This window comes from Sinohyriopsis cumingii, chromosome 12 (genome assembly GCF_028554795.1).
Source record: "Sinohyriopsis cumingii isolate HCF-2022 chromosome 12, ASM2855479v2, whole genome shotgun sequence".
NCBI classification, from domain to species: Eukaryota; Metazoa; Mollusca; class Bivalvia; order Unionida; family Unionidae; genus Sinohyriopsis; species Sinohyriopsis cumingii.
Window position 1 is genome coordinate 93,780,953 of NC_142972.1, and position 72,089 is coordinate 93,853,041.

Consider the following 72,089-nt stretch of genomic DNA (forward strand, 5'->3'; position numbering starts at 1 on the left):
CCTATCAACCGAACAAGATTGTACGTTTACCCACTCACCACATCGTCAGTCGACCTTTGGAAAAAGTTTATCAAATCGTGTACCAGAAGCGAGTTCGACTTCCCAATCATTTCACCTTACCGTACGGTCACGTCGGTATTGGTCTGTATATAAAAAGGAACCCTAGGCAAGATCGATAGTTCATTGGGACTACCAAGACCGAGCAAACAAGATGAATACTTTGAAAGAGACATCGTTCCAGTTTGGGGATTGTAAAAAAGTTGTATCTTCCTCTAGTGTGACTAATACTGGATGGATAAGACCCAGGCATTGCGACGGAAAATGTCCGGAAGGAGACTGCGATTGTCCATGTGGTTACCATTGTAATTGCGTAACGGAGTTTGCAGACGAGTGCGATTGTGAGCCTTGCGATGGATACGATGCTGTACGTTGTGACCTGAGCGATGCCGTAAAGCATCATGGGAACTTTAGTCCCCCTACCCCTGTCATGGAAAGTGATGCTGTGCGTGTCAAACCTGTCGGATGCGAAAGTGATGCCGCTCGTCCTCTTGGACATTTTACTGGGTTTCGTTTTAAAGGGGAATGTTCACCTTCACGTCTACCCCCCTACGGATGTCATCCAGCCTTGAGCAAACTCCTACCCATGTCACTCAACCCTCATCGAAACGAACCTGTGAAAAACGAATATTCGTTTCCTGTGCGTTTGTCGGAATACTGCGACTTTGAAAATCGTCTTCAATCGTTCAAAGGAAAATGGCCAAAGTATCTGGGAGGACCGACCCCCGAAGAATTAGCCAGAGCCGGATTTTTCTACTTGGGCGAAGGAGATAAAGTCAGGTGCTTCAGTTGCGATGTGACACTTCACCACTGGGAACCGCAAGATTCGGCCTACGTAGAACATGCTCGATGGTCACCGAATTGTCATTACTTACCCTTAGTGGGACCGAGACATTGAAGTAACTTCTTACCATAATCATCTGTTCATGGATACTTTACAAGAGAACATTCGTGCTTTGCCTGTGGAGTTGAGAGAACGCATTTACCGAGAGCTGGTCAAAATACAAGTGAAACGTAAAGAACAATTGCATCCGTTACGTCACCGGTGTTTGAACCACTGGTACCTGAAGGCTATACAAGGATTGATTCAATTGAAAGTGTTCCATCGGACAGACATTGATGAACGATCCTCTAGTTTTAAAAAGGATTGGTTTGGTATGGACGATTCTACCTACATCATTGTAAACGTACTGCATCGAATTCCAGAGGAAGAGTTAACGAATTGCCAACATCTTGAACACAATGTCAACTTAGTGAAAGAGGAAACTTCTGAACGAATTGTCATGTGTAGATTAGTGACTCAACGATTTAAATTCGACACTGAAGTGAAACCATGTTTGTGCAAAGAGTACATTTCTTGTGTCAGACCAAAGAGGATTTAGTATGACCTATTCATGGATACTTTGCTAGAGAACATTCGTGCTTTGCCTGTGGAGTTGAGAGAACGCATTTACCGAGAGCTGGTGAAAATACAAGTGGAACGTAAAGAACAATTGCATCCGTTACGTCACCAGATCTTTAACCACTGGTACCTGAATGGTATAAGAGAACTGATTCGTCAGAAATTGTTTCAGTGGTCAGACCTTGTTCAACACTTTGAGTTAGTGAATGATCGAAATGTTCATTATTTTGGTTACTTCGAGATTCACCTACAGCAATACATTGAGGAAGACAAGTTAAAGGATTATCAACATATTTTACGTGGAATCTACTTAGAGGAAGAGGAAACTTCTAAACGAACTCTGAAGTTTCGGTTACAGTATGCAAGATTTAGATTCCCTACTGGAGAACGAAGATCTCTGGCTAGAAAGTACGTGTATTGTTTCCGAAACAAAGAGACTATAAAAACAGGCTGCCATGCCACGACTTATGTCACATGTCATCCAACAGATTCCGTGGAAGGAACTCAATGACCATATTCAAACCGTGGATCATTACCATCGATTATTACAAGAACTGTATCCATTCAATTTGGGACGACAAGTGGTGTGTGTCTTAGTGACTTGTTTTTTGGGATTTCGTTTACCAGCCGATTCTTTGTGGACTCTTTACGATCAGTACTTACCACCTCCATGGCCTTAAATGGTCACGAAAAACTCCTTTTGCTCAAAGCCTTGCGTTTTCATCTGGATACTTCTCGACCTCTACGGGAAAAAAAGATTCGTCAACTTTTAGCTACCCAAGACGTGTATGACGATGTGTGTGTAGCTTGTGACTTACATCCCCATTGGACAGATGTCCGTGCCTGGAAAGAATGGGATTTTGAGGCTTGGACCCAAGAAGTGGCCCAGTATGCACGAGAGTTGTTCAAGGAAAAAAGTTACTTTTCAACCCGTGTTAGTGACGGTGCCAGAAGAACCCGTCACCCAGGACAGGACTGTCGTGGACAGACCTGAAAGACCCTTTCGGGAGGACACTTGTGTGACCTTACCCCCTGTTGAACTGGTTAGAACATTACCCAAAACATGTTGTACAGACACTTGTGTTTATTCCACGTTCATCGTTATCATGTGCCTTTTATCCTTGTACTTAAGCCTTTGGCTTTTATGTATTTTTTTCTTTCGTATTCATGTTTGAAAAAAAACATTCAATAAACGTGTTCTGAAAAAGTATATAAACTCTTGTCTTGTTTGTTTTCGTGTCACAAGTGACATTTCTCACACCATGGCTACCTCTGCTGTCTCTGCTCCCTCTATCTCTACTGTCAAAGTCATCGACGAACACTTAGATCGTGCCAGTTGGGAGGCTTTGTATCTTCGCCATCCCTTTAACATGCTCATTGCTGGACCTAGCGGTTCAGGCAAAACCGAATTCGTCAAACGTTTGATCGAACATAAACATCATTTGATCGATCGGCCCCCTCAACGGATCGTGTGGTGTTACAAAGAGTGGCAATCGGCGTACAGCCTCTTGCGAGAAAGTCAAGGCGATTCCATCGTGTTTGTGGAAGGCATTCCTAAAGAAGACGACGGCATCGTCTCTGACTCCCGTCAAACCCATTTGGTCATTTTCGACGACATGTTAGGAGAAGACGAAGAAGAAATTAAATTGTGGTTCACGCGCAAAGGGCATCACCGTAATGCCAGTGTCATTTACATCACCCAAAATTTGTTTCAACAAAGTAAAGCCCATCTCACCATCAGTCTCAATGCGCATTACGTGGTCTTGTTTAAAAGCCCTCGAGATAAATCGCAAGTGCAAGTCTTAGCCAAACAGTTAGGAACGCCTTGGCTGACTCAGGCGTACGACGATGCCACTCAAACGCCACACGCCTATTTACTCGTCGATTTGAAACCTACGACCCCCGAGGATTTGCGATTTCGTACCCACTTGTTTCACCACTGGTGCCAAGACGGAGGGCCTGTCCTGTACACGTCTCCGTCCTCGACTTCATTTCACTCCCCATAAAAAATCTATAAAAACCTCAGACCCTTTTTCGTCGGTCTCACACAGTGTGAACATGACGTCCCTTCAGTCACATCTTCCCGTCAAATTGATTCGTGCCTTGTATGGCATCAGTCGAGAAAAAAATCCACAAACACGAGCCCGTGTCTTAGAAGCTAGTCTCAAAGAAGTCTTACGATGGTTCACGGTGACGGCACGTCAATTACTCCAAGGAATCATTCAGATTCCTCATCAAACCCAACGCTTTTTCGATCGAAACAAAGTCGCTTTGGTCCAACTGGCCGATCCCCGCATCGACACTCAAACCAAAAAACAAATCATTTTGAAACCTGGAGGGAGCGGTACTCTAGGAGGGGTCATCATTCGCTCACTCTTAAGATGGGATCCTAATGCCCCCAAAGTTATCCCCAAGACAAGAGTCCAACGAAGCCCCAAGAAGAAAAAGAAAAAGACCAGGTCCCCAAGAAGAATAACTTCTCCAGTGGCAGGACCCTCCTCTTACCAGACACCACCACCCCGGAAAAAGAAAAGAAGCCCCCAGAAAAAGAAACAGAGAAAAAGTCCCCAGAAAAAGAAAAGTCCACAGAAGAAAACTAGTCGCAAGAGAGGCACTTCGGCCAGGACGCAACCTTACACTCGCAAACCACGACCTGCCACGGCAGTGACTGCGTCTCCGGCATCCTCACGTTCATCCACTTCTCCGTTGATGACACCCAGAACTGAAGAGTACTTGGAGACGTTGATCACACCAAGAACATCTCCGTTGATGACCCCCAAAAGAACTTCCCCAGTGGCAGGACCCTCCAATTTAGTGGCAGTGGCTGCTGCTCACAAAGTACCTTCTCCCAAAATCAAAGTCCAAGAAAGATCGGGCATGTTACAAAGTTTACTGGATTTGTCCAAGCAAGAACTGGCTCGATTTAGTCCGTTGCGTACCCCTGCACGACGTGTCATGCCTGTCCTCAAACTGATAAAACGTAAAGACAATCAGTGGCGACGCGTTCCAGTATAAAAAGAGCCTGTGACCAAGTCGGGGTATCAGTGAACTTGTAAAAAAGATGTCACCTCCAAGAAGCCACAAAAGAAAGAGACAAAGGCAGACGCGTCATCCGACAAAGCGCTTAGCCAAGCATCGACATTACCCTAAGAAAAGACACAGTCGTTCCAAGAAAAAGAGGCGTCAACAAAGGGGAGGATTCCTTGGTGATTTTGGGAAAAACATTGTCACCTTTATGACAAAGCGATAGTCCCAAAAAAAGATAAAAGGGTGTGCGTTAAGTCATCGACGTTAGTGTCTGTTCGGTGAATGTCCCGGAACCACAAGCAAAAAATGTCACCCTCCAGAAAACCCCAAGGAAAGAAAAGGAAAGGACTGCCACCACGTTTAGCTAAACATGGGGACCTGTTATCTGTCCTGTCCAAAGCTTCTTCACCCCTACGAAAAAAACTCATTCAAACGGCCTCCAAAGAGGTCATCGATACCGTGTGCGAATGTTGTTTGAACGTTTTGAAAGGCACGATCCCTTTGTCCAAACACCAGAAACAATGCTTAGGCAAACATCGTCACGTTCTTCGCCAAATGGTTCAAAAGAAAATTCCCATTCGTCAAAAAAAGAAAATGTTAGTGCAACGTGGAGGCATTTTGCCTCTCTTGTTAGGCCCCATACTGAAAGGAGTCTTGGGAACCATGTTGGGAGGACTGGTGGGAGCAAGATAAAAAGGCCTTCGGAAGTCCCAAGATCTCAGAATCGACCCCTGACAACCCCATGGAAGGACGAAAACTAGCTTTAGTGCCTTACAAACGATGGATGGAATACCATCGGTGGCAAGAACAACGCACCCCGCATTTACCTCCCAATCCCCATTTGAGCGAGATGTCCCAGTTACAACACGAATTGCAATCCTTGATGGATCGCCAAGATTTGTCCGAAACAGAAAAATCGCAAAAGTACGGTCAACTCTTGCAACGACTGCAACTCTTTCACCAGAAAGCTTTAGACGAAACAGCTCTACCCACTTTGAAAGATTTTAAGACCTTGATGAAAAGTCCAGCACCATCACCAGTACCAGTACCAGTACCGGTACCAGTGGTCAAGACAGAAAAAGGAAAAGAAGAAGAAGAAGAAGGGTTTCAAACTCCACCAGAAAAAGTACGCAAGTTAACAACACCACCTACCTCCAGAATTGGATGGATTAAAAAGATGATGGCCACCCCTTCTTCCTCACAAGAGAAAAAGAAAGTGAAGACAGAAGTGAAACAAGAACCGATATCCCCTGCTCAGACATCCTCCTCTTCGACACCTATTGCCGGTCGCACACGCAAAGCCTTGCAATCCAAGAAAATACCCCAAGAGAAAAAGAGTAGCCTCTTCCAAGAGTGGGTGCCTTATTAAGACACCAATCAACACAAAAAAATGGAAAAAGTCTTAGCTAGCATTTACTACGATCCCTCGCATCCTGCAGGTTACGCAGGAGTTCAAAAATTGTATCGTGCTGCCAAAACGCGACTGAAAAGTCTCCGTTTACCTCAAGTGCAACGATGGTTACAAGAACAAGCTACCTACACTTTACACAAACCCATTCGACGCAAGTTTACCAGAAGTCGCACCCGAGTGGAAGGCATCGATCATCAATGGCAAGCCGATTTAGCCGATGTCTCTCATTTGGCCAGCTACAATCGTGGCTACAAATATTTGTTCTGTGTCATCGACGTCTTTTCCAAATTTGCTTGGGTCGTGCCCTTGACTTCCAAATCGAGCAGCGAGTTAGTGCGAGCCCTGCAACGGGTGTTGAAACAAAGCGGTCGTCACCCTCTTCGATGGCAAACGGACAAAGGCACCGAATTTCTGAACCAAGCTTTCCAAAAAGAATTAAAGAAACGTGACATTCATTTTTTTACCACCGAGAATCCCGAAACCAAAGCCAGCATCGTGGAACGTTTTCAACGCACTTTGAAAGAACGCATGTGGAAATATTTTACGCATCACCACACTCTGAAGTACATCGACATCTTACCGCATCTGGTGCAAGCGTACAACCAATCTTACCATCGAAGCATCGGACGTGCCCCGCAAGACGTGACTCCCGACAACGAAGTGCTGGTGTTCGAGCGTCTGTTCGGTACGTCCCCGACGAGGGCTGTCCCCAAGAAAAGTGGAGAGTTGACCGTAGGAGATTGGGTGCGCATTGGCAAAACCAAACGCACTTTCGACAAAGGTTACTTACCTAACTGGACGACCGAATTGTTTCGCGTCACTGGACGAGTGCATGGCCGTCATCCTGCCGTCTATAAATTGGAAGACATGAACGGAGAAGTGCTCAAAGGAACGTTTTATTTGCCCGAGTTACAACGTGTCACCAAAAAAGAAGACGACGTGTACGACATCGAAAGCATTCTCGAACGCAGAACCCGTAAAGTGGGCAAACGACGTGTCAAAGAAGTCAAAGTACGTTGGAAAGGATATCCACCCAGTTTCGATTCTTGGATCGACGCTTCGCAAGTCATCGACTATAAAAAGAAGTGACCATCATGCCCTTTCACACATCAGACGCAGCTACGTCGACCACTCCTCCTTCCCCTAGTTCTTCTGTGCAAGATTTACAAAAACAACCCTTGTGGGTGTGGTGTGGAGAACGTGTGCCTAAAACGCAAATCGTCTTTTTCTGCCAAATCTTCGTGGTGTATTGTGTCATCGGGGCAGCCATCGCCAATTTGAGTTTGCAACAAGGAGACAAACAATTGTGGACCATTTTATTGAGCAGTTGCATCGGTTACCTGCTTCCCAATCCCTCCCTGAAATTCTCCTCGAACGGGAACGTTGTGTCCAGTGCCAGTGCCAGTCACCACTCCAACAACAACCAGAACCCCATTTTGGGTGGAGACACGCCTCTGACGTCCAGTAATATTCCCTCGGACAGCCACAGAACTCTGGAATTATGAGTCACGAAAACCAATTTTACTTGACCTTACCCAGTGACAGTTCCATGGAGGTGTTTCCCAATAACACGTTGTGCTGTTACACGGCCAAATTACCTCAAGCCATCCCCTTAGATCACGAAGCCCATTGGGAAGTGGCTTTAGTAGAAATGATTCACCCGACCCAAGTCCTCAATGTCCTTCCCAATCAAAATAAATTTGATGTGGAAGTTCATGACGAGCAAATGCAACAGTGGATGGATACCCATAGCAAATATGACAAGAAAACCCGTACACCAAATTCAAAGTGGACCACCTATCACTTGTTCATTCCCCCAGGCTATTATTTTAGTGGTCAACATTTGGTCAACACCATAGCCACCAGGTTTAATAGTGTGTTTCTGAAAGCTTTGGAAAGTGTCAAAAAAAGTGTCACCCTGGAGTACCACAAAACAGCTCGTCGCTTCCTGATGAAATTTCCTGAGGGGCCCAAAATCATGTCTTTCTTAATTTGTCATGAATTGTTTGACATGTTGGGCGGTGACATGGAGCTAAGGAAGAAAGTAGAACAAGAAAAAGGTGAATTACCAGTCATTTCTGACAACGATTCTTTTGCCAAGTATTTTCGTACCCCGGTAGAACTGAACCAAGGACTGAATTTGATGTTCGTGTACTCCGATGTGGTGGAGTATAACGTGGTGGGACACACCTCCGTACCGTTACTGCGTGTCATTCCTTTCAAAGTGGATTCTGCCGCAAACGCTGACGAGGAAGGTGGAAACACTTACCACGTCCACCGCGAATTTGTCCATCCTCACTATTTACCCGTCAGCAAGTCGTATTTGGACACAGTCAACATTACTATAAAAGGAGATTTGGGACAAAATATTCCATTCACCAAAGGAAAAGTCACGGTGAAACTCCATTTTCGAAAACGGTTCTCTCACGACTCGTAAGTAAGTCATGTATCCAGTGTACCGAGGGGTTGCTCGACAGCGAGGACACGGTTTAGGAGACATGTTAAAATCGGCCTTTCGTTCGGTGGCCCCAGTGTTGAAACCGATGGTGACACGCGGATTGCACGCTTTGAAAGATGCGGCACTGACGCAAGGCAAAGAATTTCTCCAAAATGTCATCATCGACAAACAAAACCCTAAAGAAGCCTTCATGAGGGCAGGCAAAAATGTCTTGCTGCAAACGGGTAAAGACATTTTGGGCCGACGAGACACACCTATAAATGCCCTGCACGCTACCGAGTCAGGCATTCAGCAAGGACAAGGCAGAAAGAGACGACGCAGAAAACACCCTTTCACCAGACTTCAAGCGAAAAAGGCCAAGAAAAGAAGAACCGTTCGAGACTTAGACGTTTTCGATTATTGAAACATAGAAAAAATGATGCACCGAGAGTCTTGCGCCTGTTCCAAGACGGAACTGGATCTGTTTGCCATGCCCCCCACCATGATGACGATGCAAGAATCCCAGTGGGTGGAATTTCACCCCGTCTCCTCATTGACAGCCTCAGCTCCCATCGAGTTTGAAATCAAAGGACAGCCCGAAGATTACATCGATCTGAATAGCAGTTACTTGTACTTGAAAGTCAAAGTTGTCGATGAGGACAATTCGACCCTAGATGGCGATGAGGTAATAGCTCCCGTCAACAATTTCATGCATTCCTTGTTTAGCGGAGTGGACTTGTACTTGAACAACAAACTGGTCAGCAGCAGCATGGATACTTACCCTTATCGAGCGTACCTGGAAAATCTCTTGACGTACGGAATAGATGCCAAGAACACTCATCTCAATGCCTGTGTGATATGGGAAGCTGACGAAGCAGGCCAGTTTGAAAGATTCGAAATTGATGCAAGCAAAACACCAAACAATGCGGGATTTATAGAACGAAGAGACAAAATCAAAAACGGACAAAGTTTAGAACTGATGGATCGTTTACATCTGGACATGTGGTTGCAAGAGAAATATTTGCTAAACGGGGTGAATGTTCGCCTGAGACTGAATCGTAGCAGTGCCGCTTTCCATTTGATAGGTACTACTGTTTGCAAAACTGTCATCGAGGAAGCCAGACTCTACGTACGCCGTGTGGAAGTGTTACCTAAAGTGGGTAACGACATCAGTCAGACGTTGAGCAGAACGACAGCCAAGTATCCCATACGACGCGTGGAAGTGAAAACCTTCACCATTCCCAAGGGACAACGATCCATGATCGAAGATCATCTGTTCCAAGGACAGCTACCCAAGCGTTTGATCGTTGGTATCGTCGAAAATGAAGCCTTCAACGGAGCTTCGGCTAAAAATCCTTTCCACTTTCAACACTTTGGCGTGTCCAAGATCGAAGTCAGTCGCGATGGCAAGACCTTGTGTACCCGACCCTTTGAGCCTGACTTTGAGAAGAAGAATTACTTGAGATCGTACTTGTCCCTGTACGAAGCCACGGGTCAGTTAGGAACCAACACCAGTCACGGTATTACGTACGAGGATTATGACGGAGGCTATGCTTTGTGGGCTTTCGATTTCACTCCTGACCAAGGCAGCGACGAGGGACATTTCCACCCTATAAAATCTGGCCAGATTCGTGTGGAAATTCAGTTTGCAAACCGAGACCCTGATGTAACGGTGAACGTCATCCTGTATGCAGAATTCGATAATACCATAGAAATCAACAGTTTGAGAGAAGTCATCCTAGATTACTAGAAAGCCATGGAAGACTGTTGTCCCTCTTTACCTAGTGAAGAAACTTTGGAGATGGAATGTAAGGAGACCGTGGAAGGAGAAGAAGATATCATGATGAAGTCGAGATGGCCAGAACAAGAAGCCCATTTAGTCTCCTGTTTTGCCAAACACTTGGTCGACAAAATAACAGAATTGATCAAGAAAAATTGCTATGGATGTCAAAACGATCATCCCAGTCAAAATCAACACGATAAATGCCTGATGTTGAGTCAAGAAGAAAAATTGGACGAGTATCTGGACGAAGCTTGGAGTCTCATCTCGAACAAAGACGTGTTGCACCAGTGGTATAAAGACTTGCGTGAACATTCTTGTCCACCATTAACCACTCAAGAGATCCATCGTATCGAAGCTCTCCTGAATCAGAGTGAGGAAACAGAACGAATAACCGTTTATTCGTCAGACATTTTCAAGCAAAAAGTCAGGATCGAATTGACGACTTATTATTACCTGTGGTGAAGAAAAAAACACAAATCAATGGATACCTGGGAACTTTATTACCTTTTGAACCACAGTTCGTATACAGCTTCTTGGAATCCTGTCGTCTGTGCTAAAGATGAACTCCCTCATCGCAAACCTAAAGACCATCAAGCTTACGTGATCAACACGGACGACAGTCATCTCCCAGGAACCCACTGGGTAGCCGTCTACTTTCCTCAAGAAGGATGTGTGGAATATTTCGATTCGTACGGATTGCCCCCTTTGGAAGACGATATCATCGACTTTATGAGAAGAAATGCTCAAACCACCCGATTCAATAATGTGAAATTACAAGGCACAGATTCCTTGGTGTGTGGACAGTAGTGTGTGTATTTTCTGCATCATCGCAGCCGTGGCTATTCCTTAGAACATTTAGTGACTCATTTTGATCCTCGTTCTTCTGCTAGAAACGATGTGAAAGTAGATCGATGGTTTTGTGACCATTATGCTTATCTTTTGTCTCAAGCTAGGAAACGTAGTGTCCATCAATGGCCTAATGATTTCCAACAGTGGAAATCACAATTTCATTCACAACGTTGTCAGCCTTGTTTAAAGTAGATTGTATTTGAAGAAAAAAATGTTTGTGATTTCAAAAAAATTGTTTGATGTTATAGTGTTGGATTAGTGTTAAAAATGTTAGAGTTGTTGTTTAGTGTTAAGTGATTTTTGAATAAAAAATGTTGTGTTTTGAAAAAATGCTTTTGTCTTTTGTTTAGCTATAAGAATGTTGAATTGATGCTCTTTCATTTCTTACTATCCCTCTCATGACAATCACTGAACGTTGCGAATCGAAAACCGTGTGGGGGATGTTTTCCTTCACGTCCGCGCTTTCACTATAAGAACCGGGGTTGTTTCCAGTCAAACCATCCATTGTCGACTCATCCTCCTACGAAGATGTGCTCCAAACTAGCTAAGCTCAACGAAGCCTGCGTGAATTTGCATAGGGTCAGACACAGTCTGATACCGAAGCCAGAAGAAATAGAGAATGTGAGAATGTTAAAAATCACTGAAGACCTGATAGAAGAGCTCTTCAGAGAAGAAGTGAACAGGGAGAAAGAAGAATGGACAGAGAAGTACAGACTTCAAAAACAGCAGCAACAGCAACAACAACAGCAGCAGCAGCAACCTGAACCTGACAGAGGCTTTGTCGATTGCCGTATCGACACCAAAGAGTTCTTCTTCTCTTTCCGAAGAAGCAGACCTATTGCCAGAAAGTCTATAATCAGAGGACATCGCATTCTTAGAAACTAAAAAAAGAATGCCATAGCAAAACAAAAAACAGCCCTTTTCAGGGCTACCCAATACTCTAGAAAAGAAATAACGATCGATTTGCCAATGTGTGTAGGTAGAGTAGTGTGAAAATAAACACTAACTCTTTATGAATAGTGGAAGTGTATGTGTTGGTGTGTTAGTAAGTGCTCACGTAACTTGGTATGGATAGTAGATTAAAATGATATCTTTTCTTAGTGTTTGAGGTGTATATTTGGGGTTAGATTGGATTGCTTTGCGTATGTGGATGGTCTATTGAAGTGAGTTATAAAAAATTTTAGAATAGTGAGTGAGTGTTTCTTTTAGGTCCGCGCGTTGTTGTTGATTTTGGTCACGATCTAGGTAAGATCAATTTTATGTTTTTTAGGGGGTTGTTTTCCATCACGTCCGCGCTTTCACTATAAATTGAAACTCGTTCGGCAGTCCAGCTACCCTTGTTGATTGATCAACAGTAAAAAATGAGCAACAGACTGACTAAATTGATGGAACTTCAGATGCATCTGGAGTATGCCAGATGCCTCCTGAACGAGCTGGCTGCAGAGGCCCTTGTGGAAGAAGCCAGGATAAAACAAGAGGAAGAAGAAAGAAAACTGAAAGAAGAGGAAGAAAAAAAGAGAGGAATAAGGTCTCACGTGTTGATGATAGAGAAATGTGAGGTGAAGCCCTGGGTGATGGAACCTCCACAGGTAATGACTGCACCACAGTTACAACCACAACAAGAGGTAAGGAGACCAATTGTTCATCCTCGAATGAGGAATAGAAGAGAAAGAAGACAAAGGGAAGAAGAAGTGTTCACTATTCCGCAAACGGAGGAGTGGGATAGTGAAGCCACTCACCCCCCGTCAGCTCTTCCAACAACTTCAGTCAATTGGACCAATGACTGGAGTAGGCGTTGTGTCTGTGGTGCCAGACCCGGAAGGTGCCACCATTAGCCAGGTGCCTCTGAAGTTCCAAAAACAGTCCTTTTAAGGGCTACCCCAATACTCTAGAAAAGAAATAACAATCGATTTGCCAATGTGTGTAGGTAGAGTAGTGTGATTATAAACACTAACTCTTTTTGAAAAAATGTGAGGGTATGTGTTAGTGTTTGTGTTTGTAAGAGATCAGGTATGTTTGTGTGAATAGTAGATTATGGGTTTCTTAGCGTGTGTGAAGAGTATAGTTGGGGTTATATTATATGAAATGAAAAAGTAGGGGATGTTTTCCTTCACGTCCGCGCGTTGTTAGGTCATGATCTAGGTAAGATCAATTTTAAGTTTTTAGGGGATGTTTTCCATCACGTACGCGCTTTCAGTATAAAACTAACAGTGTTGGCCATTGGAACCCATTCTACGGAATAAGCAAACAAGAAGATGCCAACAGCTTCAGCTTTATACAATGATCTTATGGGAAGTTGGTATTGGATGGTGGATGGATTGAGTGTAGTAGAAAGGGTTGAACAGGAATGGAGGTATGCAGTGACAAAAGACTTCGTCTCAAGACAAGTAACCAGCCTCCACTTATCCGTAAATATTGTAAAAGAAATGATAGAGGATGAGGAGAAGAGAATCAGAGGTTTAATTAACCCACCGTATGTCAAAGTGGGTAAGTTAAAAGAAGCGATAGATCATGTGACGAGTGCAAGGTTCTTTCTAGAAGACATTGTAGAATGGACAGATTGGTGTTTGGCGAAATGGGGGTTAGAAAAACTTAAGAAAGCTGAAGAACTAATGAGGAATGTGCTGACCAAAGAGGTCAAGAAGATCAAAGAAAAGTGGTCCAATGAAAGAAAAGAAGAAGAAAATAGAAAAAAAAGGGATGAATTCGATAAACTGAACACAAACTGGATGAAAATCCAAGAGAAGTTCCGGGCCATGGGCCACCCGGACTGGCTGCCGGAAACAGAAAAGAAAAAGAAGAAAGGAATGATGGACAAAATAAGAGGATGGTGGAAGAAGTTAAGAAGTTAAAAGAAGAAGAAGAAAAACCCAAAGGCCCTTTTCAGGGCCAGCCATATTTCTCGAAAAGAGATAGTCTTTCCATTGCCTACCCCTTTTTCAAAAAAAAAAATCCCATGTTAATTTCCTTTGTCGCTATATGTTCCCACGATTTTTCTCCATGTTCAAATCCCCTTGTCGCTCAACAGTCCCACGATTTTTCTCCATGTTAAATTTCCCTTGTCGCTATATGTTCCCACGATTTTTCTCCATGTTAAATTTCCCTTGTCGCTATATGTTCCCACGATTTTTCTCCATGTTAAATTTCCATTGTCGCTATATGTTCCCAAGGGGTCCTGTAATGCTAATTCCCATTGTCGCTATCCTATCCCACATAACTACTTACAATTCTGCTAATGAATGAATATGATGAGAAATTATACTGTTACGCTGCATTAAAACTGAAACATAAAAAGCAGTTCATATCATATCTCAGGTGGCCAAAGACATGATATAGACAGTGTTAATAGTGATGATATGATATAAACAGTGGTAATAATGGTGCTCACTTTTTCACCTGTTTGTTTTACAATACATTGAAATATTTTATAACATTTTAAATACTTTATTTTTTCTTTCTTCATATTTAAGTTTCTTCCATATCTAAGATGAAATTGTCTTATTCATCGTTATTTTGTGTTAGTCTCATTCTCTTGTATGATAGTATGCACTCCTTCTTTTTATGGTATAGTTCAAAGCAAGGAGTAACACAAAGTAGCACATCACATTGTCAGCGTTGTATGTTAGTATGTATTCCTTCTTTGTATGGTATAGTTCAAAGCAAGGGGTAACACAAAGTAGCACATCACATTGTCTGCATTTGATGGTAGTAGTTCTCCCAGCTTGCCTTTTCTGCATCCTTTGGAGGCATTTATTTGCTTTTCTGCTGGACCACAAACTGCACACATTTTCTGATTATAATCCTAATTTTGATTTTTCATTGTGCATACAAAATGTTGACCCTCCAGCCTCATTATGACTTCTCAAGATGGTCTGATTCTTCCTCTTTTGATTTGTGCAACAAAACCAGCAGCTTCAACTAGTGTTGTTCCGATTATCGATTATAATCGATAATCAGTTGGTTGGGTGAACCAATTCGCTATTCGATTGTGAAACGCCATAATCGATTGCATGTTAAGGGAGATATCTGTGAAATGCTCGGCACAGACTAGTTCCCTCCCCTTGTTTGTTGCGAAGAAAACCGGGGATTCCGAACAAAAATTTTAAAACGCCGCTAAATATCCTACACGAGCCATGGATGAAAATGATCCCAAAACAATATATCCAAATCCTGGAGGAAAAGCTCGTTCTCGTGTCTGGACATATTTCGGATTTTACAAAGCACAGGAGGGTCCACCGACAAAGTAGATTTTAGATACGACGAAGGTCATATGCACACTCTGCCGAAAGGAATATGCAAACAAAGGTAGGTCCAGCTATTTTCATTGAAATCAACGAGGGGATACATTTGGTTCTTTATATATTTGGCAAACACATACTTCAATGCATACTGTAAAAAGGAACAGTATTCTAATTTTATTTTGGTGCTACATGAAAACAAAATTATCATGTGATACGCCTTACATTGTAGGACTGTGGAAACAGGTTGACATAAGCCTTCCGATCCACTACAGTAGAGCTGAATTATTTATTCCCTTCATAACTTCCAAATATAAAACCATACTTCATAGTTAGAAACTTTTTGGATAATTTGGAAACAAATATAGTCGTCAATGACGAATGCAATTATTAGGAGACTGAGCAGCCTAATATAAAATAAATGAGCTGCAATTGTGAAGTTACCAAACACACACACACACACACACACACACACACACACACATATATATATATGCTGGTCTACATAACGGACCATGCATCTGGTGAATGTCGTTTCGGAAAAACATTTCATGGCATTCCAATATTTAAAATTTTAAATCAACAGTTTTATTTTCGTTAAATCGTTTGTGTACTGTGTGCTTTCCTCTTATGGAGCATGTGTTGTTGTCGTTAAAACAGATTTCTTTTCATAATAAAGCTCCATGTAATGATTATGCTTGAAATGATCAGAAGATTATCCTGCTATTAGGCATATATGATGGAAAAGTTAATATCTGAGGTTTGCTACAGATGTTCCCAGAGACATGTCACTATTTAAAAACATAAAAAGAGCACATTTTAAAATGTTCCAGATTAAATTTAAAATATATGTGCAAGTTTAATATTAATTTAAATCCTCCTTTTCTTGTCTCATTTTATTATAATTTGATTCAATTGATTGCATATACTTGTGCATAAATTATTTGTTATTTGCTTTTATTTCAATATAAAAACATTTATTTCAAATACATTCCAGGCAATACGACAAATTTGGCCTTTCATCTTGATCATGACCATAAGGAAATGGGATCAACAAGAGGTGTTTATGTTCCCTCCCCACCCAAACAGACTAAGAGTGATGAACAATTTAAGAAGCCATCGGAGAGGATGTCAGCTACAAAGCAGAAAAAAATTGATGACGCACTCTTGAAACTCATTGTTGGCAAAGTTCTTCCGCTGATCTTCGTTGACCATAAATATTTTAGAAACTTTGTGACGCTTCTTAATCCAAGGTAAGTTTTGAATGATAACACTATAAATTATTAATATTTATTTAAATTGACAGTGAGAAAACAAAAAGGTGTTAATCCGTTTGATTCTAGACGTCAACACTATAAGGTGTTGAATTTTGAATTTTTATACCTAAATTAAGCAATGTTTCTTTAGATATAATGCTGTCCTGTCTAATTAAACATTAAATAAATTCATTGTTTTCACATATTTAGACACAAGGAATATTCCAAATACATGTATGCCCTGTCTTGTTTGACTACCTTGACTAAATGTTTCAAACTTTACATTTTCAGGTATGAAATTCCAGGTCGTAAATCAGTGTCCTCCAAACTAGCTGAGAAGAAAGACCAGGTTGAGAAAAAAGTGAAAGAGGAACTACATGATGTTCTTGATGTAGCTGTTACTCGTGATGCATGGACTTCATTAAATACAGAAAGTTATAGATAGTACAGTGACTGCACATTTTATTTCCAAAGATTGGGAATTGAAAAGTGTTGTGTTAGAAACACGAAAAGTTGAAGGCAGTCACACTGGGGAAAACATAAAATAAAGCATGTTGGCCACTAAGAGGTGATGGAGTCTTCCAAGACCAACCGGAGTCACAGATAATGCAGCCAATGAGATAAAGGCTTTTGATTTACTTTAGTGGACTTGATTTGGCTGTTATGGTCACAGAATCAACCTTATTGTGAAAAAAGCTTTAGCTATACCAGAACTGTCACGAATCATTGCAAAGGGGCGCAAACTTGTGACCTTTTTCCATCAAAGCATGAGCATAAATGATTTGCTAATGAATAAAAGCAGCAGTTACTACTTGACGTAGGTGCTAGAGGACACAAGCTCAAGATGGATGTTCCAACTAGATGGAATAGCACTCATGACATGCTTGAATGACTGCTTGAGCAGACACCTGCTATTATGGCTATTATCAGTGACCCAAACATCAGCAAGTCAGCAGCTGCAAGATTGAAAAATTATGTCTACACATTTGACGAACAAGCATTGGTTGAAAAACTTGTGGAAGTTCTCTCACCATTCCTGAATGTAACAAATAGTGGTTGTGGAGACAAATCACCAACCCTTCATAAAGTTATCTCAATACTTCTTAAACTTACGAAGTGTCTAGAAACGAATGTTAATGATCTACCTCCAATTGCCAAACTTAAAGATACAATGAGACAAGAACTTGACAATAGAACACAGAACAAAGATCTAGCTCTGTTGGTCTGTTTATTCAATCATACCTATGAAGGATCTTGAGTTTCTACCTGACAGTGAGCGAGCATTTGGACATGCTCTGCTTTTGAAGGTTGCTCTTGATATGGCTGATGACAAAGTGAATGTCAAAGTGGAGCCAGGGACTAGTGATGAACAGCCTTCAGACACATTGCCACCTCTACCAATAGTACCATCACTACTAATTGTCAGAGATGACAACGATAAACTGTGGTTACACCTAGTCCACCAAACAAGAAAGCAAAGGTCAATGTTGACATGGATGATTGGTTGCAATTGCCTTGGTGAAAGTTAACAGCCAATAACAGATGTCATCCACCAGGAGGTTTCCAGATATCTAAGCTGCTGCTCCATCTGATACCAATCTCACAATGTTACAGTGGTGGAAACAAAACTGCCAGTTCTATCCCCATCTTAGCTTACTAGCTGAGAAGTACCTAAGTATTCCGGTGTTGGTGGTGTTGTAGGGTTTAACGCCATTTGTCAGCACACGATAGGCTATATATGGCGGCCAATATAAGTGGTGGAGGAAGAACCCGGAAAAAACACGGAAAGAACCACCGACCCACGAGAAGCTACTGGCAAGCTTTCTCACATACCCACATTGGCCGAATCCGAGACTCGAACCCACGCAGACAGAGGTGAGATGGCAGTGATCCATAACGGAGAGCGCTTTAGACCACTCGGCCACTCGGGGCCCCAAGTATTCCGGCATCATCTGTATCCAGTGAGAGTGTATTTAGTCTGGCTGGACATCTTGTCAGCAAGAAATGGGCTCGTTTAAGTTGTGACAATGTGGACCTGATAATATTCTTAAACAAAAATATTAACTATTGGTAGTGTCAGTGTAACAAAAACAAGAATAAGCAGTATTCTGAAAAATGATTTGTGTGTTCAGTATCACTCAAACATTTGATTTATATTGTATTGTACCTTCTGTTTAACTTGTGATATGGATAACATTTTGATGTAGTCTTAAGAAATCTAGTCTTAAATTGTTTAAATCATTATGTGACTTTGCTCTTAAACTGTCAAGTTAATAAATGTAAACATTGTTTGGTGTTTTGTTTCAGCTTAAATGTAAAATGTGAATGATTGATTCATTGTTAGTGCAATTATCAGTATTCTGAAAAATGACATGATCTGTACTAGTCAAACCTTTGATTTTGTTTAATGTGGATAACATTTTAGTCAAGTTTTAAGAATTTTAGCTTTAGATGTTCTTTCTTTACATAATTACATGATTTTGCTGATAAATTGTTCAGTTAATAAATTTGAAAGTTTTGTAATTGGTGTTCTTTTTTTGTTTAAATCTAAACTGCTTTGATTGTATTATTAGTAAATAATGATAAGCAAGAGAAGCACGTCCTTCTGTACTTTAAACCATAGACAAATCACATATGAATAAAAGTGTTCTGGGGGATTGCAACAGTCCTTCAGTTGCATAAAACTGATAAGCCAAAGAAATTTGCTTTTGTAGAACAAAAATAACACAATGCAATAAAAAAGTAATATTTGTATGAGGTAGTATATATATAAAAGAGATTACTCCTGTACATTTATTAACATTTTACACTTTTGAACAAAGATATAACTCTGTAAGAAACAAAAATTAAAATTTACTTGTAGTAACCGACCGATTATAATCGATTATCAGTAAGTTGTGTGCAACCGATGATCGATTATGAACTTCTAACCGATTCCCATCGCTAGTTTCAACAATCTGAGATATTAAATTTTATCTAAAGACACAATGATGCAATTTTACATGTGGAGGCGATATTTTATGTAGTATGTAAGAATTTAAAACTGTTAAATTGAGCATATGAAAGAAAACTTTCTTCCATCACTTGAGTGTTCTCAAATTGAAGCATTGATGCAGTACAATTTGATCTTATCTATCTACACACACACCCTATGTATTTATCATAAAGCTTGACTATATCTGGCCGTTCAATAGCTAGGCCAGTCTTCGGGTCACTTTTGCCAGTCTGAACATTCTGTACTGTCCCTGTTATACCAAGGAGAATGACTTCTTTTTATCATTGTATTTCATGGCTGCTAACGGACCAGTGTGCATTGTGTAAGTCTCTTATCGAACTGTAAGTTTCTTTAATAACTTATAGAATCCCTTGTCTAGTGCTTTGAACAGTACCAATGGCACTTGTTCATAATTCCCATAGGTCTAGGGACAGTCTGGAAGATGAATATTAACTGTCCATAAAAACGTGAAACCCTGTCCCAAAAAGTTATTGTATATTATACTGTATTCTAATAATATCAAATAATTTGTAGATTAAAAAAGTAAAATTGAAAATGTTATGATTGGGTTCCTTACAATATCACACTTTGATACCATACATTTGTAGTCTTAATTTTATGGATCTTTAAGGTATATATACTTGTCTGAGTATGTTAATGCCTTCAAGTAATAACATTGTGTAGAATATTTGTTTCTACTAAATACACCCTGTATACAAAAATAAAGAGCACCATTGTGACCATTTGCTGAATTCATAATGTACTATTACAATATATGCATAATATTATTAAAATGTATGTATATTATTAATGAAATATATGCATATTATTATTTAAATGTATGCGCATTATTATCTAAATGTATGCATATTGTTATCTGAATGTATGCATATTATTATTGAAATATATGCATATTATTATTGAAAATGAATGCTTTGCTAGAATAAAGATATAAAATAGCATTCTATTATTTAAAATAACTTTAAAACGTTTAGTATTGGAGAAATTGACATGGTCCATAAATGTTGGAACATAACATAAGTTTCTGACTGGTTGTTGTACATTTCTTAGTGTAGGACTTACACAGGGCATTCAATTATCTCACAGAAATACTATGATAAAAGTAGAAGAAAATTTGTTGATAAATATGTTATAATTTTTCATTAATCACCAATAACTCTTTATACATTTCTTTTGTAAACATAATGTAAAGAAGCACATATAAAACCATTAAATGCATTGGGTCAGTTTACATACATTACATACATATAAGTCAGGCAGCTGCTTAATAAGCAGATACAATCTGTCATGTTCAGAGCAATACAACTTTACTTAGTTTACCATGAACATTCACTACACATTCCATCATAATGTATTATTGAACACAAAATAACCAGTCAGTAATGTGTATTGATCATTTGTAAATGTGACCATCAGGCGAATGCGTACTCGGGACTGAAAAGCTATGCATCATATATAGGGTTCATAATGGTGAAGCTAGAGCAAACGTTTGCAAGGAACTAAAACTTGTTGAGTCGTCACTTCGAGGCTGGCGTAATGATGAGCAGAAACTTCGGGATTCTGATACTCTTCTTGAGAAGCGCAATTTGTTTTATCGTCGGCAATGACACGTTCAAAGCAAATCGCAAGAAAATCAACTGGACAGATGATTTAAATCAGATACGTGCAAATCATATCACAGATGTTTCAAAATAAGAGTGAAGCATTATACAGATGAAAAAATTCACAAATTGAGAAGAAACAAATTAAATAAATAAAATGAAAATATCTTCGCAAGCACCAGACGCACGGTAAAAGATGGCGACACACCGAGCAAACAGAGGGATAAGAGAATTATAAAAATACTTCAACAGATGACGGATAGAAACAAATGATGCATCTTTCCCAGAATGTAAGTATAAAAAGGGAACCCAAGAGGTATACATGTAAAGATTATCGTGAGATAGAGTGAAGGGAGTAGCCTCAGTGATGATAGGGGCAAAACCAATACTATCTTATGGATAATTTCAGATTGCCGGAGATAAATCTTTAATCTAAGAACCTACGCTAATTCTGCTTAAAATAAAAAAGCAAACTGGAGAGCTACACCTGTTTGACATTCCATTAGGAATACCTTTGGAGGCTACATTCAAAAGATTTGAGGAGAAATTGAAGATAAAAGTTATGTCATCACGACTGGAAACAATCCTCTCAACATCCATATACAAGGGCACACAAATTCTGGAACTGGAAAAAAGTAAATTAATGGAAGTAAAAGAGCTTTCTTGCTATATGGCTTTTTGACCAAATCGTGGTACAGATGGTTCATCTATCAAAGAAAGTGCAGCAGATGTCATCAGACTGGACATACAACACACAAATGCCCCCAAAATCAAGAGAAAACAGCAAAGATAAATGAACAGGGGATATAAAGACAACAAGTATCCGTAAACGAACAAATAGAGGAAAGTCAACCAACAATTCAGCAGCAGCAACAACAACAACAACAAAGCCAGCACCGAGAGGAACAAACCCAAACGGAACAGACGGTACAAAACCAACAACAGCAAGAAAATCAAGCTTCAAACACAAGGCAAAGAATACAACAGCGTCAACAAAGACAACACGAAGAGCAAATAAAAGAACAATCCCCAACAACGGACGCTACAACAAGTAGAACGGCAAAAGGAACAATCCAAAGAAAATCCAAAGACAACACAAGGACAAGAACAACAAACAACAGTAAAACTGCAAAATTGCCAATATCCAAAACAACAATGTCAACAGCATCAGCAACAAAGACAAGAAGAAGCTTTACAAGCTAAATCATCAACAGTTATCGCAGAACAAATTCAATTAGCACTAAAAAATCAGATACCCAAGACCTCAAACTTGACACCATTTATAGAAACCCCACATCAAAGAAGAGAACGAGACATAATTAGAAGGAAAGAAAAAAGAAGGCAGAGAGAAGAAGAAGAACAAAGGATGGCAGAAAAAGCCCTTTTAGCTATGGATGAATGTTTAGATTAAACTTAAAATTAAACATAAAAAGATATATATATATATATATATATATATATATATATATATATATATATATATATATATATATATATATACATAAAGTATACCAAATACCAAAAAAAACCCACATAAATATAGCAAACACTTACAATTAGAACAGGAGGGCCTGCCTACCTGGTCGGCAAAGATCAAAATTGTAACGAGCACCCTCCGTAACCCATCCCCCCAAAAAAGAACGGGATTACTCATATGATGTTGATTCCGATGATGAGATCAAACGACAACGATCACGGACTGCACGATATACCAAATTAGATGATGTGTAGACATGGTTCACACAGCAACGTGGACAAGGTGTTCCCATCTCTGTAACAATTCTGAAGGCGCAAACAGAGAAAATGGCAAAACATGTGGATAATGAATCTCATTTTAAGGCAAGCCAATGATGACATTTAGAGATTGCAGCGCAGACATAAAATTAAACGAAATTCGTTGTCGGGAGTGATACGCTCAGCGAATGCAGAAGCCGGATGTATTATCCAAATCATCTCAGAGAGATAGTCATATGTGAACAATACACAGAAGACTAAATCTTTTAAAATTGTAATACGGTGGCTGGAGACTCAAATTTTGACTATGTAAGGATCATACAATTGAGAAATCTACGGGATTTTGCTCGGCGGCATAGATTACAAGGAGTTAAAACAAAAATCAATAATTTTCTTAAAAATGTGAAGTTATATTTGTCAAGCGTGTCACAAACGGCAAGTATTATCGTGTTCAAATTTACATAGTTTTAAATATGTAGACCCATTAAATTCATGTTGGTAATGATTAACCCTTGTTTTGTTTTTTTCATTTTACTTCTAAGACAATCAGACATATATATATATCTTTCTATCTATTGTTCCCTCGTTCTTTCGTTCGTTTGATCGACAATGTTTCTAGAAAAGAGTGTCGATCTTGTGTATGAAAAAACCCGTCTAAGTTGGATCAAACAATAAAAATAGAATGTATCCAATTCAACACATACATTAGCGACATAGTACACAATATTTGAAGTGGTACACGTGTTAATGTTTTTGATGATCTCCTCAATATACTGTAATTTATCCTGAAATTAATGTTGCTCTATGAGGAAAAATTATACAAAGTTCTCCGTCTTGAACTGATATTTATTTACCGTTAATCTGAGCTCGATTATAAATTGAGTATTCAACATTATAACATGCCAACCCACCCACCTCACTTTTGCCGTTACGTTGATCCCTTTATTGGTTTGGTCTTTTTTATAGGTCCCTCAATAACTCGCGCCGCACTTATAGTGTGGTCGATGTTTTTAGACCCCGATATGCTCCAGTTAACAAGGAAGAGGTGTACTTAATAGATGACTTTAGTGGAAGATTTTCAAGCGAGATACACATATTTAACATTAAATATGTTCAGAGTAAATGGATGTCTCACCCTAGTGTCCCAAAACCTGTAAACTTGTAACTTAGGAAAGGTATCTACGTAGATTCTCGTGGGTCATGTATACTTCCCGGGGTTTCCCAGTGTTCTTGCTCCACCAGCTATACTGGCCACCATGATCTTGTGCTGAAAAATGGCGTTATAACTTACAGTAACAACAACATTCCAAAAGTGGAACACCTATTGTTTGTTCAACATAAATGTTCAGTAAAGTGCTTAGTCCAAGCTATTCCTAGATACATAAGCACTAATAATAAGTGTGAACTTGACCACAAAGGACACAAGGGTTTGCTGCACAAAATATGTGTCAAGAAGGAACATAACATACAATGATATACTGAGGACCCATTTGTTAATCAATCAGAGCGATTCTTAATTTTAATACACACATTACCTCGGAAAATCAAAAGGATATATTGTAATGCTACCACAATGGTGTTATATGATAATATGATTTAATTCAAAAGAAGCGCCAGCGGAGCAAGCACTGGCGGACCTTTTAAGTATGCATGTATTATGTATATCTGTGGAATCTACTGTCGCCACTGCTTGACAGTAATTGAATTATCTAGTTACACTGAATCTCTTGACCATTTTGATGCTATGTGTGGAATAAAATGACATACTTTCCATTGTAGAGTCGATCATATTTGCAGCAACTTTTGTGTTACTAATACGACACATACCCTTGAAAATGGACTTCAGCTGGTGTGATGTCTCCAACTGTTTTCCATCACACCGACTGTGCAGTGGAGTTTCCATCCATCAGCATATATGCAGTGTCGACGAGACCATTGTAGTCAGAGTCACGGCCGGGTGTGGAGAAAATTGCAAACTCTAGGCCATTAGAATTACAATGCAATATATATATATATATATATATATATATATATATATATATATATATATATATATATATATATATATATATATATATATATATATATATATATATATATATATATATATATATATAATAAAATACTGCCTTGCTTGGCGCTCAGCATTACGAAGTTAGTGTTAGGACTCGTTGTCCTGGTGTCAGTAAAATGTGACAGGGTGGGACATCATGCTACATGTCTGCGGCATGATGCCCCAGTGCTAGACGTCACTATAAACTGCCACACTGCAGACCTCGTAGCGATATGACTGAAAATTGTTAAAGCTACGTTACAAAGCCAAAATACACACACAGCATGCAAAGTAGTGCAAAATAACTTGGATGCATGAATATATATATATATGTATATATATATATATATATATATATATATATATATATATATATATATATATATATATATATATATATATATATATATATATATATATATATATATATATATATATATATATACCATTATTATATTGCTAACTTAATGTCTTAAATGTTGACCACCCCGACCAACATAATTATTTCTGTTTTAATGCCATCACCATCCTCAGTATTTATAAAGTGTCCTTTTTGTCCACAATAGCATTCTTTGTCACAGCCTCATTGCACCATTACGTTTTAAACTATGCATACACATATCCACGAAAAAGGAAATTACACTCAGGATTGTACTACTGTTTGCGACTATTCTGCAGATAGGTTATTTGTTGATTTTCCCTATAAAGTGTGGTATAGTCTGTAGCATCAACGTTTTATTGGCTGGCATGGAAACTATATATCGGTATATAGACATAAAGCTGAGAATATTGTACATATAATGTTGAAAAATACATAGGAGATTGACCCGAATAATAATGTAAACCAAAGTATAGTGCTCTATATTTATGGCATTAATCTACACATTGACTGTGATATAGACCATTTGATAGATAAAATGAGATCTCTGAATGAATGACTCACAAAGAGGCTATACAGATTAACACTCGTTTTAAGGGACATAGCTAAAACATATTGATAAGGTGATTAACTTGGGAGTGACCTTGGCAATGGGATGAAATAAATTACTGCAGGTCAATGAAGAGAGTGAGAAGAAAAAAAAATGTATTTAATAACTTGCAGGAAAAATTAGGTCGTAAAGGAGGAATAAATAGACCATTGCGTCTAAACCCAGCGAAGCTTAATGATTTGAAGGAATGATTTTGCTATAATAAATTGCATATCAAATAATAAATCAATTAAACAATGTTTTGTGGCGTTAATATATAAATGTCATCCGAACTCAATAATATATAGTATAAACATAAACTTGAAGGCAAGCTCTCAGAACAGAAGCAGTCACGCACTGGTAGCAAAATTACTATAAAGTCGCGTATGGATTCCTTATAGTTCTGTATCCAACAAGGCACAACATCAACGTAAAACCTGGTGCAAAGTAAGATATAACAGAGCGGCGACGGTTATCTATTTTACGAAAAGATTTGCTTCTTAAACTATAAGTCAATCCGTTCTCAATTCCGAGAGAGAGAGAGAGAGAGAGAGAGAGAGAGAGAGAGAGAGAGAGAGAGAAGAAAGGAAGTTCAAGTCATTTGATGTAAGTGTCACTCGATGATGAAGACGTGACTACATTCTTGGGGAATTAAAGGTACTCGGGATCGAGCTGCAAAGACAAAGCCTGTTTGAGCTTCTGGCCAGCAAAACTGGTGTCGGCCCGTGGCTGGGGCTTTTATACCAGTTTCTTAAGACAACGCCAAATATGGCGCGCTCTTAGCTCCTTGCGAAGGCCAGAATCTCAAGTGAGGTTTCGTAGTCTCTTACAGATTATCGTCTAGATCTATGTACGTCATTAGACAGACAATTCTACAACGTCAGCGCGATTAGTAATAGCTTATGATTTTTCTAGGTTTCAGCAATGCGGTACTTTACATGTAGTTTTTCTTTGTGTGCCGACTTTAGGATACAAGGGAAATGTATGTATAGACGGTTCGTACTTGATCATAAGGGCGCAATCTGTATTAAGTAGTATATAATTGTAATACCGAAATAAGTGAATTCAATCTCAATACATTTTAATAAAAAATTGCTTCCAATATGATTTATCAATTTACTTCTAATACGATTTATTCAAAACTTACTCTCATTACAATTTAGAGGAATTTTCAATCTTGTTACTTGTACTAAAAATTTCTGTCCTAATAATACCCTCCGGTTCATTTGAGCCGAGTCCTCGAGGCTCGAGAGAAGGAAAGAAATTATATCCATAAATAGATGGTAAAAGGTGACAGATCAGGACATTCAATAATAAAACATTGTGCGATATATTGTAAATTCAAAAATGCATAAGAAAAACACTGCAAATACGGAGTAAAATACAAAATATACAATGAGAAAAATAATGCAAGTATTCAGTAAAATATCAAAGGCACAATGAAGAAAAAAAAAAAATAACCCACTACAAAATATTCAGTAAAATATTAAAATTAGAATGAGAAAAATCGCTGCAAGGTACTCAGTAAAATACAAAAATTACAAAGAGAAAAAGCACTGAAAAATACTCAGTAGAATTATACGCAATCTACTTCTTCGATTAGGCTTATTAAATAATTATAACACTAATATCAGCATGCAGTTCTTGTTATCTCTAATCTTTCTTTTTTGTATGTTATTTTACTCTTTTTTTTGTTATTTTTTTTTATAAAGAATTTACTCTGTGCAACATCAGCATAACATATTTTTGGGTGACTACGGTTATTATTTTGCTTCAGCCAAGTGTGGTGAAAAGAATTCCCGTTCTTATGGATAGTACTAGTGAGCCGATATTGAGTAAATCTTCCTATTGCATAGATAATATCAACAAAGAAATAACAGCAACAATGAAGTCAAAATGGTTGCAAGAGAATGGCGTCAGAATTTGGTATTAATCAAGAATAAGGAAAGTAACAATTTTAATTGTTGTGTTATGTCCTACCTTATAACCATAACGTCTAGTCACTTGCAATCAAACCTTGAACTGCGTATGTATGAAATAGAAATCGCATCTAACATAAGAGCAAAAGTGAAAATATCATTGTAATCGTAACACTGGTTTGGTGTGGTCTAGTACAACTTTGAAATGGGCGTGTATTACCGAAGTTACCTGTGACGTAGCAAAGAGAATGTATCGCCGTTATCGTTTCAAACAAGGTAGACGCAGAAGTTGGCAGTATGTATGCCAATAGCTGCTCATATCTTATGAGAGCTGTTCAACGCGGAAAACTCGGTTTCGAGTAATCACTTCGACACTTTGACTAATTTATCATTTTAGCATACATATATACATATATAATGAACAACACGACAACATCAATCGATGTTGCCAAACCAGGGAAGGAAGCACCTCTTCTGACTGGTTTGAAGGCATTAGAGCCGTTTCTATGGTGTTATCGCCGTGGCACAATACCATAAGGTATATATTCATACGATTCGTATAAAAACATAAGAGAAAATTCTCAATAGCATTATCGAACCCCATTGGGCTGACACAATAAACATCTGTATCAATATGTTTGAGACGGCTAGGCGGAAATTACAATTCTCCCTAAAATATGTAAATACGGGAAGACATTGTTATATGTGTAGGCTACGAAACGTGTATACGGTGGTTTCAGATTTCAGTACGAACAGGTTTGATGTAAAAGCTTAGTCTGGGATGCAAGTTAAAGTCGGTAGGTTCATTCACTCTCTGTAGTGGAAACCTTAGTTAGCGCGATGAGTGTTACTGAAGTAGATATATAAAAAGTGTTATTATTACTAAATAAGACATTAAATACAGCATAAATTAGATCCTTTTGTTTGGAAATATTTTGAAATTAACACACTAACCTTGTATTTTTTTGTAATTCAAGATACAAAATATGGTATAGCAAAAACATACCTGTGTGAGAATTACCACAGTCCAGAAATATTCTCCTTATGTAACGAATTGTATGTTAAATTAATAGTAAACAATACCCTTATTGTCTTTAATATAGAAGAGTTCAAATTGTAAAAGTTCAAGTCACTATCACTGGAAAGGAAACTGTCGTTGCTACTGTCGTTGACTTGGGGCCTGGCGGAGATGTCGCTGTTGGACCCATGGAAATATCTGTTTTTGGCATGGATATATGTATTTCAGACTGGGTTGTAGGTAGCTCAAATTCGAGGCTGGATTATGTATATTATTCAATCGACAAGTCTGGAATTTCAGGTGTTACTGCAAGAAGAATTCTCACCGGCAATGTATACATTGTATACGTGTAATATGTTCGTTGCCTTTGTAATGTTTCTGGCGCTGATGTTTCAGAACAAACCCTTCTTGTGTGCGAAAAGTACGAAAATCACAGAAGAGTTGTCAAGTTGTTCCGGAGTTCATGTAGCGTAGCTGGGCGGCGTGACGTCTGATGGTCGCAAAGGTTTTGGCTTGAGTCTCTCTCGTGAATCATCATTATGCGGAGTGACACTTTATCCATGTTATCTTCCCTTCGTTCCATTCTCCTCCAACTTTTACGTAAGAATTTTCTTCACCAGCTTCTACGTAAAGATTTGCTTCGTAAACTCTAAGTCAATCCGTTCTCAATTCCGAGAGAGAGAGAGAGAGAGAGAGAGAGAGAGAGAGAGAAAGAAAAGAAAGGAAGTTCAAGTCATTTGATGTAAGTGTCACTCGATGATGAAGACGTGACTACATTCTTGGGGAATCGAAGGTACTCGGGATCGAGCTGCAAAGACAAAGCCTGTTTGTGCTTCTGGCCAGCAAAACTGGTGTCGGCCCGTGGCTGGGGCTTTTATACCAGTTTCTTAAGACAACGCCAAATATGGCACGCTCCTAGCACCTTGCGAAGGCCAGAATCTCACGTGAGGCTTCGTAGTCTCTTACAGATTATCGTCTAGATCTATATACGTCATTAGACAGACAATTCTACAACGTCAGCGCGATTAGTAATAGCTTATGATTTTTCTAGGTTTCAGCAATGCGGTACTTTACATGTAGTTTTTCTTTGTGTGCCGACTTTAGGATACAAGGGAAATGTATGTATAGACGGTTCGTACTTGATCATAAGGGCGCAATCTGTATTAAGTAGTATATAATTGTAATACCGAAATAAGTGAATTCAATCTCAATACATTTTAATAAAAAGTTGCTTCCAATATGATTTATCAATTTACTTCTAATACAATTTAATCAAAACTTACTCTTATTACAATTTAGAGGAATTTTCAATCTTGTTACTTGTACTAAAAATTTCTGTCCTAATATCTATGTTAAACGAGGACATGATATATCACAAACGTGTTTCTCCATTTAGACGAAGATTTGCAATTGCTTCAATCATCGTTATTATTTCCTTTATATATATATATATATATATATATATATATATATATATATATATATATATATATATATATATATATATATATATATATATACATTGAGGAATGAATAGAGAGGATTGAAGATGTTGCAGTTTCTGATCCTGGTAAAATACAAACAAAATAATAAAGAAGCCATAAGCGGATCTCTTAATTAAAAAATGATTCCAATTATATAAGAATGACTACCTTGCATCAGCGTAAAATGATCACAGGGCAGCATGGGATACAAATAACATGTCGCATGAGAAAAGGAAACATTCTTAAATTAAAGAAAGCCATAGCTACACTAAATCAACCTGATTCATCGGTTGTCACTACAATATCAGAAGCAACAGGTGGTAGACGTTTGGATTCCACTACAAAAGCGACGTTGCAACACAATTGCACGTAAGCAGGATATCTGAATAACAACATATGCGAACAAAAGATTACATCATTGTGTTATTAGGTGAGTATGAACAAAACTGCCGTCTTATTGTTGATAAACAAAACTGTTTTCGTCGTTTTGCGTTTGCTGTTGCTGCTGAGTATTTGTATGGACTAGCACAAGAACTACAATTACCTTAATTTCAATTTCAAATGTGTAATGGTGAATTACAAAAAACGTATGACTGTTATCGAACCCACATACAAACCAGTTGAAGACACTCGACAAGTGTTCAAACAACATGACTCCTAACATTTCATATTTGTAGCCACTATGGCTCTTAAGCAGATATTGTCTTTAACCCGCTTGTTTTATAGAATGTAAGACTGCTATGACGTTGATCTACAGATGTCCTCGCAAATCTTAAACAGTAAAGAAACCTGCGCCATCAACGATGGAATCCGCAAATTCATTTTACAAATTATCTAGATGTTGAAGAAATATACAAATGTAGGATCACGATGGATTGTCGAAAGATATGCACTTGTAAAGGTACAAATATTGCCATATCAATGGTTGATGGATCAAGTTATACCCAACACTTAGATACATCGCTTGTTTAGCTAACCATGTTCGAGCAATCTCATTCCTGACCTTTACCGTGCTTACAGCTTTTTGAAAGTCATTTTTACCTCTCCCATACCGATGCTGACTGTAACACAGCTTTGACAATCAACTTCGTTTTGTTTGTATTAATATTATTTTACTTTAATGAATGAACCTTTGTCAACGGGAGGTCATAGCTCCTAGGGCAGTCATGGCATTGGTGCCTTCTTTTATCGATCTTGCGATTCGTTCTCCCGCAATTACATTATAGCCATGGATGAGATCAACGTCGACTCATTAGACACTGTTATTACAAAGTGAACTTATCGGCAAAATCGTGGCATCTACACTCACGTGTCAGAACAGCAAAGTGTAAATTATGATTTGTTTAGGGAATGTATCTTGAATAGTTATAAGTTGTTACCAGAGCCTTAATACACCAAGATAAAATATATTATATTTACAGATGAATCTTGACTTGACTAGAAGTATTATATTGCTTTATTTAAATTTGTGTAATTCTTAACATATGTTTTTTATAGTAAATCGAATTATATATTTATTTAAATAATAATGTTAAAGAAAGATTAAATTCATTCGTATTTCCTTTTTTATGAAGGGATGTGCTGTGTACATTTGTTTTGTATTGTTTGTGGTTTCCTTCTCTAACACTATGTTGCAGACCCTAATCCAACATCACAAATCACATTCATGTTTTGCCTGACCAATGATTTGTTCTTCTTTACAACGTAATGCAATAACTAATGTTTCGCTAAGAATATAGATTACATATTAAAATTATTTTTAATGAGGCGAGTAAAGTCTATCCTAATCTGAGTCTAATATATTTCAAAATACCTAAATTTGTTGACAATTATCCATAAAATTGACTTCGTTCATCGTTTCAATCTACCATGTACTTCACTTGTTATTAAGAGTTAACCAAAGTAGCGATGATTTATAGACAAACGTTTAAAGAAGATGACACATTTGAAGAAGAGGATGAATAGGAAAAAGAACGAAAATAAATTAAATATTCATAAACTTTAATACCGGTGTTGATAACAAATATATAGTGATAACAATTCAATTTCTATCGGTGAGACATTTTAATGACTCAATATTAAACAGTCCAAGAAATAAAGAACACATTTAAAAAAAGAGAGATTTAATAATATTTGCACTCCGCCAGGAAGGAAAATATATTATTCTATAGGTATTTCAATGTATGTATGTATGTATGTGTGTGTATGTGCGTGCGTGCGTGCATGCAATGCATGCATGAATGCATGTATGTATGTATGTATGTATGTATGTATGTATGTATGTATGTATGTATGTATGTATGTATGTATGTATGTTTGTATGTATGTATGTATGTATGTATGTATGTATGTATGTATGTATGTATGTATGTATGTATGTATGCATATATGTATGTATGTATGTATGTATATTATCGTGTGCAATCGTTGAGTAGCCGTTTAACAGCGTTATCAACAGCAAGGGGCAGAGCCTGCAGTCCGTGGATGAACTTTCTCCGTTTACAATATGTGACATGGTCTGTAAAGGACACACTGTACTAATTCAACTCCAATAGTAAACATATGGAAACACCATCATATTCAAAATTCAATAACTTAAACGTTCTGGGTGCTGATGATGAGACCTATAATTCTCCATGCACATCTAACCTTGGTGCAAGCATATGTGTGGAGAACACCATATGACCCGCGGCATTTTGTTTACATACATGTGCATGAAACACATGTTATTAATTCTGCACCAAATGAATCAGGTGCTACTTTCATTATTGAGTATTCCTGAGTCACGCCTGTAAGAATGCTAAATTTGCTTCAGTATAAATTTGTTTATATCTTTTTAAAAAATCATATAGGATAAGCTCTCAAAAGATGCTTTTACTAAAATTTTAATTTTCATTATTAACCAATTATGGACCACAAAACCCGTAATACTCAATTATTTCTTCACCAATTTCTTGACTGGTTCACAATTCTTCCGTTTAATTAGTACTGTGTGTCCTATAACCAGATATATTTATTTTTTTAGAAAAAGTTGTATTTTACTCATTCATATCGGAGCATAATTGTAAGAAAGAATTGGCTATGCTTGTGCATGGATAATAGTGCAATAGCATTTTTTGTGATAATAATGTCTATAGCTGATTTGCATCAGCATTACACGTTCACCGGTTGTATTGTACTTAGTAGTGGCTTCGTCTTGTTATTAAAATAATTGTTTTCTGCCTTTGTATATTCATGTTACACTGGTCAACAGTGAAATCATTACTGACTTGAAAAGGCCTTAATCTGTAGTATTTTGGTGTGCCGAACACGAATATAACCGTGAAAAATTTGTATTGGCTCTCGTTTTGAAGATATTCATATACCTCATTTTCTATGTTTCACTGTGTAAATTTCTCCAGTAGGACTGCAGCAACATCCGGAATAATGATGTAACATTGCATAATACCATCATGCTCACATCATCCACAGTTGATTGCATCATTTTCTGATGCAATGCAATACTAATGCCATGCGGCTGCTGAAGTAAGTTGACGTCAGCAGTGTACTATACATGTGTAGGCCTATTATACTAATGCCAGGCGGCTGCTGAAGCTGACGTAAGCAGTGTACTATATAAAGCCCAATCAGATAGGTTCAGCATTTAAAATATTTTAGACGTTGTGCGAGACAGTTCAAGCTACTGTTACATAAAACTTATTATTTTATCCATTTACGTACAATAAAGAACAGTAATGCCTCGAAAGTGTGTTAATACCGCGGACAATTTTTGCTATATTTGTGGGGAAGTGACATTTGCCAACCAGAAGAAAAGTATCAATTCTCAAGTGAAGAAGGCATATCATCTTTACTTCGGATGCAAGGTTGGTGACCAAGACAAGCCTTGGGCTCCGCATATATGCTGTGCTACATGTACAACACAGCTTTCACAGTGGTTGAATTGCAAAAGGTCATCAATGCCGTTTGCAGTCCCAATGGTGTGGAGAGAGCCAAGCAACCACCTAAATGACTGTTACTTCTGCTTGGTTCCTCCTCTTTCCGGCGGAATAACGAAGCGAAAGAAGTCGAGAATAGTCTACCCAAACATTCCGTCTGCATTGAGACCAGTTCCACATGGTGAGGGACTTCCTATTCCAGAACCTCCAGCAGAATATTCTCTTGATTCATCTGACGAAGACAAAGGTGAGTCGACCTGTTCTTCTCCTGGTCCATCAGCATGCAGTGATCCAGATTTTCACTGTGGTGCATCATCAACCCCACACAGAATAACACAGGAAGAACTAAATGACCTGATTCGTGATTTGGACTTATCAAAGAACAAGGCAGAATTGCTAGGATCAAGACTCCAACAATGGAATCTTCTAGAAGAAGATGTCACAATTACTGCATATCGAAAGCGCCACCAGCAATTGGAGCCTTTCTTCAGAAAGGAAAGTAATCTGATATTCTGTTCCGATATTGAGGGCCTCATGAATGCTTTAAAAATCACTCATGACCCACAAGAATGGAGACTATTTGTGGACTCTTCGAAACTGAGTCTCAAGGCTGTGCTTTTGCACAATGGAAACATTCTTCCATCTATTCCAGTAGCGTATGCTGTCCACATGAAAGAGACATACGATAACTTAAGGCAGCTACTGAATTCCATTGAGTATAACAAGTACAGCTGGCACCTCTGTGGTGATTTGAAGGTAGTTGCCCTTTTAATGGGACTGCAGCAAGGATATACAAAATACATGTGTTTCTTATGCGAGTGGGATAGCCGAGCAAGGGAAATGCACTACATGAGGAAGGAATGGACTCACAGGCAGAATGTAGCCATTGGAGAGAAGAATATCCAACACCCAGCTCTGGTTGAGGCTCAGAAAATCTTGCTACCACCCCTTCACATCAAACTAGGTTTGATGAAGAACTTCGTGAAAGCCATTGACCGGACTTTGCCAGCATTCCGATACCTGCATGAAAAATTTCCTCGACTCAGCGAAGCAAAGATTAAAGAGGGAGTTTTTGTGGGTCCTCAGATTCGAGAGCTTTTCAAAGATGACCGGTTCAACAACTTGCTGGAAGGTGACGCGAAACAAGCATGGAATGCTTTTCGCCTAGTTTCTACAAACTTCCTCGGAAATGTTAGGGCAGAAAACTATAAGGAACTAGTAGAAGACATGTTGATGAAGTATAAGAAACTTGGCTGCAATATGTCTCTAAAGATTCACTTCCTTCATTCCCATTTGGATTTCTTTCCTAGCAACTGTGGTATTGTTAGTGATGAACACGGCGAACGTTTTCATCAAGATATCGCAACAATGGAACAAAGATACCAGGGAAAATGGTCCACTACAATGCTGGCTGACTACTGCTGGACACTCCTCAGAGATGCTCCCGAACAGCTGTACAAGAGACAGGCGAAGAAATCTAAGATGTAGTCAATGACTTGATTTTTTATAGGTAGGCTATTACAGTTGACCTTTTACTATTGGAATGCATTTCGTTATGTAAACATTAATTTCTTGAGATTGCAAAAAACTAGAGCCAATTTTGCAATTTGACTGTCATATTCGTGTTCAGCACATACAAATTGATAAGAATTGACTAATTTTATTTCAGTAACATGACTTTTGTAAAAATTTGTTGTCCAGTGTTATCTTTATATGGCCTGCATGCTACACAAAAGAAACACAAGCATGCTGACATCACCATGTATGACATCACAGGGTATCAAATTACATGACGCATTGTATTTTCATCTCTCATGGGCTATAAGACAAGTTTAAAATGTTTTAAATTTCAAAATTGCATTTCTTTTCTTGCTGACTCTCACAGAAATAAGATGCAGTACATCCCTATTCACGTCAATCAAACAAAAACAAATAAGTGTGCCACATGACTAGGTCAAAATGATACGAGGCCATTGCCCTTTTGTGACTAAAACAAATACCCCCCCCCATGAAGCATCAAGCGATGCTGACATTCCAAACGAATTTAAACTATCATCACATGTGATTCGTCACCCCCCAAATCTTAATAAAAAGGTATAAAAGCCAAAGAAAAGTTCCATAACCTTTATTATACTGAATAATTAAATAACAGAGTGCTACTTTTTTTGTATAAAACTATGGGGAAGGGTGAGGAAGCAAAGAATAGACAGAGTAATTTCTTCAAGCCTGGTAATGTTCCCCACACCAAAAAGACACAGCAACATGAGGTCGGTTACATAAGGACAACAAAAGACAAATTTGAAAAAGCTATTCAAAGTTCCTATAATGCTGACATTTATGTTGGAGACAGAAAGTGTATTACAAACTATTGCGGCTCAAGCTATTAAGTAAAGTGGAGGTGGAGAAATGTGTGAAAATCTTTGCGATGCCAAGACAAGTCTATGTCTCTATGCAATATGCAGACACTGATAAAACTTGACTGGTTCACAGTTCTTCCGTATAATTAGTACCGTGTGTCCTAAAGCTCTACAGCAACAGGAAGATTCAGTGGCCTGGCCGAATAGGTCAAGGTTGACTGAACAACGACCCAGTCCTGTCCGAAGCTGGTTCAGCGTGCTCTACAGATGACGTGAAAGGTTGAAGCGAGGAGTACAGAGATGACTCAGCTACGAGGGAGTGGTTTACAAGATCTATTGAAGACCACTTGACACCCAATGCCGAACCAACTGTCATGTCCTCCGTTAACGAAACTAACCAGCTTGGGCGTCTTGAAGTCAAGCGGAATGCTGGATGTGTGTTGATGTCCATGTATAATGGAAGATTGTAACGGGCGTAAACCTTAGCCAATACTTTTGTGGTTGCTTCCTAACAATGCATTCGTGGAGGAGGAAAGTTCATGAGTACCTGACGCAATATAACATGTCGGTGCAATGTCCTGAGTGTCCGAGAACCGACATCCCAGGCTGATGCACCCAGTTTGCGGAGTAGGCTGTTTCGAGTGCTAAGTGTTGCTTAGGTTTTCTTCATGTGATTGTAGAATGTCCGCGATCTATCCAGAGCCACACCAAATTATTTTAGTGTTGGGTGGTGTTGTATTTGTTGCCCACAAAAAGGGCGTTAATAAAGAATACATATTGAGAGAGATTTTCAAAGATCAGCGTACTAAAATAATTTTACTTTCTCTTGTCTCAAACAGCTCTGTTTTACAGTATAGATATATTTGCAAAGATTTGGTTTGATTAATAGGTAAATATGCCTGCATATCAGAATGGGCTCACTGAGGATTATTTTCCGTTTTCTACACATTTATGGTCAATTCATTTTGAGCAAACGTTGATATGGTTATTGAATAATTTCGTGCCAATCCCGAAAAGTTTTTAATATTGCAGATGTCTCACTTTAGATGCGTTTGTTTTTGCATTCTTGTCAAGAAATAAGCCGTGATTATTTTCACAATGATGAAGTTTAATTCAGTGTGTAAGATTCAATTTCAGTAAATTTTTGATTTATACCGGTATGTTTTTATATTTTTCTTATATCTTCTTATTATTGTCTTTGATAATTATTTAAATTCTAGCAATCTCATTGGTGAATCCTTTCCAAATTATATTGGATTGCACATGCATGAACCAAACAAACAAACACACACACACACACACACAATGGACACAGTCCTATTGGATTACAGTTGAAACCATTCTTGGAGAATCGTGGCTAAACTACATTACACGCTACAATATGAGGAAAGCACATCAGCCATTGTATTTCCTGCGTATGGTTTAATTGCCGTTAATGTTGTTAGTTACATGACAGTTTTAACTTATTATTGCATTAATGCAAGCTGTATCATGCCATTTATATATATATATATATATATATATATATATATATATATATATATATATATATATATATATATATATATATATATATATATATATATATATATATATACATATATGCAAGCTATATCATGCAACTGAAATATATATGTATACATACAAGCTAGGTAACCGGGGTCACCAATAGTATGTTCATGGCCCATAGAAACATGGAATGAAATTATGAACACAAAAGAAAGCATGGTAGATGTAACTGTGGCGATTGTAGATCTGAATTGCAGTTTATGAAGGTAATGTATTTATTTACAGGTTTATATATGACTATTGACGTTTAAACTGATATTTGACGGAGTTGGTTGTGTATGTAAGGTGTTTATTTACGGGTTTATTCGTCATCTACTTACGTAAAAATCGATATCTTGACATAGTATCATTCATCCAGTATAAACAGAGTTGTTAATATGACGGACACATTGTCATATGAAGTGTGTGTGTGTGTGTGTGTGTGTGTGTGTGTGTGTGTGTGTAAACATACGTTTGAGGTTTAGACATGTTAAAGGACAATTTACAAAATACTGTTAACTGTTGCACATTATATTGGTGGCAAGGTATTGATTGCTGAAGTGATCACCAAATCATTCATTGATTAATGAACTAAAGCAACATTTATCTATACTGACTCACTGCCTGACAGTCTGGCTGAAGACAAAAACCTATAGGGAATACATAACATCGATTTAATTTCAAATTAGACTTAAACTTTACACGTTATATGTTTATGCTACGATTTCATATTGAACCTTATTGTTCTGGACGTTTAGTTTGTATTGTGTGACTGATCTTTGTCCCTGACAGAGTTTTGGTAGGTACCGGATTTATATCTTATTTGTAATCTACGAGTATGTTGTTTATTTAAATTTGAATTCAAGCCCTGTCCTTGATTATGACAGAAGTTCCTTTGAAGGGGGGTGGGTGACTGGCTGCTTTATGCATTCAGAATTTTCATCGTCTTTTCCTATTTAGTTTCCTTCCTTTTTCTTTCTTTCTTTCTTTCTATATAAGATAACTTTTCGAACGTTAGAGTTCAATACTATGAACTTTTAACGTGCGCAAGTTAAGAAACATAATTGCAATATATGTTTGTAGTTGCTCTGTCGTTAATTTATATTAATTATATTGTGTGTTGAAGCGCTTTCAATACCGATTTTTCAAATATCCCCATATTCTCAAATTGGTGCGACAACATGGTTTCAGACAGCCCTTACTTAAAATGTACCAAAGTTTAAATTATTTGCTAAAGGCAGTTCGCTGAGATTATTTTCCGTTTAAATTATTAGTTATTTTCAACTGCCATTAGCTATTTGTTGTTAGGAATGATACACTCTAAAATCTAGTCTACTTGCGTATTTAATAGTCTAATGCATGCATATTTATCCCTTAAAGTAAAGCAGTTCTGAAGGATGCAAAACAGGGCTTTGTGTGTATTTTGTTTGAATATTATTTTTGCATATTTCTCTTTTATACACTACAACACTACACATTATTATATCCAATGCCACTCCAGACGTACAATTTGGGTCAACCTTGACAATGGATGATACATTGATTGCTGGATCAAAGGATATATGAACTGAATTATAAGTTGATCGATGGGTAGATGGACAGATGGATTTGCTCGGTCATATTTCAATTGGGAATACGGCCTAGAAAATGATCATCATACCAATATAAAAGGGAATAAGGACAAGCCATTTTATTTTATTTAGTTATAACCTTGCGTTTGCGTTGTTTCGCATTAGATTTGTTTTCTTGTCGAGTTGTAAAATAAAAGAGGAGGTAATCAAAAAAACAAGGACACTTTTGCTAACAGTGTAAATGAGACAAGCAAACAAATTGTTTCTAACTGTAAGAGCAAACAGGTTAAAATAGAATCATATAACAACTTGCCTGGAATCGAATATGTTTTCTAAGATAGCGTATTTTCGCAACAAAAAAATATCTACAAAATCAATATGGAGCACCCTCACCAAAATAACAAAAGCAAACAACTAAAAATAGACAAAAAACAGTATATGTTATTAACTATGTAGATTTACATCCGCATGACACTTCACTGACGGGTCATTAGACAACCTATACAATTGTACATGTTCTTGACAATCCTGTAATCATCATTCGCCTGTCTAGCCCCACTTATTATATTTTCCATGAATGTAACTGTTTGGTTGACTGTCAAGCCCGTCTTATTATATAAGCCTTGAATATAACCGTTTGCTTGGCTGTTAAGCGCAATTTATTTTATTATTGTTCTTTTAGGTATTTAGGTGTAGTATCGTTACTCAGCGCAGGATAGGCTATACATGGTGTACAGTATAAGTGGTTGAGGAACAACCCCAGTAAACCCTGGTAAGAATCACTGATCCACCGTAAACTACTCTCAAGATCTGTCACATATCCATATTGGCAGACTTATTAAATTTACAAAGGAAATTCAATTGTTTGCAAATTTCTTTCCAATAGACAAACCGTAGAGCAATGATCACGCATTTAATGTTCCGGGAAGTTAACCTTCAGGACAGAACATGAAATGAATAAAGAATACTTTATATATTCTTTTATATATTTGACCATCGCTAGGAATATCACTTCGTTTATTTAGTTGTTCATATGTTAGACAAGCGCTAGGCATATCAAATCGCGTATTTAATTTTAGTTTATAGTAGACAACCTCTTGGCATGTGAAGACCTTTATAATATTGATAATCAATATATCACAGAGTATGCTGGTAAATATTATATAGTGGACGTATCAAAAACCCATATCACGTGCATTGATTGTGTTTAGGTGTGACAGTAGAGAAAGAGAAAATCTGAGAGACGAATTTTATTTTTTTAAAAGTGCGATCTCTTGGGGACAGAGACAGTGTGTTTGTTAATAACACAGAGATGATCTCTGATCCTTGATTGAGGGTATATCTCCATACAATATATGATTGTAAGCTCTCATTATCTTGCCTGGGATAGTAGGTGTTTGCTAATAATAACTAGTTTTCGTACTAGGTAAGTATAAAGGGAAAGATGTATAGATATAGTGAATGTTGAAGAGTCCATATCAAGGAACAGTCATTTATATGTATATATACTTTGCAAAGACGTATTCATTTAGAACCGGATCACACAAAGCAATCCTAAAGTGACCAATATTAAATTCATTCACTTTACTAGACTGAAAATATTTGCTCTGGTGAGATAAAATCACTTAGAAAAAACACGTGAAAGAGGTTAGTTCTGCAGGGTTATCTGTTTTTAAAGACCCATTGCTCAAAATGTGCTCCCAGGGCTTTATAATAGTTAGCTATTGACCTTGTCATAAAAAAGTACAGCAGTGAATACCTTCTGTGATCAAGTTATAAAATCACTCGAGATAAACCTTAGGAAATGAGATGCAACTCTTCCTTTACCCATACTAATCAAGTGTATTGTTTACTATGTTACATAGAGTGAACTGTCATGGATTAGGAACATTTTAGTTAAGCATGAATGGCGATTAAAGTGGACCTGGTAAACCTATGTCTACATCAACCTGTACTATAAACATATGTTTTATTATTCCTTTCTAATTATTTCTTAAAGAAGACTAAGTGTTATCCACAAAGTAATCTATGCACGAAATATTTATTAGGATGTATAATCCGTTCGTAACAATTTTGAGAGCATCCAATCAAATGTGGAAGCAAGTACTTGTCAGTCAGACAGCACTGAGACATTAACAGACATATTATATCTTTGCAAGTATAATCTTAACTTTTGTTTCTCTTTTATGCAGTCTGTATTACACCAATGGTGTTTTTTCTTCTGAACATTTTATGTCTGAGTATAGCAGACGAACCACAATGAAAGCTGGATTAATAATTAGAATAACAGTATAGACTGGTGTTACATGTACAATGAAGACGATGGTTAATATTATGTCTTAGGACATTTCCATCTCGAAGTTAACGATACATTCGTATTTACTACCATTAACACCATGCCAGAGCAAACCAAGCCATCTGTCCAGCTCCACATCGTGCGAGAGAGTGTTACTGCTGGTTGCCTTTAGGTAAGTAATGTTGTTGACTGCTTCCATGGTGACACTGTCGAGGAAATGGTGGTATCTTGCACGCTGTCGTGTGTCTTTTCCAGGCTGATGGTGTGTCCGAACTGCTTGCAGTCATCAACGAAACGGTCTCACAGTCTCTGGAGGGCATCCTCTATGTGGGTTATAAAAGGCGCGTCATCCGCAGAGCACCGACCTCACGTTGGTTTTCGAGTTCAGTCGTGCTAGACTGAAAAGCATCAAATCGGACCTGGTGTGAAGATATACGCCATCAATGAACGAGTAGAAGGCATAGGACAGGAGCAGGGAGATGAAGATCATGAAAAGGGTCGGGGCCATCACGCAGCCCTGCTTCACGCTACTGATCATGGGCAAGGGGTCTCAGGAAGAAACATCATAAAGGATTGTTACCTTCATTTCCGTATAGAAAGAGATTATCATGATGCATTTGCTCGGTTTTGGGGGGTTGGGTAGGTGGGTGGGGTGGGTGGGGGCGGCAGCCGAACTTACTGAGAAGTTCAAAGAGGTCCTTCTTGCTCACCAGGTCGAATGCCTTGGTGAGGTTCATGAACATCACGTAGAGTGGCCGATCTTGATCTCTGCTCTTGGAGTTTTCAGAGGGAGAAAATCATGTCTGTTTCATGATCTGAAGCCGCACTGGGATTTCGGGTGCACACGGTTCAACAGCATCTGACCTGCAACCTGTTGAGGATGATGCGATCATAACTTTACCAACGATGTTCAGGAGTGAAATCCCTCTGTAATTGTTAATCACTGCGACCGCCCTTGTGTATGTGTGTATATATATATATATAAATTACAAATGTTTGCATAATGTGAACATTAAGCAACAACATCTTCTTTTGCAGACAATAATCAATTATTGTTTAGATCCTCAGAGGGGACCAGAGTGTTTTGAGAAATATATTTACCTTTAGGAACTACTAAGCTATGAATAAATATAAACCGGATTTATCCACCTTGCAGGTCGTGATATATAATACAATTCCACAGTCGGACAACCATATAATTGCCTGTCAAGTACTTTTATAATACTGTCTGTTGAAAACGTCTTATTTTTGTGAATGCTATAGTCTAAGTTCGTGCACTTTAAAATGCGTCTGCGAGTAAGACGCCCCAAACGCACGTTTGTGGTTGTGTGTGTGTGTGTGTGTGTGTGTGTGTGTGTCTTTGCGTGTGTGCGTTACGAGTATATATGTAAATATAAACATGTTCAATTGTTTTTCAAGGTACATACTTCTAAATAAATGTAAAGACATATTTTCAAACTAAATTTTATATGAAACGGTTGATGGAAAAAGTTCAAATATACAAGAGAGAGAGAACGAGAGAGAGAGTGTAAGAGAGAGAGAGAGAGACAGCTAACATAACTTTATCAGCCTCGTCTGATAACAAACTTCCACAGACTAGGTCGTACTTTAATAGAGTAATCTTAACCCTGTGCTAGCAATAATATAATCGAAGATAAAATAAAATGAAATACTCATAGTGATCAAAGGATTGAACAATGATACAGAGTTGATGGAGGTATGAAATAAATAATAACTCAATATACATTTTTACCATTATTCAAAACACCTCAAATGTGTAAGGTAACACAGATGGTACTAATCTACTGTTGTAATGTATGCATGCATGTATGTATGTATGTATGCATGTATGTATGTATGTATGTATGTATGTATGTATGTATGTATGTATGTACAGTAATGACAATTCCATTTCTAACACTGAGACATTTTGATTACTCGACATGAAGCAGTTGATGAAAGAAAACACCGTTTTAAAACACGAGAGATACGATATGATTTGCACCCAGTCAGGAAGGAAACTATTACTTGTTAAAACTATATTATTCAAGCCATGGTATGGGGATGTAGCGTAATGGGGATGTAGCGTAGTGTTCCAGAGATTATGTGAACTGCTGTGCTGAGCTGGACATTATTATCTTGGTGTTGGACGATAGAGCACAGACAGGAGCGCAATACTCGGCTGTCGAATAACAGAAGGCCAGTCCCGTTGTCTTGGGTTTCTGAGCATCGGCACCCTAGTTTGAGATAGCCAGTTTGCGAAGTAGGCTGTTTGGAGTGCTGCAGTGTTCTTCCTGTGGTTGTAGAATGTCAGTGATCTCTCCAGAGTCACACCAAGGTATGTTGGTGTCGTGTGGTTTTTTGCCCACAGTATCAAAACGGGTACTTTATTGAAGCATATATATATATATATATATATATATATATATATATATATATATATATATATATATATATATATATATATATATATATATGTATATATATATATATATACAGAGAGAGAGAGAGAGATTTTCAGAAATCAGCGTAGCAAAATAATTGTAAGTTATCATTGTAACAAGCTGCTTTGTTTTACAGTGAAGATCGATTTACAATGATTAGCTTTGATTAATTGGTAAATAATAATATGCTCGCACATCAGAATGGAAATGAGTTTCATTGTGTCGCACTAATGATGATTTTCCGTTTTCTACATCATTATCGTCAACAATTGTTGAGCAATGGTTGCTATCGTTATTGAATAAATAAGCTCTGACTATTGTCACAATATATGCAGTTTCATACACTGTGTACAATTCAATTTCATTAAAGTGTTGCTTCATATCTGTATGTTTTTATATTTTTCTTATATCTTATTATTTAGTCTTGTAATTATGTGATTTCTAGCAATATCATTGGCGAATCCTTTTCAAACTGTATTGGCTCGCACCTGCATGAATCGGCACACACACGTACACACAAGCACGTGCACACACATACACACACTTGTTTAACACACTGCTATTACACTATTGTTCAGACCATTCTCAGAGAATAGGGGATACAATAAATTGCACGCTAGTGTTAGTTTATAATACGAGGAAAGCATATCCGACATTTTATTTCCTGCGTATTCCTAGAATCAAAATACCGTTAATGTTGTTAGTTGTAACTTATTATTGGTTGTATCATACTGTGGAAATATATATGAATACATACAAGCTAGACGTCCGAAGCTAGCAATGGCATGAGCGTGGGATATAGAAACATGAAATGAAATTATAAACACAAGTGAAAGTAAAATAAATATAACGGTGGTTATTGCAGATCTAAAACAAAAACGCTTATGAAGGTAATGTATTTATTTACAAGTTTTTAAATAACTATTGACATCAAAAGAAACTAATATTTGACGGAATTGGTTATGTATGCATGGTGTTTATTTACGGGGTTATTAGTCACCTACGGAAGTCAAAATCAATATCGTGAATGAATATAGTAATGTTAACTGTTGCATATTATATAGGTGGGAAGGTATTGATTGCTGTAGTGATCACCAAATCATTCATTGATTAATGAAATGAAGTAAAATCATCTATACTGACTCAATGCCTGACATTCTGACCTATATGGAATACATAACATCAGTGTAATTGCAAATAAGTTTTAAACTTGACACGTTATATGTTTATACTACGAGTTCATTTTGCAACTTATTGTTATGGACGTTTAGTTTGTATTGTGTGCCTGACCGTGACTGAATCTTGGTAGGTATATGATGTATTTGTAATATAGAAGTAGGTTGCTTACTTGAACTTGAATTCAAGCCCTAGCCTTGATTAGGGCTTAGAAGTTGCTAGAAATGGGATGAGGTGGGTTGGTTCACTTCTGCTTTTTTCTTTCTATAAAAGATAATTTTTCGAAGGTTAGAGTTCATTAATATCAACTTTTAGCGTTCGCAAGAAACATAATTTGAATATATTTGTATATCTGCTGTGTCGTTAATTTGCATAAATTATATTGTGTGTTGAAGGGCTTTCAATGCCGATTTCTCAACTGTCTGTATATTCTCAAATCGGTGCGACAACATAGCTTCAAACAGCCCGTACTTAATATGTACCAAGATTTGAATTATTTGCTAAAGGCAGTTCGCTGAGATTTGTTTCCGCTTAAATTATTAGTTATATTCAACTGTCATGAGCTATTTTTGTTAGGAATGATACACTCTAAAATCTAGTCTCCTTGCATATGTATTAGTCAAATGCATACATATTTATCCCTTAAAGTAAACAGTTCTGAAGGAAGCAAAACATGGCTTTGTGTGTATTTTGTTTGAATATTACCTTTGCATATTTCTCTTTTATAAACTACAACACTTAAACATTGTTGTATGAAATGCCGCTCCAGACGTGCAATTTGTATTTGCTACCGTTACCACCATGCCAGAGCAAATCATAATTTCATCATGAAACGTAATGGCAAGAACATTGGCAATTATAACATTTCAGCACAATGTTTTTGCATTGAGAACGTACTTGTTATGTTCTTGTTCAAAATGAGATGTATACACCTAAACACAAGCAGCTTTGATACACATTTTTCTCAAATGAAATGTGTGCCTAGCAAGCAATACATTCGCTATTGGAAATCAATATCCAGTTGCTTCAACAAATTATTCTTACTGAACTGTAGCACATCCCATGGGAAGTATTTTATGCAATAAGGAGAAGTCGTTGCTGAACATTTACTCATTCAGAGCGCACATTACATCTGACGCTACCAGTAATACTCATAAGCTGACCACACACTCTGCTATCATTCCAGTTTCATGGATACTTATTTTGTCAGATTAACATGTGCCATGACAGCCTTAACGTATTGACAAATATCACTGGATATATTATAATCAGTCAGTGAGCCATTAATAACACAGCACGTATTATAGAGAAGATAGGAAAGGCAACAGGTGCTGTTTAACATGGACACGGATTCAAATCATCGTAATGTACGAACTAAAATAAATCTGATCTGCATGATATTATTATGCTGGCATATTTATAATCATCCTGATATTAGTATCAACCATTCTCATTAGAATCCAGGGATAGCACTTTTCATTATGTTTCGTGAATATCTAACAGTGCGGCTTAAAACTAGCTGTGGTAAGGTGAGGATGCGGGCAAATGCTAGTATCGGATGTAAATATAATAGAGTCAGTAAAGAAGTTGTTAATTTTGCTAGATTCGGGACATTGTTAGGTTATATTCCTAGGTTTAAAGTGATCTGGAAAGGGGTTGAAAGGAAAATGTAAGATCGAAAGTAACGTTTGTTCCATTTACTTACAACCTTGTCGTGGTAAAAGGAAATGGATAGGACGGGCAGAATATAACTTCTAATACCCATCTTACTTTGTATATTCCCCATAAAGAAACCTTTGGTGCAAAAGCTAATTTAAATCCTTGAATAAACCATATTTATGTATTTTGTGAAACTACCCCAGTAACACTGAACAGTAAACTGTTTAACGTTTGATACAAATACTGATTAAATTATATACATACTTACTTAAGTAATTTGATATAACTTTCTTTAAACAGAGAATATGACAGACAGTCATTAGCAAACATCACATACAATGAAGAATCATTTCATCATAGCTTTTGAGTCATACCTTTGATCCATTTCAGTTGTTACTAACACATTTTTAGAAATATTAAACGTGTAAACGAGCATTCTGTCAACAGCGAATAGGTTGAAATGTGTTCAGTCACAACCTCCAGAAAATATGTAATTCGCATACTACCTTTCTTCTTTCCTGCAAATTCATTTGATTGATCCGTGATTATTTGTGGTAGGGGTCTAGGAAATGAGGTTTTTAGTGTACATCAGACATCCACAAACAATACGTAAATGGTTTTAAAGCACAACGAGGGATATTCAACTCATAAAATATAGTTATTGATTTGCATCACATATGCAGAAACGCACCTGTTTATTAGGTACAGCCCAATTTGCGTACTTACTAACTCATTTGAGATATTAAAGATATGAACATTTTCGATGCCTCATGAAAATCAGATAGCACTGCTTGCATAATGTTAAGTAGTTTAGCCAATTAGATGGAATACCACCTCATTCATATGCTTATTATAATACTTGTTAATAATTGTAATGGTATAATTACATATCGCAGTTGTGATTTGTTTTGTTTCAAAAACATGAGCACCAGAATTACAAAACGCAATTACTGAATGATGGATACATGATAGATAATGCAAGACTAACATAGTCATAACATAAACTAACTTGGTCGTATGGCCATGGAACTATACATACAATCAAAATAGAATTGCTGAAAAGAACAGTCTAACAACTCTTTATAAAGAAACAGCCAGGGATAGCTTCTTCCAATATCAATTAGCAGAAGAAATATCTTAAAGGTTCATGCCATGCACATACATTCAGAATATCAGCCCAAGACTTGCTGGAGTAAAATAACTAGATAACCTAAGTCGATTATACAAATACACACATATATATACATTCTAGACATGAACAATCCTTTTATTTTCCGACTGAGTCCAGTAGATGATTCATGGCACATGCTATGGCATGGTAAAAAAACAAACGTTTGCTTGTGCTTGAGTTAGTCTTTATAGAAACAAAATACCAACCTGATTTGTACCATTTTTCATTTAGTCCAGCATAGTTACTAGTTTATAACAATTTTGGGTGAATGGGGCCTATCTTTGTACAAATAGCTAGAATATGTCTGCTGAGTAGAATGCTCTGGTCCTATTTGTGTGACAACATATACCGAGTTTGTCAGGCTGAGTAGTGTAAATATGTCCAAGTGAGATATCAAAATGGGTACAGTTTGTCAGGTTGAATGGTGTACAGGTAATATTTCGGTCATACCATTTGTCACAGGATGAAGCCGGGTTGTGACTGGATTAAGGAAGACACCAAAAGCTACTGCGTTCACATAACGATATAGCAAAGGGAATGATTGAAATTGCGAACCTATCGATCGTAAACCGGTATTGACATAGGAATAGGAATGAATGAAATTATGAATCAATCGATCATTCACATAACGATATAGCAATAGGAATGAATTATATTATGAAATGCATTAGTGGAATTAACATCGAACACTATAACCATCGTGGCGCCCATTTGACGACCAAGATGTTAACTCCAGTTCCACGCACTCTAGTCAATGGCCAGAGAAGCACCAATGAATGGTCTGCTCCTCTCAGTCTTTTGAAGGATCCCTCGAAAGCTCTCACATCACAGACCCGATGGTGGCGAAGTCCTGGTCTCTCGCATCGAGAAAACCAGTCCACTCTTCCGATCCAACGTCACCAAAACACAGTGTATAGGTCACACGAAACCCCACAGAGTTATGTGACTCCACATCAAACGATGTATAAGGCATGGCAAGCATGTATAAAGCAGCTCTAAAGCTGGCATAATGCAGCCTTACAGCTGGATATTTACTTCCGTAAAGGGGTAATCTTCCTGACAAGACTCGGCGTAATGTGATTTGGTTATAAAGAATTTGCTCTCTATGTACACTAGCTGTGACATATATGCGCAGCTAGGTACTTAGGTTTCCGCGCTGCAGGCAATTTGTTCGTGCAGCATAGTCTGAGTTTCGCTCAGGATTTCGAAATAACTAGAGCCGAACTAGCATGCCAGCCTCGGGTGACGCTGTACGCGGCAACGAAACCCCAAGTACAGTTTTGACAATATGCATATTGATATAACTGATACACAATTTCGTGACAATACCACCCTCCCCCCCTTTAAAAAGGTGTAAACACTTTTAGAAAAAGACGTAATTGTGTCAAAAATGAAAACTGAACGTTACTTAAATTCGTATTTTAAAAAATGCAAATCACACTCTGCTTAAGTAATCGGCCCCTACGTTTTCCGACCCTCTGATTGCTTCGATCCTTAAACGATATGGCTGTAGAGTCAATTCCCACAGCATCAATCTTGCGTTGGCAACTTTTTTCTTTCAAATATATGAGAGGTTGATGGTCCGTTTCAAGGACAAATTCCCTTCCGAAAAGGTATGTGTAGGATTTACCTACACCCCAAATCCGGCTAATGTGGATATGTGAGAAAGCTTGCCGGTAGCTTCTCGTGGGTCGGTGGTTCTTTCTGGTTTTTTCCGGGTTCTTCCTCCACCATTAATACTGGCCGCCATGTATAGCCTATCATGTGCTGAAAAATGGCGTTAAACCCTACAACAACAACAACAACAACACCCCCAAATCAGTGCAAAACACTCCTTTCGATCACATAGCAATTTTGCTCCCTAGGCAGCAATTTCCTACTAGCATAAGCTATGAGTAATGTTACCCCCTCTTGCTCTTGCAGCAAAATGGCTCCTAATTTCGTGTCGGAAGCACTAGTTCTCAATATGAACGATTTATTTTATTCTGGCAATTTTAGGATCGGTGCATTAATCAATGTTGTCTTAAGGGCGGTAAAAGGTCTTTACTGACATGAACCCCAAGAAATTTTATTGAACTGCCCTTTCCTAGTTAAATAAGTCAATGGACTAACTATAGCGGCGAAATTTGGAACAAACTTCCGATAAAATCCTATCAACCCAAGAAACGATCGTATCTGTTTATTGGTTTCTGGCCTAGGAGATTCTTTGATCGCTTCAAGTTTGCCCGGGTGTGGCTTTACTTGCCCTGGCCCACTTGCTACATGGCCCAGGCATTCCAAGTTAGAATATGCTAGAATACGCTATACTACACTTGGAGGGTCTCTCTGTGAGATTTGCCTTGCGGAGCCTGTCGAACAGATCAACTACTAAACTAAAATGCTCTTCCCAGGTATGAGTATATATAAAAGTATCGTCGACAAAACTATCTATGTTCTTCACGCCTTTCAACGGTTTTTGTACACAGGTAGCAAAAGACTTTCGCTCAAACATCGATAATGAGGTTAACAATAACAAAGAAAACAACATTCGCTCTAATAGCGATAATGACATTATCTTAGATAGTTATAAGCTATAATGATGACATTTCTGGTTTCATAGCAATTTTTCTTGGGTTTTCTATGCTCGAATAGGGATGATAAGTAACCCAAATGGTAGGAGATAACCTGGTGTCAAAAATGACACTCACAGGGTACCTTCGGTCCCCCCACTGTCGAATGGTGAAGGAGCCACCACGCATGACCCGCATCTCCCAGCCTACACATGGATCTACACGAGATAACCACGATCTCCATATGAACCTTACATCACCACCGACAGTAGCACACTCTGTATATATCAAGTCACAAAGAACCACCACTCGACACCAAAACCAGTACCATGGCTTAAACCACCCCTCTAACACAGTTTCACAGCTGACAACATAAACACAAACAGCTCTACAGTGGCCCAACAAATAGGGACAGTCACTTGCTTTCTCAGCAGCTCCATCACATCACATACAATAAAACTGCAGAATAAAGACACATAGCATCGACTGCTCGTCCTGAACGAATCTAAGACCCCCCCCCCCATACCCAAACCGTTTGCCCAACTCTACTAAGTCTTAGAGTGACGATATCATAAATACTGTTGATAAGAACACCAATCCTAAGTGCACTATAATAACACCTACCATTTTAGGATTACACGAACAGACCGTATATTCCTTCAAATATATGCAATATGTATACATAATAAACAAATGACCAAAGAAAAAAGGGAATACGAGTGCGGTATTCACTCACCTGCCTGAATTATTTCTTGTCAGGAATACCACAATCTAAAACATAACTGACAGATATATTAGCCTTTAGAATCACCAACTCCTTTGATAGACATTGTGATAAACGTTTACAGCCATATGGAGCTACAATCCGTCCTGTTTTCTTTTGCATATTCGACACATAAGCCTGTGCTTTACCTTTCCTTTTTCTTCTTTACTTTTTGACTAACCTTTAATTAAATCTGGAAGTGGCTGATGAAAGAGTTATACCGTAATGCATATTAAAGTTATTATTGAACTAAATCCAAGTTGACACTACCCACCTATACTTCATTAAAGTTATATGGGTGCTGCTTTAGAGGGCAGTATTATACACGAAATGCATGGCTTTTTAAACTGTTGCTTCTCGGCTATTTAAATGAAGAAAAATCGGGATCAAATAGTCGACCAAGGTTTTAAAATGTGAGAATAGTCCATTATTAATGAACAATTGCATTTCAAGTAAACTTACGCAGTGGTTTTAATTTGTTAGCACTCGAATCAAAGGCGGGTGAACACATATGCGAGTAAATTTCTGAACGTGTACTTGTGTTGTATTCCTTACATAAGAATTAAGTGGCTCTATTTTTTCCCTCCAATTCTTCTTTACTAGTGACACAAATATATTGAGTCATTAATTTTATAAACAAGATTGGTTTAAAATCTGTCCTGGTAGTTGGGGATTAACGTACGAGGAGGAGGAGGAGGAAGAGAAGATGATGAAATCACATTTTGTGGTAATAAGATGAGCAGAGGCAGACAGGAGTAGAAAAGAGGTCTAGAGCAAGATGTAACGCCAGCAGCGGCAGTAGGAGTAACATGAAAAATGACACGTCTAAGCATTACTAGCGACATACTAGTAATAACATTAGCAAGACTATATGTTTTCGTAGTAGTGGTGGTGGTGGTGGAGGCATATTGTCGTAGTCTTGGTGGTGGTATTAGTAATAACAGTACTGTGAATTTATTGTTGTTTTGGTATTATTTGCAATACTAGTAGCTTGAATGTCCGTTGTCGTAGTGATGCTTCCTTATTATAATTTAGTCACAGAAAAAGGCATGCATATAGCGGTAAATTTAGAGACTTGATTATCCTTCCAAGAGCTAGCAACGTTTTACATAATATCAGCGTACAGTTTAGACACTAAAGTTGAGTGTCAATCTAAGAACGAACTTGCATGCATGCATTGAATCATAAATATGATGACCGTAAGGTTCATCGTGCATATTGGATAACTATATTAGCTATATTTCATTTCTCAGACACAATATCAAGTTCATGTTTCCAAGGGTAACTTGCACCTAGCTTTTATCTGCAGTATCCGGTTATCATTATCTATCATACACTTAGGGGGAGGGCTCTCGAGGGATCCTTCAAATTCGAGGAAGTGAGTAAATGTTATATTGAGGAATACACACATATGACATAGCTTGAATTATTTTCATGAAAAAGAAAGGATCGCCACAAAATATGGTAATAGCTATGCAAGTAGTGCATTTAAATCCAGCAAACAATGCCAAAGCCAAACTATGGAAAACACACAAAATAGGCAACAGCCTAAACATGGAAAGCAATCAAAGGCCATAATTTATGATATACCCAATGCATATGAAAAAACGAAACACGACGAAATATGATATAGCCTGTCACCGAAAACAACTAAACCCTACAAACTTTATTAAAATGTCCTCAAGGAAAGCTTCTGTACGTTTTTCATCGAAAACAACCAGTAACCACAAACTATTATATCACATATATATGGAAAACAACTAGACACCACAAAGAGTGTTTTAGAATATACATGGGAAAGACACAGACACCATATACCATGTTATGGTTATGTTCCAGAGGTACCCAGCACATTATAGGAGGAAGAAGGAAAGAAGGTATCATACACATGGGAAGCTAACAAAATAATACACACCAAGCTATGACATATAAATGTAAAACGACTAAGCGCCCCCCCCACACACACACACCATTTATTAACACAGCAAACAGTAAATTATCCATCAAAAACAAATATCCTTAATACCTCCGATGTTTACTTGCGAGTTCCGAAATAGGTCAAGGATGAATGTTTTTTGTTTCAGGGAAAATTTTGATGAAAGGTGAGAAATTTGTATTTCTTCGCAAAGTTTAGGGCTTTCGGAAAATTCTGACTAGAAGTCATATTGAAATTGTCACAAAATGGCATTGCAACAGATAATGTTTTCAACAAATTTGCTACATTTCGACACGTCGGCAGAGGCTGGAATTGAAATACTGACATACATTGGAATGATTACGAACACTTAATGTAAGCAATATTTCAACATACTGGAAAAAATACATATATTCGAAGAACCGCTGACACACATTGGAAGGATTGTATGCGTTATATTATTGTTAGGAAAAATTGTCTCAGAATAATTCAAATGAAATCTTGAAACATGAACTATTAAAATTATTTTGCGTTCCTCAGAATATTACTTTTAGATTCACAATTAAACGAAGATATATTCATTTCTAAACAGCTACAGTTTTGACATAACAACTGCTTTTTGCATATCCATGGTGAATTTCATTTCGTATTTTAGGAAGGAAATCTGTGATCGTTTTAAAATACCGACATTAAGTATGTTATATTCGCGTTATACAGTTCCTGGATATATGCACACGACACATTCTCGGCAAGATTGTTTCATTTATCAAAACTCGTAAATGAAATACATCATTATAAATATGATATTATATTTTAAAATCTCATATCTAATAAACTTGTTTTACACATCAAAATATAATTTATGTCGTACATAAACATCATGCAGAAGTAGTCATATCCGCCTACTTTGTCTTGTATTCGTTCGGTAAAAGGTATATATTTTGCAATTGATTCGATATGTCAATCACGATTCGATGTGCTTACTCGTGATTTTATTTTATTTAAAATCAGTATTTAGTTCATAATTTGCTGTACATTTTAATGAGGCAAGTCATAGTCGAAAAGTTTATGGAAAACTCCGCGGATGTGACTCATATGGTCATTTCATCTATACCGGTAATTACTCCATCGTTCCTCAATAAGAACGTTTGGATACAATTATCATACATAGTGTTGTCCTTACGGTATCCAAGCTACATGTGTTACGGTTTCATGTACGGACATTTTCAAGAGATACTAATAAATGCCTGACAAAGGTAAATACACATATGGTTCAGTAAATTTCAAGCTTGAGGTAATAGTTAGGTCTGTTTATAGTCATGTTTTCATTAAATAATTAACGTTAAACTGGAACGCTTGCTAATTCTAAAACTAGTTAGGCTCGTACATATAAGTTATCTAAGAAATGTATTCATAATTTGAAATTAGTAATGGTAGGAGTTTTGAAACTAGTTGCTTTGACCGTCAAAATGGTATATTTTCTACTACTAGTCACTGCTGCCCTGTTACAGGTATAATTTTAAAAAAAACCAGTCCCTTTTGCCATAATACTGCTATGATGTATGCTACTAATCATTGTTACAATATAAACTGCATACTTTCTACAAATAGTCATAATTGCCTTATTAGTGGTACAGTTTCTAAATATAGTCCCTTTGGCCCAAATACTGGTATCAATTATACTTCTATTCACTTTTGAACTATTATTGGTATAATTTCTACAACTAGTCATTGTCGCCTTATTACTGGTATGATTTATAAATCTAGCACCTTTCCCCCAATACTGGTATAAATTATACTACAAGTCACTATAGAAATATTATTTGTATAATTTTTGCTTCTAGTCCATGTTGTCATATTACTGGCATAATTTCTAAAATTAGTCTCTTTTGCGATAATACTGGTATAATTTATGTTACTAATCATTGTTACAATACAATTGGTATAATTTATACTACTAGTCATTGTTGCCTATTATTGGTATAATTTATAAAACTAGTCTCTCTGTCATAATACTAGTATTAGTTATGCCACTACTTTTATCTTAGGATAGGTGTAATGTCTACTACTAGTCCTTGTTGTCTTATTACTGGTATTATTTCTAAAACTAGTTCCTTTTGCCCTAATACTGGTAAGATGTATGCTACTAGTCACAGATACCTTAATATTGGCTTAACATCTACAACTAGTCCCTGTTGCCCTATTACTAGTATAATGTTTTAAACTAGTCCCTTTTGCCCTGATACTGATATAATTTCTAAAACTAGCCCCTTTTGCCATAATACTGATACAATGTATGCTTCTAGTCACAGTTACAATACTATTAGTATAATTCCTACTACTAGTCATTGTTTCTTTATTACTGGTGTAATTTCTAAACCTAGTCCCTTTTCGCCAAATGATGGTATAATTTCTAAACCTAGTCCCTTTTGCCATAATACTGATACAATGTATTCTACTAGCCACATTCACCTTATCATTAATATAATTTATACTACTAGTCCTTGTTGCCCTATTACTGGTTTGACTTTGAAAAAAGTATATTTTTTCCTAATACTGCTATAACGTTTGCTTCTGGTCCCATATACCTTATTATTGGTATCATGTCTACTACTATTCCTTATTTTCCGATTACTAGTGCAACTTCTACAACTAGTCCCTTTAGCCTTAATACTGGTATAATGTATTGTACTAGTCACTGTTACCTTATTATTAGTATAATTTCTACTACTCGTTCTTGTTGCCATGTTACTGGTATAATTTCTAAAATAAACCCCTTTTGCCCTAGTACTTTTATAATTTATGCTACTAGTCACTGTTACAATAGTATTGGTATAATTTCTACTACAAGTCCATGGTGCCGTATTACTGGTATAATTTCTAAAGCTAATCCATTTTGCCCTAAATGTGGTACAAATTATGCTACTAGTTACAGTTATTACTGGTATAATTTCTACTAGTAGTCTTTGTTGTCCTATTACTGGTAGAATAACTGGAACTAGTCCCGTTTGCCCTAATAGTGACATAAATTCTACTACTAGTCCCCGATGCCTTCTATTGCATATAATTGATACTACTAGTCCATATTGCCATATTACTGGTTGAATATAAAACATAGTTCATTTTGCCCTAATGTTGAAAGATAACTGCATGTGCAAAATTTCAGTTCAAACAGAACACAGATGCATACAATGATGGATATAAAAAAAATTGCATCTGGCAGCAGTAAAAAGAGCTGTAGGTTATTCTTTTCCTGCTTCTAAATGTTTTCTGATACATTTATTAAATTTAGGAAAGTTACTTTTTTAAAAAAGAAATTGTTTAAAGAAGCTTATTTTTTTGTCTTTTTCACTGCATACAGCAGCAGCTACTATGTTTTTCTCATATTGGTCTGCCCACCCCATTTTGCATCGACATAATATAATAACATTATAGTAAACGAGTTTGTCCTTCTCGTACTAAATATTGAAGAATGTCAATTGGTGTTTCAAGCCCATAAGAGACAAAATAAAAAAATAGATTTCGATTTGTTACTACACATGTAAGAAAATAAGTCCTTGATCATGTTAAAGAATCGTGTTTAACTATCCGGTATCAATTTGTGCGTATAATAATCGATTCAATTTCGTTCCGCAACAAAACACTTCGGACATATTTTGACTTTTCTTTTGCGAGAAAATAAATATTGTTAAAAGATATGATGCATTCGGCATGCCGTTCCTGGTTGTCAAATAACGTTTCCTTTTTTTATTAATTATTTATTTATTTATCCTGTGCAGTTCGTACACAACCTTTAAACAGCTTGATCATGAGCAACATGCAGAGCCAGCAGTCCCCAATGGACTTTGTCAGTAGACACTTGTTCAGAATGTGACATGGTCTGTAGAGCTCCACAGCACGAGGAGGAGTCAATGATCTGCCCCCATCGGCCGATGATGACTATACGACGACCCTGCCCTGTCCGGAAGCGGTTCAGAGTGTTCCAAAGACGGCGTGGAAGGTTGACGCCAGGAGGGCAGACAGCTGGCTCATCTACGAGGGGGTGGTTTACAACATCTTCTTCATTTATTACACACTATGAGGATATTCACTCCGGCTACTATTTTCAGATTCAGTTCAGATAGCCACAAGTGGAGCCACTTTTGCATCTGCAGAAAACGTAACAAATTACACAGCTGAAATGTCTATGAGTAATGGCAATATTACAATAGGTTTTTCGATTTGGTTGACTTCTTACTATAATGACTAAAATGTCGATGGCATTTGGTCTGGCGGCATCACGATAATCAATATGGTTTAGATTCAACCATGCCAGTTTCATACCAGTCAATGTTTCTTTAGGAATATCAATGAGGCATATTTCATTTGTGTCACATGGTAATTTTTTGTTGGACGACATTAAGCTGAACAATTGATGTTTGGATCAGCCACAACCGCTTAGTTCCAGCTAATTTTGTCTTTGAAATTTTCAAAGTGACACTAATTTCGGTTAGCATTTCACTCTTTATCTTGGGAAGCTGCTCTTTGCTAAGGTACATGATAACTTCATTATATGACATTATTTATAATCGTGCACTTCAAATATAGCAATTGCATGTTTTCAGAGGCGCGCCGATGCCACACATTCGGCCACCTGCGTTCCTATCACAACAAGAACATATTATCCGAGAGAATAAAAACAATGCGGGTTTTACATCTTGATGTTTCAGGTCAGCACTGAATTATCACATTACACGCACGGTTGGACTTAAATACGCTGGGGCTATCTGTCAGAGTAATGCCATTAGATGGACAACCAACCGTATTACACTTTCTCACAAACAATTTCATTCAGTATATTTAGTCGACAGGGAATTATAACTAGTAGATTCTGTTGGTGGGGTGGGGGTGTGTTAGCTATGTCTGCTGGTTTGTGGTTTGTTTGGTCTGTGTTTGTGACCAGAATTTGGGGTACCAGTGTGATGTTGGTTGAATTCGAGTTTGCTGTTGCTGGTACAACTTGCGTTAATCTTGCTTGTTTTACATGCTTTATTGGTGCTGTTTGGAGTTGTAATACATCAAATATGTTTACTGGTTTATTGATAGGGTTGTTTGGTGCTTTGTCTGTGTGCGTGTTTGGATTAAATAGAGCCATTTGTTAGGACCTAGTTTGCATTCTTCTACTTAAATTGCGTATAACATTGAATGATGACTTACCTTTTCTTTTTGTCCTAACCCAGTCTGCTCCTCCGCTAGAAGTCTCTCCTTTGTTCCTTTGTCTTCTGTTACGTGTTCCTATCGTTCCTTTGTTTGAGAGTTCCTTTGTTCTGTGCAATTCCTTTGTTCACGGCTTGGCGGTTTGCTAATCGTTTTCTCTTCTTGGTATTATTTCTTTGCTCTTGTTTTCCTGTTCCTTTATTATATTTCAATTGGTGATTTTGGTGGCCGCACGCAGTAGAACTTGTAAAATTATACACCAAGCCGTTTTTACACAGTAAATAAAAAATTCAAACTTGACGTTATGGGAATGACATCACTAAAATAAACAACGTTAGTTTACATATGACAGTTTGTCATTCTATGTAATTCTGAATATATTTAAAGGATATTGAAACAATCTTCACAAAAACCTTACACAATTCTCTCTTGGCAACATGGTGTAATATTCGATGACAGAACTGTATCCATTTGCGAGGGAACTTCAACAAAACTTGCAGTAATATCAGAGACGTTTGTTCGCTGTGACGTGAGGAACGAGATATGAAGGTAAATAATAACTTGATTACATGAAATTAGTTTTAATAATGCTGTACAAATTCAACAATTGCAGGTTTCCGGAGGCGTAGCGATAACCCTCACTCTGCCACCTGCGCCCCTATCACAACAAGAGCATATTATATGAGCGAATAAAAGCAATGTGGGTTGCATATCTTCGATCATTCAAAACCAGTACTGAATTATCACATAGCACGTTGGATTGGGTTTTAAACGCTTAGGCAATCTGCTAGAGTAGTGTCATTTGAAACTTAGATGGATATAAACATTCACGAAACTCTATATTAAACAATTTCCTTGAGTATCTGTAGTCAACGGGAAATTATAACTCATGATGCGTGGTGCTACTTACCCGGTATCGCCCATCGATGTATTTACAATGCCAGACTGAATAAAAGTTCCAGGCCAGAAATCACTTTATAACTTAGTGCTGACGGTGACGTCCACAAAGTTGAGCCTTTGTACGAAAATTATCGTAAGACATTCGCACAGAATTACTATCATATTCAAGTGTGATACGCTCGAGCATCAATCGTATATTTATTTACAATTGCGTTGTGTCAGTAGATATAAGTAGAATTTCCGTCTGGGATATTCATCGCTTAGAATCAGATGGATACAGACCGCCACTGGTGCATCAATACGCAGCCATGCTATGCTTTTTCGACCGGATCAAATTTAACGTATGTGTGAATCGGCGTGGCTCACGAACCATTCTACATACGCATCATGCTAAGATGCTTTGCGACAGCAACCATGAGTACTACTTTCTCCTTTTCGATATTCATATCGGTCTTTGGTTCCAGAAGGGTCATATATATTTTAAGACGCAATTCCAAATGTTCTTCGATTGCCATTCCAACACCTTCATCATAGATCATACTGAAACTAAGCAGTGCCTAATCTTTCGGACACTCACTTCTATAAATACCATCGTTCACACTTTGGTACATCCTATGGCTACGTTAGGCTTCAAGTGTACCTTCAGTCGATTGGTATATGTATCAACTCGTTACAGTAGCATGGATAACAACAGAAACACCCCCAACAACGGGAGCTTGAATTCAAAATCTGTAACCACATATACAGTTTCTGATTAGTAGTTAAACACAAATCGCATAGTCTTCATGAACTGCAAGATTCCTTTCGGTAACAAAATACAAACAACAGCATCTCTCGCTTCCTGAGCGATAATATTTTTCCTTCGACATTCTAGTTTATATAATGAAATTAGTAATAGCTCAGAGTTATGGTCATTTAACATAACAGCAGCGAATCCCACTAAAATATGACAACAAAAGAGCTCTATTGAACAATGCAGTTATTGAAATGGTCATATAAAATTGTCGCTTTGTACATATTATCGTCATTGGAATTGCATCATCAGTTGCAATTACGTTCAGTATATTTACATTTGGTATTACGATTAATCTTAGACGCAGAAAGGCACGCCAAAACAAGGACCTTGAAATTCTCAAGAGAGAAATTTTGCATTATACACATTTCAATTGTGCAGTATTGCTGTCATATCGCAGCCAATACTCTGATATCGTGAACGATATCATCCTGACTTCGTTAAATAAATCTCTCAAGAAAATGTTCAACACACAAAATAATCTTGTGTGCACTGGAGCGGATAGTTTTGTTCCCGGCATGTTTATTATAGAAGAAATACATCGATGTATTAATGAAAGTCTAGTTATTGTCCATGTAATTAACCCAGCATTTCTGGAGTCTCGCTGGAGCCTGAAGGAATCTGCTGATGACATTGAGAGACACAGGCAAGTTGTGGTTCTAATGAAACAGCATACGAATACGCCAGGGATAATTGGGAGCATCAAACACCTGATAGCACAGTACACGAGAGCAACCTGGTCGTATAATGAAGGTCACTGCGTTATTCACCATTCGTAGAATACGATTTGTGATGGAATAGTTCATACAACTAGCGAAACCTTTCGAAATCACAGAAGACAAAACCGTAGCGACGCAATTGAATTACTTCCCTTGGTCGAATAAACACAAACCTTTGACGCCTCTAGTCAGTCACATTCTTTGGTTGAATAAGAATATATTGCAACTTTTAGTGTGTCCTCCCTGCCCCAAACTCGCAAATGATTATGCAAAAATATTAGTGTCCTATTGCATTGAATATATCTTTGTTTCACCAGTAACTATATATATATATATATATATATATATATATATATATATATATATATATATATATATATATATATCCATATGTGTGTGTGTGTGTGTTTGTAAATGTATGTACTCATTTACATTTTAATTTCATCAAACGTCGTCATCGGTTGCTGTACAATCCATCTTTCTACTATTAAATATGAATAAATTTTTCAGCCGTAATGTCGACATTCATATTCAACAACGAGACATTGCGTACTTGTTACTTTTAATTGCATGTTTATCCATGTCAAGACTAAGATTTGAAATGGTTGACCATAATACAATATAATATTTTCAGAAGCCTGATATTAAATCAATTGATAAAAAAATAAAACGTTCTGTACCTTCGATGTATAGCTGCAGTAATAAACTGAAATAAGAAATCGCATTTTTATCCGCTGATGTTATTGGCGAGTTTCATCTCTTAACGTCATTACAGTCGCATGGGTTTCCTTTGATCAGCAGTTATGACTGTTGCGCATGCATTGTCACTCGCTTTACACATAACGCTTGTTTCAATAATACATGTGTATAGTTCGAAATACATTTATAACTCTCCCAATCTTTCTCTCTCACTCCATATTTTCACACTCTATTTCTCTCTTTATCTATTTGCCTCAGAGCATGAGTATGAATCTTAGTAGAGACTCCAGCAACGTGAACAACAATGCATATCGCATTTGAAATATACGTTATACGCTTGCATTTATTATATTTATACAACATAATGAGGTATTCTGTGTTGCTAAAATCATATATTTTGTTTTCTCTATTTGACCCATCATGGCACACATATTCGAGTGAAGATAGAAATTTAGTATCCATTATTCAGCCACATGTTAATGGGTATTTTTGTCCAGACCTGTTGAAGAAATATAATAAGTCAATACCGAGGATAATAAATATCACTTAGTTAACTATAAGTCTTTCTTTATTTTATTTAATACGTGAGAAGGTAAGTTGTTCCATTTTATGTGACCATGTTATGAAACTGAAAACATCATAATTTTTGTATTCATAGCAGCATAAAGGCAAATATTTTCTTTGTAGTTTTCGTGCCACTTATGTTCTCATTTTTCTATTTATTAACTGAAGCTACAATTGATGTCAGATAATATATTTATTTTGCTGTTTAGTGTTTGTGTTTTACCAGCTCTATTTCTTTTCATCTAAATAGTTAAATATGCACTTAAGTTGTATTGAGACTCAATAACTGAACAACGTCCCCTTTATGAATTGTTAGTTTTCTTTTACCTTGTTTTACATTATGAAGAACACTTCCCAGGCATACAACAACGTTTAAATCGTGTTATTTGTCTTATGGAACATTTCACATGTTTAATATTGTGTAACCCTGCTTGCGTGTCTTAATGAACCCTAAACATGTATAGCAATGTGTAGTAAACATGTTTGTGTGATTTATATAATAGTTCACAGACATAAACCGGTGAGCAAACTTGTTTGGATGAATTAATGAACATTGCACATATATATATACAATACAACATCTAATTGGATATCATAGACACATAACTTTGTAACCATGTTTAGAAGTCACAAACAAAATATAACACTATCAAAACCTGTTTTTATGCCACAGGCATCTAACAGTGTGTTAACATGCTTGGATGTCTCAGATATATAATATTTTGTAGACCTCTCTAGGTGTCACATACATATGACTGTGTCAAAATGTTTAGACGTGATGTGACAAACACATAAAATTGTGTTAAATTTGTAAGGATTGCACAGATGTAAACGGGTGCGTAAACCTCTTTTTACTTCACAGACCTATTATAGTTTGAGTGTCACAGACATTTAGCCGTTTGTTAAAATGCTGGGAAGTCACATAGTTACAACAGTGTGCAAGCCTCTTTGATATCACAGCCACTTTTTGGTGTTGCGTCATTTTTAAATTTTGTATTTTTTCTAAGTGTATGATATTACCAATTATAATTGTCAGGTAACTAGAATAAATTGTAAATATAATTAAGAGTCCATTATCATCAAAAGACAGAGCACATTTTGAAGAATCGCATTATCGAGCTGAGTGGTATCATCCATCCATTTTTTTTTCTGACATGAATATTGCATATATTGAAAGTACATGGAAAACTTATTTCAATAAAGCTTTAGAATGTATTTGTTTGCACAGACACACCCATGATGACTTGATCGCTAATGTTTTTTTTTCTTCTTTTCTTCCGTAGACGTAAATGTTAGTATATTACACAATACAAATTCGTTCTGCATTCAACTACATATAAACTGCAAATAATAATATTAATAATAATGATGACTTGGTATAGTGCTTAATCTATAGAAGCTCTACGCGTTTTACAACATTAGACAACACCTATAAGATGAAAAACATATATAATGATATGATGACAAACACAAACACCATGACATTAGAAAACATACAAAAAAACCCGCTGAGAATATTTAAAGTAGGAAACATTATTAGATCTTTAAGTTTGTTCCTGCAGTCAATATAAGTGAGTTTTGAGAGCACTATTGAATGTGTTCACTGTGTCTTGTGTCTAAGTTCAGTGGGCATTCATTCCACGTTGCTGGGCCCTGGTACACAAAAGAACGCTGTCCATATGACTTTGTTTTCATAGTGGGAATAATCAGCATACGATTGTCAGAAGAGAAGCGTAAGTATCTTGCTCGTGTGTACACATAGGTGAGGTCGGATAAGTATGTTAGACTACATTCCGCCAGTGAAACGTAGCACAGAGAACAAATGTTGTGTGTCATTCTGGATCGAATGGATAGCCAGTGTAGGGTACATATCAGCGAGGAGGTGTGCTCTGATCGTGGTACTCTAAGAATGATCCGAGCAGCGGTGATTCAAACTTGTAGAAGATTGTGGAGTATATATTGAGATGAACCAGACAGAATTGAGTTACAATAGTCCGGGTCGTGAATGTACTAATGAACGCACAAGTGTTTTATTGGCATCAGCTGAAAGCTATTTGGGAATGGAGCTGATGCGTCTCAGCTCAAGATATGCAGCTTTGCATCATAAATACCAAATACATGCTGCAGACGGTGAAATAATATATCATGGTATATTGTGTCAAATGCTGCAGACAAATCAAGGAGGATGAGGACTGTAATCTTTCCGCTATCCAAAGCAGAGAGAATGTCATTAACTACATTTAGAAGAGTAGTTTTAGTACTGTGGCAAGGGCGATATACAGATTGTGAATTGCTACAAAGACTGTTTGAATTCAGATGAGATACAAGTATGGATAGAACAACCTTTTCTAAGATAATTTATATGAATGGGAGATTATAAACTGGGCGGTAGTTAGTTATATCGTTATATTCTAGTGTTGGTTTCTTCAGCAGAGGCTTTACAGTGGCAGATATAAAAAATGATGGGAATTCCCCTGATTAGAGAGATGTATCAATAACATACGTTAGTGAAGGCAATACTGGATCTAAGCATTTAAGCAGCAGTGATGTTGGAATTGGATCAAGTTCACATGACTTTGGTACACTCTTCATTGTGGTTTTACGTGCGAAATTCATAGAGACAGGTTCAAAAGCTGCCAATGGTTGCCTCTCAAATTATGTATCCCAACTCTATGGTGACGACAAGTCAATTGAAATTGTGGTGTCAAGCTTATCTCTAATTGTTTGTACTTTGTCACGGGAGAAATTTGCAAACATGTCGGGAAAGTCGACTGGAGAGAAGGTAGTTGGTTGTGGTGTAGATTTGTTCCTTGACATTAGCTTGTTAGTAATCTCGAATAGCTCTTTACAGCTGAAATTTTCCATGATCTTAGTAGTGTAGTGGGCTAATTTCGCTCCATGGACTATATTTGTGACATTCTTCTTAGCGGCTTCATAGATTTGTTTATGAATAGTGAGTATGGTGGAAAGCCAAAGCCTTTCAGTTTTACGGCGGTCTTTTTCATCAGTGCAAAGCTCTCCCTAACACTGTTATACCATGGAGAACACTTTTGAATTGATACTCTGCACTTGGTAGCTGGGGCATGTTTGTCGAGTAATTTTCAAACAGTAAGACTTTCTCTTATTAAGACATTGTAAGGAAGGTTTGCATGCATCCAGGTTAAATAGTTTATTAAATGTATTACTGATACTAGTGATACTCAGTTTGCAATTACAAATCAACATCATCATCTTCGTCTTCATCCTCACCATCACTTTAATCATCATCATAAACAAGAACACTGTTGAGAAATGAGTGCTCTAAAATTACATTTTTCATATTATATGAACGAAAATGCTACTGGATTTTGTTGACATGTACAACATTACCTGGAGGTGGTTAGTTTCATCCTTGACACCTGCATCTTGGTCAACCACCTCCGAAAGTAAAAATATCTGACGTTGAGATGTTGAACTGCAATGTCCGACACCTTGCTCGTGGAGCGTATTAAACGACCAAAGTTCGTTTGCAACCAGTTTTTATTGTTACGTTCAGGCTCTTACAAAAGGCAACACAAATGAGAAGACAACAAATTTTGCAAAGTTAAAAAATAATGTATTTCCTAGATAAACAAGGTTAAAGTAAGAAAATGAACTTCCGGTTTTACGAATCAAATCCAAAACTAATCCAAGACTAATCAAAGACGAAAAAATAGAAGTCCTAATAATAAAAGAGTCCTTGTGAAACTGAGTTCGAATCCCGACTAAATCCAAAATGAAAGCGGATGACGTGTGATGTGGTTAGCGTCGTACTGATGTGTCAACAGTTATTTGTTGAATCACATAAAATATAATTCCAGTGTTAGAACTCTGTGTAAATTTCAATATCTGTCTTTGTCCAAGAATTAATTTAGAGCATAAGTATTTGCAGGCAAAACAATTTCTTGGAATGCAAATAATTTGAAGAAAACAAAATAATTAGCCTTCGAAAAACTGATCACAACATCAAACACTTTAACTTCTCAAGTGTTAAGGGAAGTGATGACTATTCTTTCCAAAAGATCTATAATAACTCTACGGCGGAAAATAGATGCCCGGATGTAGGTCAGTCCACTGTAAAAACTAATTGATACATTTTATTTGTCACGTACTCCAAGTGCGGCCTCGATTTTACTATATGAACCTTACTCTAAGAAAGAATAAATAAAATTAAAAGGTTGTTTACTTCAACTCTTCCTGATTCTATATCATGGTCAGGAACTATGCGAACTTTAAATACAGAACTTTTATGGTTAGTTGTTTACATAAACAGTCAAGTCAAACAGAACTGAACTGAATATGTAATATAGTAACATAAATTAAAACTAACAAACAAACAATCAAATTAAATCAAATATAAATTAAATCGAAGATGCATAACATTTTTGTTCAACTCACGTTGCTCCAGTTAAATTTCATAACGTGAACATTGAGACACAGAACTTGCTGATATTTTTATCAGATGGCAAAGTTCAGTAGTTCGTGGTGGCACAAGTTATCTTCAAAAATGTTTTTCAAGCCTTAGCGCCGTTTTACATATTCGAGACACATGCGTTAATAGACATATCAAAATTACCTGACCATATCATTTATTTTGAAATTTGATAATTTCCATTTTACCAAAGTAATCCGTGCTACCAAACAAAGCTATAAACAGAGACACCTAAATAGATACACTTTAAGTATGTTACGCTATTTCGTTTTGTTTTATATCTTTCTACTTTAGAAAGACTGTAAACCAAATTTTGTATATAGATGTCGATCATTGAGTGTCTATCTCCATTTATGATGACTGGTCAGTTAGCCTATTACCTTAACAGCAGGGAATTTAAAGGCAGATGTTCTCTCTCTCTCTCTCTCTCTCTCTCTCTCTCTCTCTCTCTCTCTCTCTCTCTCTCTCTCTATATATATATATATATATATATATATATATATATATATATATAACGTTTTGACAAACGTGTTTGTTTTGCTATTTATATTAATTACTGTAAGATCAAAACATCTCTCTCTCTCTCTCTCTCTCTCTCTCTGCATTTTGAATCGAGTTACGACATGCTCCTGTCAACTGTGAATTGACCGACTGAATCAGTGTATCACATCCTGCGAGTGTGTCTGCTACAAAATGTAGTTCTACGATTGTTCTTCTTGTTCACAGTCACATATGCAAATTGATCAGGTGATTGTTTTTTTTTTTAGTTTCTATTTTTATTCGCATTTATTAAATCACTGTAAGACACACTCATGATCTAAACATGACATATGCTTTATGAAGAAAGTAGTGCACTGCAAACACGGTTACCTTCTGTACACTGAACCTGTACTGTTAAGCATTCACATATTGGCGTATGGAAATTAGCGCGAACTAGAAACTAAGTGAAGTGACGAACCAACAAGAGGTATTTAAAATATTTTAATCTACTGACAGCTCATCTAAGTCATTATTCTGCTTTAATTAGCATTGGTAAAGCCTATACAACTCTCTCTCTCTCTCTCTCGCTCTCTCTCTCTCTCTTTCTCTCTCTCTCTCTCTCTCTCTCCATCCACTTTGAACGGCTTGACTAACATTAGTATCATGCATAGGTTCAGAGATATCGTCGTATGACACAAGCAACAATGGCGGACGCTCAAATCGTATTTTCATGGCTTTTCATGGATTTTCGCCTGTATCTAGCTATGATAATCGGGGAGTGGTGGGGTTGGGTGTACGGGGTCGACCATTTGGACATTTTTATAATTAATAATTAATACTCGATTTTTAGAACATTATAATAGGTTTAAGATAGATAGATAGATATATAGATAGATAGATAGATAGATAGATAGACAGATAGATAGATAGATAGATATATAGATACATAGATAGATAGATAGATTGTTCCTAATATATAAATTGAAAATTTTAGAGCAAAGAGCAGGATTGTGAATTGAACAACAAAAGTCTCAAAACTACAATTAAAAGTCCAAACGTACAAATTGTTTCGTATGAATTACAGATCTTAAATATGGTGATGAAACCAATATCTCTGAATGTGATGATGTGCTAACAGTCTTGCTATATCAATTTGAATTTAATCCTGGATATCTTTGAAGGAATTCAATATAATTCTAAAATAATATATCAGTTCAAACCCTTTTAAAAGCACGTCGCACGTCCAATAAATAATTAAAATAAAAACTTCATCTCAGACATATTTAAACACTACAGTAGATACTTTTGCACACTGAAAATTAGATAAAACAGGAAGAGAAATATAAACATCTACGTGTCACTTCATCATCCTTGAATAAATCCTCACTTTTCTACGTCGCAATACATCACCACCTGACTTATGTCACAAATTTACCCACGTAAATTATGGTGCAATACTCAGTCATCCAAACAAAAACTTGCATCAAGGTCTGAACCAGTTTATTTTATCGAATGTTAGTTAAATTTATATTTCACTATGAAACTGAGAAACCCGTCCATTTTACTCTTGTGTAGAAATTAATCCGATGTTGATCTTCTACATACATGGGTGAACCAATCACGATCAAAAGCTGAGATACAAGATTTGAGAACGTTGCCGTTATAAACGTAAAAACCAACACCACACTTTCTTGGATTGTCTTCTGCCCACGTTCGCGGTTTAATGTCGTTTTAATTTCCCCAGCTGATCACCAGTATTCATCCGAGTATTATTTTGTTATCTAATACATTCTTTGTCTCTTCGGATCAGCTTAAAAGTGGGGCATGTCCCTCTTTATGTGCCACTGTTTTGATGTGTGCGCAGCTTGCTAACGCCTTTGTTGGTAGATTGAGCTCTAACTGAACTTTTTGAATATGTCATATCACTACTTTTGGAGCACTCCGGGAATAGAAATCGGTGTTACAAGCGTCTTCTTTGACTAAGGGGAGCATTCTCTTAATTATAAACAAAGTATCTAATCGTCTCTTAAATCTAACATCTTGAGTATTTCAAGGAACAATTTTATGCAAGATAGCTGTTTAAAAATTACCTTCCTTCCAAAATTTGCTTAGATAGGAAGTATGGTGAAATGTATGATGACCTGCAGAAATGGAGTTTTAACAAGCATTACTTTAGCGTTTCCAAAGTGACAGTCTTTTGCTGGTGTCTGCATATCCTGAACATAAAGATTTTCTAGTGTTGTCTTAATCATGATTCTGACCAAAACTGAAGACTATTCCATTAATTCAATCAGAATAGTACGTTCCAGGTTTAATGTAATCCTTAATGAGGCACTTTTCATTCACCACATAAATATGAGGACAACTATAACGCAATTATTTTTGCCATAAGAAACTGTTGTGCATCACTCTTGTATTAGTACGATCTAATGCCGTATTGATTTGTGATTCGTAATCACTGGTATTCAATGCGTTTACATCAGCATATTTCTGTAAATGACTCCCTACTTCGGTCACTGTATCTACAAAATACTCTGGTTTCATGTTCTGTAACTTTACGATCTGCAACATGCAATTTTCTGAAATCTGCAGTGGACATGTACAGTCTAATTGTCATGTTCAAAACAAGCCAAAACAATTCATCATAATTTGTGGATTATTTGATAGTATGTTTGCCATTTTATTTTTGCTATGAAATTTCAAGCAATCTCAACACATTACCTTCTTCCAGACGAACACTTCAGATGTTGCAGATTCGACCTCACAGTTAGATGTCACATTCAAGATCTACTTTTGTTTTCTTGGTAACACTGCTTGTAAAACAGTGTCTTTTGGAAACAGCGACGCCCATATTCTTGTTAGTGGTTTTCGCTTGAACGGACCAAATTCGTCACTACATAGAAGCCGTTCGATGTGTCCGAGTTTATCATGCTATGTAAGGTGACTTATTATGAAGGACTGCAGAAAAAAATCAGACGCAACGAACTGATTCAGGCTAGCTGTCGTGGAAGGTTGACAGTGTTGTATAGTAATGACTTATGAAAGTAATCACTTAATTAGTTGATTAGGCGAAATATACAATGAAAATGTAATTGCAATCGATTCGGACATAAACATTATCTGTAATTGTAACTGATTACATCTCTTGATAAAATAATGCAAAGTTATTATCACTTTTAAATTATCCTTGCTTTTTCATACTCACAATTTTATAAAGTACTACATATCAACACGATTATAATAGCAGAGATGAAAAACAAAGGCAAATACTGCTTACTTTATTAAGACATTAGTTCTACAATATTTTATTCATTTTGTTACGTTGAACTCTTAATGCGAAGAACATCGTTCTCTGCAAACTCCAGTTAAGCAAAGAGAACTGTGAGTTGTGACAGGATGAAATAAGGTACTGTAATTGTACCCTAATTACACTGGTAAAAATTTAATTGCAGCTGAATTAATTATTTCAGTGTAACAGTGTGATTATACTTGTAATCGACTATATGTTTATTGTAATTGTAGTTTAAAAAGGAATATATACAACACTATTGGCTGAAGTGCCCCAAAAAGGCTGGGCAAGTGTGCTCCTCTGTCTGCTCTTGATCAGTTGTCATTATAAATAGCTGACCCTAATGTGTCATATTTTTGATCCCAATATATTTAACCCTGTTTTCAAGGGTTGGGTTGGTATATATGCGAGGACTTGAGTTGGAATGTACACCATCATCTCCAGGATGTGACTACAATGTGATGACTTACACACCAGTCCCAGAAATGATACTTCGGAAAATGGTTGAGGATGATTGTTAAAGATAAACTACATGTAATTGTGAAAGTCCTCACAAAGTCGTATTGTCTGAAAGACAGCTTCACTCCGTGTGTATAGTACACACAATTTGCGGTCTTCTTTGGGCGGTAAAATCGGGTGTGCAAACAATTACCTAATCAAAAGGCGTGTGACCTTTGTTTCTCATCCAATCACAACAACGCTTCTGTGCAGAGTCACTGTAAAAGTCTTATACATATAAATACGACTCATAAAAAGTATTACTAATATTATTAGTGATTTTAAAAAGATAATTGTTTAAGAATGGTAAGCTGGTGATGCCAGCGGAAAGTGTAATATTTTAACCCTGGTGTGACTGATATAGTGCAGTTTGTCTGGGCGTGATTTTTATTGTGTACATGGATGGTATTGCTCCGAGATTTAACTCATATTACTCTTGTAAGACGGCAAGACGTACATGATCAAACTGGTAAGAAAAAAGAACAATTTTTATATAGTTGTTTATTATATTCTTCCAAAACAGCTGTATTTTCACTCGTTAGCATATGTGACATCTTGCTTGTATCCCGTTCCACTAAAGATCTTGATGCACAGGGGCTAGTATCGTTGCTTATATTTAACTATCAGTCATACACATAGTATAAATAATATTATGACTGACAGTTAAATTGTAAGCAACGATAGGAGCCCCTGTTTGAAGGTATTGATTATTATATGCCCATGTCACAAACAGTTCACAGTGATATCATAATAGTGAGCTTATTAAAAAGTGGATCACTTTCTCTCTCGTCCATTTCCTTTCAACTTGATTGTTGAGAGAGAAGCAGAGCACAAAGAACTTTATAGTACAAGAAGAATATTGTG

The 72,089-nt window shown here is 37.1% G+C and overlaps 1 pseudogene across 1 annotated transcript; it reads left to right on the forward strand.

Moving 5' to 3' along the window:
• Window positions 1-16,216: 16,216 nt before the first annotated feature.
• LOC149787002 (E3 SUMO-protein ligase ZBED1-like) lies at window positions 16,217-18,963 on the forward strand (annotated as a pseudogene). The gene is made up of 2 exons (XR_016425244.1): window positions 16,217-16,457; window positions 16,752-18,963. The product of XR_016425244.1 is annotated as an E3 SUMO-protein ligase ZBED1-like (transcript).
• Window positions 18,964-72,089: the final 53,126 nt, after the last annotated feature.